The sequence below is a fragment of the Carcharhinus amblyrhynchos genome, unplaced genomic scaffold, assembly GCF_965287045.1.
Source record: "Carcharhinus amblyrhynchos unplaced genomic scaffold, sCarAmb.v2.hapA scaffold_815, whole genome shotgun sequence".
Classification (NCBI taxonomy): Eukaryota; Metazoa; Chordata; class Chondrichthyes; order Carcharhiniformes; family Carcharhinidae; genus Carcharhinus; species Carcharhinus amblyrhynchos.
In genome coordinates, this window is record NW_027650555.1 from 1 (window position 1) to 65821 (window position 65821).

Here is a 65821-nt window from a genome sequence, read left to right on the forward strand (position 1 = left end):
CTACACTGTCCCCCCCCCCATCAAAACACTCCCAGGACAGGTTACAGCACGGGGTTAGATACAGAGTAAAGCTCCCTCTACACTGTCCCCCCATCAAACACTCCCAGGACAGGGACAGTACGGGGTTAGATACAGAGTAAAGCTCCCTCTACACTGTCCCCCCATCAACACTCCCAGGACAGGTACAGCACGGGGTTAGATACAGAGTAAAGCTCCCTCTACACTGTCCCCACATCAAACACTCCCAGGACAGGTACAGCACGGGGTTAGATAAAATTTCATGCTGCCTGTCTGTCTCCTTCTGTCTGTGTTTCTCTCTCTCTCCCTGTCTGTCATTGCCTTCCCGTCTCTCTGTCTCTCTCTCTTTCTTCCTCTGTCTCTCTCCGTTTCACTCACTTTCTCTCTCTCATTCTTTCGCTGTCTTCCTCTCTCCTTCTCTCTCTCTCTCTCTCTTTTCCTTTCACAAATATCTTTTCCCAAAGGTAGGGGAGTCTAAAACTAGAGGGCAGAGGGTTTAAGGTGAGAGGGGAGAGGGTCCAGAGGGGGTAATTTTTTCACCCAGAGGGTGGTGAGTGTCTGGAACGAGCTGCCAGAGGCAGTAGTAGAGACGGGGACAATTTTATCTTTTAAAAAGCATTTAGACAGTTACATGGGTAACATGGGTATAGAGGGATATGGGGCCAAAATGTGAACAATTGGGATTAGCTTGGGGGTTAATAAAAAGGGGCAGCATGGACAAGTTTGGGCCGAAGGGCCTGTTTCCATTCTGTAAACCTCTGTGACTCTGTGACTCTCTCTCGTGTTTCCTTCCAGTCTCTGTCTCTGTCTCTCTCTCACTCTCTCTGTCTCTCTCTCTGTCTCTCTCTGTCTCTCTCTCTCTCTCTCTCTCTCTCTCTCTCTCTCTCTCTCTCTCTCTCTCTCTCTCTCTCTGTCTCTCTCTCTCTCTCTCTCTCTGTCTCTCTCTCTCTCTCTCTTCTCTTCTCTCTCTCTCTGTCTCTCTCTCTCTCTCTCTCTGTCTCTCTCTCTCTCTCTCTCTCTGTCTCTCTGTCTCTCTCTCTCTCTGTCTCTCTCTCTCTCCTCTCTGATGTGCCTCAGTTTTTTGTAACTTTATGTTGTGTTGAGAACTTCCTCTAATTTTTGCCTCTGTTTTCCTGTTCACACTGACACTCCATCCAAAATAAAAGTGTGCGGTTATTCTGACTCTGTGTCCAGCAAGATCTCAGAAACAAACCCACACCATCTTTCACACCCTGTCTGCCTTTCTGTCCAACTCTGTTTGTGACTTTTTGTGTCTCTCTCTCGCTGTTTTTGTTCTCTCTCCCATTCTTCCCTCTCTCTGCTCTGTCTCTCTCTTCTGAATCTCTCTCTCTCTGTCTCTGTCTCTCTGTCTCTCTCTCTCTCTCTGTCCATTTCTCTCTGTCTCTCTCTCTCACTCTGTCTGTCTCTCTTCTCCTCTGTCCATTTCTCTCTCTCTCTCTCACTCTGTCTCTCTCTCTCTCTCACTCTCTCTGTCTCTCTCTCTCTCACTCTCTCTGTCTCTCTGTCTCTCTGTCTCTCTCTCTCTCTCTGTCTCTCTCTCTCTCTCTATTTCTCCTCTCTCTCTGTCTCTCTCTTCTCTGTCTCTTTCTCTGTCTCTCTCTCTCTATTTCTCTCTCTCTCTCTCTCTCTCTCTCTATTTCTCTCTCTCTCTCTCTCTATTTCTCTCTCTCTCTCTCTATTTCTCTCTCTCTCTCTCTCTTATTTCTCCTCTCTCTCTGTCTCTCTCTTTCTCTCTCTTCTCTCTATTTCTCTCTCTCTCTCTATTTCTCTCTCTTCTCTTTGTCTCTATCTCTCTCTCTGTCTCTCTCTCTCTGTCTCTGTCTCTCTATTTCTCCTCTCTCTCTCTCTCTATTTCTCTCTCTCTCTCTCTCTCTCTATTTCTCTCTCTCTGTCTCTCTCTCTCTCTCTGTCTCTCTCTCTCTCTCTATTTCTCTTTCTCTCTCTCTGTCTCTCTCTCTCTGTCTTCTCTCTCTCTGTCTCTCTCTCTCTCTGTCTCTGTCTCTCTATTTCTTCTCTCTTCTCTCTCTCTCTCTATTTCTCTTCTCTCTCTCTCTCTCTATTTCTCTCTCTCTGTCTCTCTCTCCTCTCTCTCTCTCTGTCTCTCTCTCTCTCTCTATTTCTCTTTCTCTCTCTCTGTCTCTCTCTCTCTGTCCTCTCTCTCTCTCCTTGTGTGGCACGGTGACACAGTGGCTTAGCGCTGCTGCCTCACAGCGACAAGGACTCAAGTTTCATTCCTGGGCTCGGGTCGCTGCCATGTGAGGAGTCTGTACATTCTCCCTGTGTCGGCGTGGGTTTTCCCTCTCTCCTCCGGTTCCCCCTCACTGGCCAGAGAGGGGGATTGGCCGGTTAAATTGACCCTTCGATGTTAGGGGTTTTGCAGGGCGGGGGGAGGGGTATAAGTGTAAATAATGTGGGGGTTTACAGGGATAGAGCTGGGTGGATTGTTGACAGTACAGCTCGAATGGTCTCCTTCTGAACTGCAGGAACTCGATGAGAGGGGAGACAGAACAGATGAACGTTACGTCACACCAAGAACTAAGACAAGGACTCAAACCAGGAGGGAGGGGAGGGTTCCAGTCGAGGACGGTTTAAATAATCGAGGTTATCGGAGGGAATGGAGGCACAGGGTAGTGAGGGAGAATGTGACGGTCACAGTGTGACAGAACGGGGAAGGAAACCAAAATATCCCACTGGGATCAAACCAAGAGTTTAAACAAGTTGTCAAACAAATCGAGGCGAAAATGTACTTTATCCGAATTCTGGAAGAGTTTGGAACGGGATGGATGAGTTGGGAGAATCAAGCGAGAGAGATGTTTTTGCTATCCAGAAACGGGTTACAAGGTGACCAGGACTCAACTCTCCCGGACCGGCTGTCCTGTCCCCGGGGCTGGTGGGGAGGACAGGAGAATCCGGATACTTGTCCACAAACTGGCTTTGAGAGATCTCATCATTGAAAGTGTAGAATGTGTGGCAGGGTCTAGAGGCAGGAAATAAGCAACAGGACTCCAAGATCAAAGAAAATCTTTAATATATAAACTTAAACAGAAAAAAAAACACACGCAGTAACGAAGCGAATAGATACACGGAGCGAATAAGATATGGTAAATACACAAACTCCTGCTCCAAGTGTTGGTGACACTGATGCTCACAACTCTGTGACCCGCCAGACACACCTTGACGATGGTGTGGCATCTATTCTGTCACTGGGATTCTCGTCCCGTTAAACAGAAGCTCCTGGGTCTGATCCAATCCCCCGGAACGCGTCTCCAAACTGAGTAACTGGGATTCACCACAACCGACCCGGATATCTACCATCTCCTGGTTAGTTTATCTTCAAAAAATAAAACGGTGAAACAAAAAGACAAACAGGACACAAAACAAACACTAACCCTCAATATAACCCACAAGAGAGGAGTTTCAAACAGCTCAGAAATACCCCCTCAATGCAGATATCTTGGAAGGTCAGTCCAACCACAAGTGCAGACAAATTCCAATCAAGTCGATTTTAAAGCATTATTCTCAGCAATAAAAAAACACACAGTTCTGCTGCTGATTTACCGGAAGCTTCCAAAAAGCAGAGAAATCTACAATCTGGGATATCGTTGTGGGACAGAAACTCTGAGTAGTGCACAAACACAGGGAGCGCACATACCCAACTACACTGGTTTATTCAGGTTTGCTTATATACATACATTCAAAGACAAATGGGCTCTATTGCAGGGAAGCAGAGTGGGGGAATGGGAGATTGGGGCTGGGGGAGGGGAAAATGGAATGGGAGAGAGATGGGAAAGGTGGTGGCAGAGCTGAGATAGAAAACACTGGGGAACAGAGGGATACAGAGAGAGGACACACTGGGGAACAGAGGGATACAGAGGGAGGACACACTGGGGAACAGAGGGATACAGAGGGAGGACACACTGGGGAACAGAGGGATACAGAGGGAAGACACACTGGGGAACAGAGGGATACAGAGAGAGGGACACACGAGTGAATATATGGAAGTGGGGGGAGGGGGGTGGTGGGGGGGGTTGAGGTTAAGGATGGAGGGGGTGGGGATCTTTACACAATCCTGAGTCTCTCGTTCTGTGTCCCAGTCTCTCTTCAGGGACAATATTTCTCAAAGTCAGCTGCCCCGATCCAGGATGGAGCCGGTTTCTCACAGATAAAAGGGAATTCCATGGAACAGGGGACATCATTCCAGCCAAAAATTATCTTTACGGGATTCTTTCCGAAATGTGCTACAGTCCTCATTATCCAACCAACTACTCCGGTTGATTTGGCAGCCAATGAGAATCGCTGGGAGTGCGAAAAAATCAATTAAATTCCTTTCGGATAAAGGAACAAATTCCAACAGATCCGCAATAATCCCAAACTAATCCCACTGTCCCACTCTCTCCCCATAGCCCTGTATCAATCCCAAACTAATCCCACTGTCCCACTCTCTCCCCATAGCCCTGTATCAATCCCCAAACTAATCCCACTGTCCCACTCTCTCCCCATAGCCCTGTATCAATCCCAAACTAATCCCACTGTCCCACTCTCTCCCCATAGCCCTGTATCAATCCCAAACTAATCCCACTGTCCCACTCTCTCCCCATAGCCCTGTATCAATCCCCAAACTAATCCCACTGTCCCACTCTCTCCCCATAGCCCTGTAATCAATCCCAAACTAATCCCACTGTCCCACTCTATCCAGGTGCGATGTTGGGACTCACCTCACTGGGGTTCCCATCCACCCATTTTCCAGTTTCCTTCACTCCCTCCGATCTGTGAGTCCAATAAAATATTGTTCATTCTTGTTCGGCATGGATTGGATAAGAAAATTCTGCAGAAGAAACAGGTTTGTGGAGTTACTGTCACTGTCCCAACTCACACACACAGCTCATTATCTCTGTGTTTACTCTGTATCTAACCCGTGCTGTACCTGTCCTGGGAGTCTTTGATGGGGGGACAGTGTAGAGGGAGATTTACTCTGTATCTAACCCCGTGCTGTCCCTGTCCTGGGAGTGTTTGATGGGGGACAGTGTAGAGGGAGCTTTACTCTGTATCTAACCCCGTGCTGTACCTGTCCTGGGAGTGTTTGATGGGGGGGACAGTGTAGAGGGAGCTTTACTCTGTATCTAACACCGTGCTGTCCCTGTCCTGGGAGTGTTTGATGGGGGGACAGTGTAGAGGGAGCTTTACTCTGTATCTAACCCCGTGCTGTACCTGTCCTGGGAGTGTTTGATGGGGGGACAGTGTAGAGGGAGCTTTACTCTGTATCTAACCCCGTGCTGTACCTGTCCTGGGAGTGTTTGATGGGGGGACAGTGTAGAGGGAGCTTTACTCTGTATCTAACCCCGTGCTGTACCTGTCCTGGGAGTGTTTGATGGGGGGACAGTGTAGAGGGAGCTTTACTCTGTATCTAACCCCGTGCTGAACCTGTCCTGGGAGTGTTTGATGGGGACAGTACAGGGGGATATTTTCTCTCTAACACATTCTGACGGATGTTACCAGCATTCTGACCTGTTCCTGTTTTGTGTTGATGATGAGGAGGTGCGAGTTTTGGGATTTACATTCTCGCTTTGCCGAATCCCAGTCTTTTTGTTGTGTGGAGAATCTGTAGCAGCTTTTATCGTGCAGTTTCCAGCCGTTCGGGCAGAGAGACTCTGAGGAATAATAAAGAATTAAATCGGAGGAATCCATTCGGACATCAGGGACAGGAGGAGGCCATTCAGTCCCTCTCCGGCCTGTTACACTCTGTCACACATTTTTAAATCTGGTGCAGAATGAGTGATCATAGACAATTTGATGGAGATGTTATTTGGGTGGGAGTTTACCCCGTTGTTTTACACTCTGTTTGACGTTTGATGTCATGCGGAGAGCAGCTCCTCAATAAAACCTGTCTTGTGTTACTTTGAATACAAGCGGGCAAAACCAGCTTCTTATTAGAACAAAGAAAATTCCAGCACAGGAACAGGCCCTTCGGCGCCTCCAAGCCTGCACCGACCATGCTGCCCCAAATGAACTAAAACCCCTTCCCCTTTCGGGTAACATACCCCTCTATTCCCATCCTATTCATGGATTTGTCCAGACACCCCTTTAATGTCACTGGCCTGCCTCCTTCCACTGACACCCCCGGCAGTGAGTTCCAGGGGCCATTTCCCCCTCTGTAAAACCTTGCCCCTTTGCTCCTTAAACCTGTGCCCCGCTCCCCCCCACCCGCCCGAGTAATTGACTCTTCTACCCTGAGTGGGGGCGAAAAAGCTTCTGACTCTCCACTCTGTCCCTCATCATCTTGTAGACTTCTATCAGGGTCTCCCCCTCAACCTCCAGTGAGAACAAACCAAGTTTCTCCAACCTCTCCTCAGAGCTAATTCCCCTCCGTACCCGGGGCAACATCCTGGTAAATCTTTTCTGTGACCCTCTCCAAAGCCTCCACATCCTTCTGGTAGTGTGGGTGACCCAGAATTGAACAGTATATTCCAAGTATCGATATCCTGCTGGATCCTGTGACGTTCCTCATCGCTTTCCGCAAATCCACCAACCTCTCTGACGTCAGCAAACGTACTAATCGAACCAGTTACATTTTCCCCCAAATCATTTCTCTCCATTACAAACAGCAAAGGTCCCAGCTCTGATCCCTGAGGAACACCACTCGTCACAGGCCCTCCATTCAGAAACGCCCCCTTCCACTCCTACCCTCTGTCTCTGTGACCGAGCCAGTTCTGTATCCGCCTTCCCAGTTCACCTCCGACCCCCCCCCGTGACTTCACCTTCTGCCCCACTCTGCCAGGAGGGACCTTGGCAAAGGCCTGACTCGAGTCCAGGTAGACAACATCCACTGCCCTACCCTCATCAGTCACCTTCCTCACTCCCTCGAAAAGCTCCATCAAGATCATGAGACCCGACCTCCCCTTCACAAAACCACGTTGCCTCTCACTAATACCTCCCCTTATTCCCAATCTCGAAGAATCCTCTCCAATAATTTCCTGACCACTGACATAAGGCTCAGCGGCCTGTAATTCCCTGGATTATCCTAGCTCCCCTTCTCAAACAAAGGAACAACACTGGTTCTTCTCCAATCCTCTGGGATCTCCCCTGTAGCCAGTGAGGATACAAAGATTTCTCTCGGGGCCCCCGCAGTTTCCTCCCTCGCCCCTCTCAGTATTCTGGGGTATATTCCATCTGGCCCTGGGGGACTTGTCCACCTTCCTGTTCCTCAAGAACCCCAATACCTTCTCCTCTTTGATCTCAACGAGACTCAAACTGTCTCCACACCCTTTCCCAGAGTCATCAGCCTCCAAGCCCTTCTCCCTGGTGAATACCAGCGGGAGGGATTCATTTAACACCTCACCCATTTCCCCCCAGCTCCACCCAACGATTCCCTCCCTTGTCCTTGAGTCGGTCAATCCTCTCCTCCATTACCCATTCGCTCTTGAAGGAGGCAAAAAAAGTCCCTCCAGCCTCGTACACAGGAACAGGAGGCCATTCTGCCCCTCTCTCTCCAGCCTGTTACACAGGAACAGGAAGAGGCCATTCTGCCCATCACGTGCCAGAAACACCACGCAGAGCACAGAGACCCTTGTTGCCGTGTGGAAACTGTGGCGTTCGGAGACGGACGTGGTGGGTTGTGGGGGTGACGTTTGACGGGCATCTGTTAACAGACAGAGGGTAGAACAATGGGTGGGTGGGGGGGGCAGCGTGGCCCCTGGCACAAACTCACCCAAGTGGTTGCGGATCAACGCACACAGCGATCTTATAATCTCCGACTCATTCTGGAACTTTCCATCCAGGCATTTCCTCGCCTGCTGGACTGAGAAATAGAATATATTAGAGTGTTACAGTGAGGGGTGTGGGATATATCAGAGTGTTACAGTGAGGGGTGTGGGGTATATCAGAGTGTTACAGTGAGGGGTGTGGGATATATCAGAGTGTTACAGTGAGGGGTGTGGGATATATCAGAGTGTTACAGTGAGGGGTGCGGGATATATCAGAGTGTTACAGTGAGGGGTGTGGGATATATTAGAGTGTTACAGTGAGGGGTGTGGGGTATATCAGAGTGTTACAGTGAGGGGTGTGGGATATATTAGAGTGTTACAGTGAGGGGTGTGGTATATATCAGAGTGTTACAGTGAGGGGTGTGGGATATATCAGAGTGTTACAGTGAGGGGTGTGGGATATATCAGAGTGTTACAGTGAGGGGTGTGGGATATATCAGAGTGTTACAGTGAGGGGTGTGGGATATATCAGAGTGTTACAGTGAGGGGTGTGGGATATATTAGAGTGTTACAGTGAGGGGTGTGGGATATATCAGAGTGTTACAGTGAGGGGTGTGGGATTTTTAGAGTGTTACAGTGAGGGGTGTGGGGTATATCAGAGTGTTACAGTGAGGGGTGTGGGATATATCAGAGTGTTACAGTGAGGGGTGTGGGATATATCAGAGTGTTACAGTGAGGGGTGTGGGATATATCAGAGTGTTACAGTGAGGGGTGTGGGATATATCAGAGTGTTACAGTGAGGGGTGTGGGATATATCAGAGTGTGACAGTGAGGGGTGTGGGATATATCAGAGTGTTACAGTGAGGGGTGTGGGATATATCAGAGTGTTACAGTGAGGGGTGTGGGATATATCAGAGTGTTACAGTGAGGGGTGTGGGATATATCAGAGTGTTACAGTGAGGGGTGTGGGGTATATCAGAGTGTTACAGTGAGGGGTGTGGGATATATCAGAGTGTTACAGTGAGGGGTGTGGGATATATCAGAGTGTTACAGTGAGGGGTGTGGGATATATCAGAGTGTTACAGTGAGGGATGTGGGATATATCAGAGTGTTACAGTGAGGGGTGTGGGATATATCAGAGTGTTACAGTGAGGGGTGTGGGGTATATCAGAGTGTTACAGTGAGGGGTGTGGGATATATCAGAGTGTTACAGTGAGGGGTGTGGGATATATCAGAGTGTTACAGTGAGGGGTGTGGGATATATCAGAGTGTTACAGTGAGGGGGGTGGGATATATCAGAGTGTTACAGTGAGGGGTGTGGGGTATATCAGAGTGTTACAGTGAGGGGTGTGGGATATATCAGAGTGTTACAGTGAGGGGTGTGGGTTATATCAGAGTGTTACAGTGAGGGGTGTGGGGTATATCAGAGTGTTACAGTGAGGGGTGTGGGATATATCAGAGTGTTACAGTGAGGGGTGTGGGATATATCAGAGTGTTACAGTGAGGGGGGTGGGATATATCAGAGTGTTACAGTGAGGGGTGTGGGGTATATCAGAGTGTTACAGTGAGGGGTGTGGGATATATCAGAGTGTTACAGTGAGGGGTGTGGGTTATATCAGAGTGTTACAGTGAGGGGTGTGGGGTATATCAGAGTGTTACAGTGAGGGGTGTGGGATATATCAGAGTGTTACAGTGAGGGGTGTGGGATATATCAGAGTGTTACAGTGAGGGGTGTGGGATATATCAGAGTGTTACAGTGAGGGGTGTGGGATATATCAGAGTGTTACAGTGAGGGGTGTGGGGTATATCAGAGTGTTACAGTGAGGGGTGTGGGATATATCAGAGTGTTACAGTGAGGGGTGTGGGATATATCAGAGTGTTACAGTGAGGGGTGTGGGATATATCAGAGTGTTACAGTGAGGGGGGTGGGATATATCAGAGTGTTACAGTGAGGGGTGTGGGGTATATCAGAGTGTTACAGTGAGGGGTGTGGGATATATCAGAGTGTTACAGTGAGGGGTGTGGGTTATATCAGAGTGTTACAGTGAGGGGTGTGGGGTATATCAGAGTGTTACAGTGAGGGGTGTGGGATATATCAGAGTGTTACAGTGAGGTGTGTGGGATATATCAGAGTGTTACAGTGAGGGGTGTGGGATATATCAGAGTGTTACAGTGAGGGGTGTGGGATATATCAGAGTGTTACAGTGAGGGGTGTGGGATATATCAGAGTGTTACAGTGAGGGGTGTGGGATATATCAGAGTGTTACAGTGAGGGGTGTGGGATATATCAGAGTGTTACAGTGAGGGGTGTGGGATATATCAGAGTGTTACAGTGAGGGGTGTGGGATATATCAGACTGTTACCTACCCTGGACTCTCAGTCCAATAGCAATTACCAAAGTTGCGATGACGACAATGAGAGCGACCAGACCCAGATGTGTTGAATTTATTGAACATCTTCCTCCAGCTGTTTCCTGTCCAACGTCATCTATAATCGAGAAGTACAGAATGTTGTGAAAATTGTACAATTTTCTGGAGCACAGAACTTTTGAGAACTATACACACTGGGTTAAATACAGAACAAAGTTCTCTTCAATCCAAAGAGAAGTACAACATTGGGTTAGATACAGAGTGAAGCTCCCTCGACACTGTCCCCCCATCAAACACTGCCAGGACAGGTACAGCACGGGGTTAGATACAGAGTAAAACTCCCTCTACACTGTCCCCCCATCAAACACTCCCAGGACAGGTACAGCACGGGGTTAGATACAGAGTAAAACTCCCTCTACACTGTCCCCATCAAACACTCCCAGGACAGGTACAGCACGGGGTTAGATACAGAGTAAAGCTCCCTCTACACTGGCCCCCCCATCAAACACTCCCAGGACAGGGACAGCACAGGGTTAGATACAGAGTAAAGTTCCCTCTACACTGTCCCCCATCAAACACTCCCAGGACAGGTACAGCACGGGGTTAGATACAGAGTAAAGCTCCCTCTACACTGTCCCCCCCATCAAACACTCCCAGGACAGGTACAGCACGGGGTTAGATACAGGGTAAAGCTCCCTCGACACTGTCCCCCCATCAAACACTCCCAGGACAGGTACAGCACGGGGTTAGATACAGAGTAAAGCTCCCTCTACACTGTCCCCCCATCAAACACTCCCAGGACAGGGACAGCACGGGGTGAGATACAGAGTAAAGCTCCCTCTACACTGTCCCCATCAAACACTCCCAGGACAGGTACAGCACAGGGTTAGATACAGAGTAAAGCTCCCTCTACACTGTCCCCCCATCAAACACTCCCAGGACAGGGACAGCACGGGGTTAGATACAGAGTAAAGCTCCCTCTACAATGTCCCCCATCAAACACTCCCAAGACAGGTACAGCACGGGGTTAGATACAGGGTAAATATCCCTCTATACTGTCCGCATCAAACACTCCCACGACAGGTACAGCACGGGGTTCGATACAGAGTAAAGCTCCCTCTACACTGTCCCCATCAAACACTCCCAGGACAGGTTCAGCACAGGGTTAGATACAGAGTAAAGCTCCCTCTACACTGTCCCCATCAAACACTCCCAGGACAGGTACAGCATGGGGTTAGATATAGTCTAAAGCTCCCTCTACACTGTCCCCCCATCAAACACTCCCAGGACAGGTACAGCACGGGGTTAGATACAGAGTAAAGCTCCCTCTACACTGTCCCCCCATCAAACACTCCCAGGACTGGTACAGCACGGGGTTAGATACAGAGTAAAGCTCCCTCTACACTGTCCCCATCAAACACTCCCAGGACAGGTACAGCACGGGGTTAGATACAGAGTAAAGCTCCCTCTACACTGTCCCCCCATCAAACACTCCCAGGACAGGTACAGAACGGGGTTAGATACAGAGTAAAGCTCCCTCTACACTGTCCCCCATCAAACAATCCCAGGGCAGGTATAGTCTCACTCTCCCTCCCTATTAAAAGTTTATCTAACCTGCACTGGGTGTTGTGATGTTTTTGATGTTTCTCTTGTTAATTTTGTTGCTGTCCCTGGTTTGTGTCCAAGTTTCACTCTGTTTCTTCCTCTGTTTGTATCTCCCATTTTCTGTCTCTCTCTCTCTCTCTGATGTGTCTCAGTTTTTTGTGACTTTATGTTTCTGTTGAGAACTTCCTCTAATTTCTGTCTCTGTTTTCCTGTTCACACTGACAGTTCATCCAAAATAAAAGTGTGCGGTTATTCTGACTCTGTGTCCAGGAAGATCTCAGAAATAATCCCACACCATCTTTCACACCCTCTCTGTCTTTCTGTCTAACCGTCTCTGTCTTTGTCTATAATTCTCTGTCACACTTTGTGTGTCCCTCTCGAATTTTTCTCGCTGTGTTTCTGTCTCCATCTGTCTGCATCTGTCTCTCTCTCTCTCTCTTTCGCTCTTCTCTCCATGTACCTCTGTCTGTCTGTCTATCTCTCGCTGTTTTTCTCTCTGTGTGTCTCACTCTTCATCTGTCTTTCTGTGTCCCTCTCGCTTGTTTTTTTTCACTGTGTGTGTCTCTCTCTCTCTCTCTCTGTCCGTCTCTCTTTCTCTCTCTGTTTTTCCGTCTGTGTATCTGTCTCTCTGTGTTGTGTCTCTGTCTGTCTCTCTGTCTCTCTCTCTGTCTCTCTCTCTCTCTCTGTCTCTCCGTCTCTCTCTCTCTCTGTCTCTCTCTCTCTCTCTGTCTGTCTCTCTCTCTCTCTGTGTCTCTCTCTCTATTAAGAATGTTCCTTACCTGCTCTGGGTGTTGTTCTCTCCACGCTCTTTCTTTGAGTGTTGATATAGTCTCTGTCCGGCTCCATTCTGTGTGTCTGTCTGTCCCCCTCTGTGTGTGTGTCTCTGTCTCTCTGCCTCCCTCACTTTCACACCCCGTTCCTCTGTTGTCTCCTTCTCTGTCTCCCAGTTCTCAGTCTCTCCTCAGGTTCGATCTGCGTGTGAGAACTTCCCCACAACTTCCTCCTTGTGTTGGTTTGTTCCTTGCACAATGCCCCTTCCCCTTCGATCAGGTTCACAGATTGGTTGTACTGACTCTCTGAGCACCAGCCTCTCTCTCCACCTCTCAAACTCTCCAATTGGTTTGTGTCCAATTATCTCCCTCTCTCTGTCTCCCTCTTCCTCTCTCAAAATCTCCCTGTCCCTTTCTGCGTCTTTCTCCATCCCTCAGTGGGTTAGCACTGCTGCTTCACAGCTCCAGGGGCCTGGGTTCGATTCCCAGCCTCGGGTCACTGCCGGTGTGGTGTTTGTACATTCTCTTCGTGTCTGCGTGGGTTTCCTCCCACAGTCCAAAGATGTGTGGGTTAGGTTGATTGGCCATGCTAAGAAATTGCCCCTGAGTGTACTAGGATGCTTAGGTTAGAGGGATTAGCGGGTAAAATATGTAGGGAATGGGTGGGATTGTGGTTGGTGCAGAGTCGATGGGCTGAAGGGCCTCTCTCTCTGCACTGTAGGGTTCTATGATTCTATGTAATATTCCCTCTAATCTTTTCCCCCTTAACCCATGCCCTATGGATTTTTTTCTCCCCTAGCCTCAGTGGAAAAGGCCTCCTTGCATGCACTCTATCTATACCTATCTCATCTTATGCACCTCTATCAAATCTCCCCTCATTCTTGTGTGAAGTAGGCTTTTCTCACAAATGGCAGATGGTTCCGTATTCGTTCAGAGATCAAAGTTTGATTTCTGAAGTCAGCCCCAGCCTGTGTTGTTGTTCTTCAACGTTGAGGTTGTTGTTGAGTTTATTGGTGTTTCTTGATGTTGGGGTTGTTATTGGACTTGATGTTGTTTCTCGATGTTGGGGTTGTTGTTGGATGTGTTGGTGTTTCTCAATGTTGAGTTGTTGTTGAATTTGTTGGTGTTTTAAATGTTGAGGTTGTTGTTGAATTTGCTGGTGTTATCAATGTTGAGGTGTTGTTGAATTTGTTGGTGTTTCTCAATGTTGAGGTTGTTGTTGAAATTGTTGGAGTTTTAAATGTTGAAGTTGTTGTTGAATTTGTTGGTGTTTGTCAATGTAGAGGTTGATATTGAATTTGTTGTTGTCTCTCTATGTTGAGGTTGTTGTTGAACTGGTTGGTGTTCTCAGTGTTGGGGTTGCTGTTGAACTTGTTGTTGTTTCTGAATGATGAGGTTGTTGTTGAATTTGTTGGTGCTTCTTGATGTTGGGGTTGTTGTTGGATTTGATGCTGTTTCTCGATGTTGGGGTTGTTGTTGGATATGTTGGTGTTCTTCAACATTGAGGTTGTTGTTGAATTTGTTGGTGTTTCTCAATGTTGAGGTTGTTGTTGAATTTGTTGGTGTTTCTCAATGCTGGCGTTGTTGTTGAATTTGTTGGTGTTTCTCAACATTGAGGTTGTTGTTGAATTTGTTTATCTATCTCAAAGCTGAGGTTGTGTTTGAATTTGTTGGTGTTTCTCAGTGTTGGGGTTGTTGAATTTGTTGGTGTTTCTTGATGTTGGGGTTGTTGTTGGATTTGTTGGTGTTCTTCAATATTGAGGTTGTTGTTGAATTTGATACTGTTTCTCAATGTTGAGGTTGTTGTTGAATTTGTTGGTGTTTCTCAATGTTGAGGTTGTTGTTGAATTTGTAGGTGTTTCTCAATGTTGAGATTGTTGTTGAATTTGTTGGAGTTTTAAATGTTCAGGTTGATGTTGAATTTCTTGGTCTTTCTCAATGTTGAGGTTGTTGTTGAACTTGTTGGAGTTTTAAATGTTCAGGTTGTTGTTGAATTTGTTGGTGTTTCTCAATGTTGAGGTTGTTGTTGAATTTGTTGGTGTTTCTTGATGTTGGGGTTGCTGTTGGATTTGCTGGTGTTTCTCGATGTTGGGGTTGTTGCTGGATTTGTTGGTGTTCTTCCACATTGAGCTTGTTGTTGAATTTGTTGGCGTTTTTCAATGTTGAGTTTGTTGTTGAATTCGTTGGTGTTTCTCAATGTTGAGGTTGTTGTTGAATTTGTTGTTGACTCTCTATGTTGAGGTTGTTGTTGAGCTGGTTGGTGTTCTCAATGTTGGGGTTGTTGTTGAAGTTGTTGATGTTTCACATTGTTGAGGTTGTTGTTGAAATTGTTGGTGTTTCTTGATGTTGGGGTTGTTGTTAGATTTGTTGGTGTTCTTCAACATTGAGGTTGTTCTTGAACTTGTTGGTGTTTCTCAATGTTGAGGTTGTTGTTGAATTTGTTGGTGTTTCTCAATGTTGAGGTTGTTGTTGAATTTGTTGGTGTTTTCAATGTTGAGATTGTTGTTCTATTTGTTGCTGTTTCTCAATGTTGAGGTTGTTGTTGAATTTGTTGGTGTATCTCAATGTTGAGGTTGTTGTTGTACTTGTTGGTTTTACTCAATATTGAGGTTGTTGAATTTGTTGGAGTTTTAAAGTTGAGTTCTTGTTGAATTAGTTAGTGTTTCTCAATGTTGAGGTTGTTGTTCAATTTCCTGGTGTTTCTTGATGTTGGGGTTGTTGTTGGATTTGCTAGTGTTTCTCGATGTTGGGGTTGTTGTTGGATTTGTTGGTGTACTTCAACATTGAGGTTGTTGTTGAATTTGTTGGTGTTTCTCGATGTTGAGGTTGTTGTTGAACTGGTTGGTGTTCTCAATGTTGGGGTTGTTGTTGAACTGGTTGGTGATCACAATGTTGGGGTTGTTATTGAATTTGTTGTTTCTCAACGTTGAGGTTCTTGTTGAATTTGTTGGTGTTTCTTGATGTTGGGGTTGTTGTTGGATTTGTTGGTGTTTCTCGATGTTGGGGTGGTTGTTGGATATGTTGGTGTTCTTCAACATTGAGGTTGTCGTTGAATTTGTTCATGTTTCTCAATGTTGAAGTTGTTGTTGAATTTGTTGGTCTTTCTCAATGTTGGGGTTGTTGGAGAATTTGTTAGTGTTTCTCAATGTTGAGGCTGTTGTTGAATTTGTTGGTGTTTTCAATGTTGAGGTTGCTGTTGAATTTATTGGTTTTTCAATGTGGAGGTTGTTGTTGAATTTGTTGGTGTTTCTCAATGTTTGGGTTGTTGTTGAATTTGTTAGTGTTTCACAATGTTGAGGTTGTTGTTGAATTAGTTAGTGTTTCTCAATGTTGAGGTTGTTGTTGAATTTTTTGGTTTGTTCAATGTTGAGGTTGTTGTTGAATTTGTTGGTGTTTCTCAATGTTGAGGCTGTTGTTGAATTTGTTGGTGTTTTCAATGTTGAGGTTGTTGTTGATATTGCTGGTGTTTCTCAATGTTGAGGTTGTTGTTGAATTTATTGTTTTTTTAATGTTGAGGTTGTTGTTGAATTTGTTGGTGTTTCTCAATGTTTGGGTTGTTGTTGAATTTGTTAGTGTTTCTCAATGTTGATGTTGTTGTTGAATTTGTTGGTTTCTTCAATGTTGAGGTTGTTGAATTTGTTGGTGTTTCTCAGTGTTGAGTTTATTGTTGAATTTGTTGGTGTTTCTCAATGTTGGGGTTGTTGTTGAATTTGTTGGTGTTTCTCAATGTTGAGGCTGTTGTTGAATTTGTTGGTGTTTTCAAAGTTGAGGTTGTTGTTGATATTGTTGGTGTTTCTCAATGTTGAGGTTGGTGTTGAATTTATTGGTTTTTCAATGTTGAGGTTGTTGTTGAATTTGTTGATGCTTTCAAGGTTGAAGTTGTTGAATTTGTTGGTGTTTTCATCGTTGGGGTTGTTGAATTTGCTGGTGTTTCCCAATGTTGACGTTATTGTTGAATTTTCTGTTGTTTCTCATAGTTGGGGATGTTGTTGGATTTGTTTGTGTTCTCAATGTTGGGGTTGTTGTTGAACTTGTTGGTGTTTCCCAATGTTGAGGTTGTTGTTGAATTTGTTGTTGTCTCTCAATGTTGAGGTTGTTGAACTTGTTGGTGTTCTCAATGTTGGGATTGTTGTTGAACGGGTTGGTGTTCTCAATGTTGGGGTTGTTGTTGAAGTTGTTGTTGTTTCTCATCATTGAGGTTGTTGTTGAATTTGTTGGTGTTTTGCAATGCTGAGGTTGTTGTTGAATTCTTGTGTTTCTCAATGTTGGGGTTGTTGTTGAATTTGTTGGTGTTTTGCAATGTTGAGGTTGTTGTTGAATTTGTTGTCTCTCTCAGTTCAGGTTGTTGTTGAACTGGTTGGTGTTCTCATTGTTGGGGTTGTTGATGAACTGGTTGGTGTTCTCAATGTTGGGGTTGTTGTTGAAGTTGTTGTTCTTTCTCATTGTTGAGGTTGTTGTTGAATTTGTTGGTGTTCACAATGTTGAGATTGTTGTTGAATATGTTGGTGCTTCTCAATGTTGGTTTTGTTGTTGATTTTGTTGGTAATTCTTGATGTTGAGGTTGTTGTTGAATTTGTTGGTATTTCTCAATGTTGGAGTTGTTGAATTTGTTGGTGCTCTTGATGTTGGGGTTGTTGTTGGATTTGTTGGTGTTTCTCGATGTTGGGGTCTGTGTTGGAATTGTTGGTGTTCTTCAACATTGAGGTTGTTGTTGAATTTGTTGGTGTTTCTCAATGTTGGGGTTGTTGTTGAATTTGTTGTTGTTTCTCAATGTTGAGGTTGTTGTTGAATTTGTTGGTGTTTCCCAATGTTGAGGTTGTTGTTGAATTTGTTGGTGTTTCTCAATGTTGAGGTTGTTGATGAATTTGTTGGTGTTTTCAATGTTGGGGTTGATGTTGAATTTGTTGGTGTTTCCCAATGTTGAGGTTGTTGTTGAAATTGTTCGTGTTTATTAATGTTGAGGTTGTTGTTGAATTTATTGGTTTTTCAATGTTGAGGTTGTTGAATTTGTTGCTCTTTCTCAATGTTGAGATTGTTGTTGAATTTGTTGATGCTTTCAAGGTTGAAGTCGTTGTATTTGTTGGTGTTTTCATTTTTGGGGTTGTTGTTGAATTTGTTGGTCTCTCCCAATGTTGAGGTTGTTGTTGAATTTTTTATTGTTTCTCAATGTTGGGGTTGTTGTTGGGTTTGTTTGTGTTCTCAATGTTCAGGCTGTTTTTGAATTTGTTGGTGTTTCCCAATGTTGAGGTTGTTGTTGAATTTGTTGGTGTTTTCACAGCTGAGGTTGTTGTTGATTTTATGGATTTTCAATGTTGATGTTGTTGTTGAATTTGTTGGTGTTTTCAATGTTGAGGTTGTTGTTGAATTTGTTGGTGTTTTCAATGTTGAGGTTGTTGTTGAATTTGTTGGTGTTTTCAATGTTGGGCTGTGGTCGAAATTGGTGGTGTTTTCAATACTGGGGTTGTTGTTGAATTTGTTCGTGTTTTCAATGTTGAGGTTGTTGTTGAATTTGTTGTTGTTTTCTACATTGAGGTTATTGTTGAATTTGTTGGTCTTTCTCAATGTTGAGGTTGAATTTGTTGGTGTTTCAATATTGAGGTTGTTGTTGAATTTGGTGGTGATATCATAGAATCATAGAAACCCTACTGTGCAAAAAGAGGCCATTCGGCCCATCAGAACTGCAATGCCCACAATCCCACCCAGGCCCTACCCCCATATCCTGACATGTTTTACCCACTCAGCCCTCTAACCTACGCATCCCAGGACACTAAGGGGCAATTTTTTAGCATGGCCAATCAAACTAACCTACACGCCTTTGGACTGTGGAAGGAAACCGGAGCACCCAGAGAAAACCCACGCAGACACGAGGAGAATGTGCAAACTCCACACAGACAGTGGCCCGAGCCGGGAATCGAACCCTCACTCCTTCGGTCCAACGTGTTACAATACAGCACAGCCTTTCGGCCCTCAATGTTCATGCTGTCCTTTTTCTTTAAGCCTCTAAACCAATCCCAATAGTTTCCAATGTTGGGGTTTATAGAATCATAGAAATCGTGCAGAGCAGAAAGAGGTACGGGTCCCACACACACTGACTCTCACTGGGGTACGGCTCCCACACACACTGACTCTCACTGGGGTCCCACACACACTGACTCTCACTGGGGTCCCACACACACTGACTCTCACTGGGGTCCCACACACACTGACTCTCACTGGGGTCCCACACACACACTGACTCTCACTGGGGTCCCACACACACTGACTCTCACTGGGGTACGGGTCCCACACACACTGACTCTCACTGGGGTCCCACACACACTGACTCTCACTGGAGTACGGGTCCCACACACACTGACTCTCACTGGGGTACGGGTCCCACACACACTGACTCTCACTGGGGTCCCACACACACTGACTCTCACTGGGGTACGGGTCCCACACACACTGACTCTCACTGGGGTACGGGTCCCACACACACTGACTCTCACTGGGGCCCCACACACACTGACTCTCACTGGGGTCCCACACACACTGACTCTCACTGGGGTACGGGTCCCACACACACTGACTCTCACTGGGGTACGGGTCCCACACACACTGACTCTCACTGGGCTCCCACACACACTGACTCTCACTGGGGTACGGCTCCCACACACACTGACTCTCACTGGGGTCCCACACACACTGACTCTCACTGGGGTCCCACACACACTGACTCTCACTGGGGTCCCACACACACTGACTCTCACTGGGGTACGGGTCCCACACACACACTGACTCTCACTGGGGTCCCACACACACTGACTCTCACTGGGGTACGGGTCCCACACACACTGACTCTCACTGGGGTCCCACACACACACTGACTCTCGCTGGGGTCCCACACACACTGACTCTCACTGGGGTCCCACACACACTGACTCTCACTGGGGTCCCACACACACACTGACTCTCACTGGGGTCCCACACACACACTGACTCTCACTGGGGTCCCACACACACACTGACTCTCACTGGGGTCCCACACACACACTGACTCTCACTGGGGTCCCACACACACTGACTCTCACTGGGGTCCCACACACACACTGACTCTCACTGGGGTCCCACACACACACTGACTCTCACTGGGGTCCCACACACACTGACTCTCACTGGGGTCCCACACACACTGACTCTAAGTGGGGAGTATAGTGGGGGGGGGGGGGGGGGTGCCCCTGCCCGCAGAGAGGGCGCGAAATTCTCCATGGCTATGGACATGGAGTTGGGGGTAGGGTGTTAGCGTGGATAGAGGATTGGTTGTCAAATAGGAGGCAGAGAGTGGGGGTCAATGGGTGCTATTCGGATTGGCGGTTGGTGACTAGTGGGGTGCCCCAGGGGTCGGTGCTGGGGCCTCAGCTATTTACCATTTATATAGATGATCTGGAGGAGGGAACCGAGTGTAGGGTATCGAAATTTGCTGATGACACCAAGATTGGGGGAAAGGCAAATTGTGCGGAGGGTGTGGAGAGTCTGCAGAAGGATCTAGATAGGCTGGGCGAATGGGCCAGGAAATGGCAAATGGAATTTAATGTTGGCAAGTGCGAGGTGGTCCACTTTGGTAGGAAGAATGGTAGGAAGGACTATTACTTACGTGGCGAAAAACTGCAGCAGGCGACGGTGCAGAGGGACCTCGGGGTCCTTGTGCATGAGTCGCAAAAACCCAGCTTGCAGGTACAGCAGGTGGTCAGGAAGGCGAATGGGATGCTGGCCTTCATAGCGAGGGGGATTGAATATAAAAGTAGGGAGGTCTTGCTGCAGCTGTATAGGGCATTGGTGAGGCCGCAGCTGGAGTACTGTGTGCAGTTTTGGGCGCCGCACCTGCGCAAGGATATTTTGGCCCCGGAGGGAGTGCAGAGGAGGTTTACTAGGCTGATACCAGAGTTGAGGGGATTGAGCTATGAGGAGATGCTGAATAAACTAGGCTTGTACTCGTTAGAGTTTAGAAGAATGAGGGGAGATCTCATTGAGACGTATAAGATGATGAATGGGATGGATAGGATAGAGGTGGAGAGACTCTTCCCGCTCAGAAAGGACAGTAGGACTAGGGGGCACAGCCTCAAGATAAAGGGGGGGTGGTTTAGAACGGAGTTGAGGAGGAACTTCTTCACTCAAAGGGTGGTGAATCTCTGGAATTCTCTGCCCGTTGAAGTGGTGGAGGCTGCCTCGCTAAATATTTTTAAGACGCGGGTTGATGGGTTTTTGATAAGAGAGGGGATTAAGGGTTATGGGGAGAGGGCGGGAATGTGGAACTGAGCCACGACAGATCAGCCATGATCTTATTGAATGGCGGGGCAGGCTCGAAGGGCCAGATGGCCGACTCCTGCTCCTATTTCTTATGTTCTTATGCTATTCGTCTGCAGTGGGCATCACACAGTTGAATTCCTGCTCCGCCCTGTTTGTGGAGTTCCCTCCCCACCCCCATCTGGAGCCAGGGTCGTGTCTGTTTCTCTGTGGTGCCGCACGCAACCCCCCCCCCGACCCCACCTACTCTGGTTTCATATTCTGGGATCTTGCTGTGCGAAGGCCTGCGTGGGAGGCGGGAGCCCGGCGAGGGCAATCCCCCAGGCTTCGCCTCCGTCGAGGGAGAGACGGGGTCACCTTCCCCTTCCCCCCCACCCCCCCCTCAACCCCACCAACCCCCACTATCCCCCCCCACCCTGGGGAGAGTCTGTCCCCCCCCAGCTCAAGGGGTCACGTACTGAGGCTCTGTCCAGTATCCTGCCCCTCGCCTGCCCCCTCTCTCTCGAGCCCCCCTGCGGTGGCCCCTTTCTCCGCTCCTCTGAGCTCCACCCCCCAACCCACACTTCCTGAATCCGACACACACAACAGGAAAGGATAAAGGTCAGGAGTGAGAGAGAGAGAGAGACAGAACGTCAGGGGGAGAGGTGAACGGAGACACACACAGAGAGAGAGAGACAGAGACAGAGAGAAAGAGACACACAGAGAGGGAGAGAGAGAGACAGAGAGGGAGAGTGAGAGAGAGAGAGGGATAGAGAGAGACAGAGAGAGAGAGACAGAGAGAGAGGGAGAGAGAGAGAGACAGAGAGAGACAGAGAGAGACAGAGAGAGAGAGACAGAGAGAGAGAGAGAGAGACAGAGAGAGAGAGACAGAGAGAGAGAGAGAGACAGAGAGAGAGAGAGACAGAGAGAGAGAGAGACAGAGAGAGAGAGAGAGACACACAGAGAGGGAGAGAGAGAGACAGAGAGGGAGAGTGAGAGAGAGAGAGGGATAGAGAGAGAGAGAGACAGACACAGAGAGAAAGAGACACACAGAGAGGGAGAGAGAGAGACAGAGAGGGAGAGTGAGAGAGAGAGAGGGATAGAGAGAGACAGAGAGAGAGAGACAGACAGAGAGAGAGAGAGACAGGGGGAGAGAGAGAGAGAGAGACAGAGAGAGAGACAGAGAGAGAGAGAGAGAGACAGAGAGAGAGACAGAGAGAGAGAGAGAGACAGAGAGAGAGAGACAGAGAGAGAGAGAGATAGTGACAGAGGGGGAGAGAGAGAGAGAGTGACAGAGAGAGAGAGAGTGACAGAGAGAGAGAGAGAGAGGGAGAGAGACAGAGAGAGACAGTGAAAAGTATTATTTCTTCCGCACGATACAGACAAAGCATAGTGTTTCTCGATTGAGATTGGGTTATTATGGTGATGACTGTGTGACGCATTACAAACTAAACCTGCAATTTCTATCCCTTTTTCAGAGTCCGACTGAAGAATGAGTGCTCGAGGGCGAGTTTTGGATTTATTTTATGATGTGATCTCTCCCTATTCCTGGGTAGGATTCGAGGTAAGTTCAGTGTGGGTCGATCCGAGGGGATAGGGAGACGGGAACTGTGCTCCGAGTGTGGGTCTGACCGAGGGGGATAGGGAGACGGGAACTGTGCTCCGAGTGTGGGTCTAACCGAGGGGGATAGGGAGACGGGAACTGTGCACGGTGCTCCGAGTGTGGGTCTGACCGAGGGGATAGGGAGACGGGAACTGTGCACGGTGCTCCGAGTGTGGTCTAGCCGAGGGAGATAGGGAGACGGGGAACTGTGCACGGTGCTCCGAGTGTGGGTCTAACCGAGGGGGATAGCGAGACGGGGAACTGTGCTCCGAGCGTGGGTCTAACCGAGGGGGATAGGGAGACGGGAACTGTGCTCCGAGTGTGGGTCTAACCGAGGGGGATAGGGAGACGGGAACTGTGCTCCGAGTGTGGGTCTAACCGAGGGGGATAGGGAGACGGGAACTGTGCTCCGAGTGTGGGTCTAACCGAGGGGGATAGGGAGACGGGAACTGTGCTCCGAGTGTGGGTCTAACCGAGGGGGATAGGGAGACGGGGACTGTGCTCCGAGTGTGGGTCTAACCGAGGGGGATAGGGAGACGGGAACTGTGCTCCGAGTGTGGGTCTAACCGAGGGGGATAGGGAGACGGGAACTGTGCTCCGAGTGTGGGTCTGACTGAGGGGGATAGGGAGACGGGAACTGTGCTCCGAGTGTGGGTCTAACCGAGGGGGATAGGGAGACGGGAACTGTGCTCCGAGTGTGGGTCTAACCGAGGGGGATAGGGAGACGGGAACTGTGCACAGTGCTCCGAGTGTGGGTCTAACTGATGGAGAAATGTCTATCTTTCTGACTCTCTCTCTCTCTCTCACAGATATTCTGTCGATACAAACCTCTCTGGAATGTTGATTTCCGTTTGCGACCAGCCTTCCTGGGAGGGGTAATGAAGGAATCGGGTAGGGATGCGTGGGGTTGATTTCCAGAGAAGCTTTTCTCCCTCTCGACTCTGTCCCCCTCATTGTAATCTCAGCACTGACCCTCCCCACAGTGCGGCGCTCCCTCAGCACTGACCCTCCCCACAGTGCGGCGCTCCCTCAGCACCGACCCTCCCACAGTGCGGCGCTCCCTCAGCACCGACCCTCCCACAGTGCGGCGCTCCCTCAGCACTGACCCTCCCCACAGTGCGGCGCTCCCTCAGCACCGACCCTCCCACAGTGCGGCGCTCCCTCAGCACCGACCCTCCCCACAGTGCGGCGCTCCCTCAGCACCGACCCTCCCACAGTGCGGCGCTCCCTCAGCACTGACCCTCCCACAGTGCGGCGCTCCCTCAGCACCGACCCTCCCCACAGTGCGGCGCTCCCTCAGCACCGACCCTCCCACAGTGCGGCGCTCCCTCAGCACCGACCCTCCCACAGTGCGGCGCTCCCTCAGCACCGACCCTCCCCACAGTGCGGCACTCCCTCAGCACTGACCCTCCCCACAGTGCGGCGCTCCCTCAGCACCGACCCTCCCCACAGTGCGGGGCTCCCTCAGCACTGACCCTCCCACAGTGCGGCGCTCCCTCGGCACTGACCCTCCCACAGTGCGGCGCTCCCTCAGCACCGACCCTCCCCACAGTGCGGCACTCCCTCAGCACTGACCCTCCCCACAGTGCGGCGCTCCCTCAGCACCGACCCTCCCCACAGTGCGGGGCTCCCTCAGCACCGACCCTCCCCACAGTGCGGGGCTCCCTCAGCACTGACCCTCCCCACAGTGCGGCACTCCCTCAGCACCGACCCTCCCACAGTGCGGCGCTCCCTCAGCACTGACCCTCCCACAGTGCGGCGCTCCCTCAGCACCGACCCTCCCCACAGTGCGGCACTCCCTCAGCACCGACCCTCCCCACAGTGCGGGGCTCCCTCAGCACCGACCCTCCCACAGTGCGGCGCTCCCTCAGCACCGACCCTCCCACAGTGCGGCGCTCCCTCAGCACTGACCCTCCCCACAGTGCGGCGCTCCCTCAGCACCGACCCTCCCCACAGTGCGGGGCTCCCTCAGCACTGACCCTCCCCACAGTGCGGCACTCCCTCAGCACCGACCCTCCCCACAGTGCGGGGCTCCCTCAGCACCGACCCTCCCACAGTGCGGCGCTCCCTCAGCACTGACCCTCCCACAGTGCGGCGCTCCCTCAGCACCGACCCTCCCCACAGTGCGGGGCTCCCTCAGCACCGACCCTCCCACAGTGCGGCGCTCCCTCAGCACCGACCCTCCCACAGTGCGGCGCTCCCTCAGCACCGACCCTCCGACAGTGCGGCGCTCCCTCAGCACCGACCCTCCGACAGTGCTGCCTTCTCTCTAATCTCTGCATTTCCTCTGTAGGTAACCAACCTCCTGCTTTTGTTCCCAATAAGTTTCGCTACATGGTGACTGATCTGCGTCGCCTCGGTAAATTCTGTGACGTTCCACTTTCGCTTCCGAGTGATCCATTCAATGTTATGTTCCAGAAAGGTACAGTTGGCACAGCTCCCTGAGCAAGAATGAGATTCAACAAGATTTCATTTGATTTGATTTGATTTATTATTGTCACTGGGATACAGTGAACAGTATTGTTTCTTGCGCGCTGTACAGACAAAGCATACCGTTCATAGAGAGAGGACACACTGGGGAACAGAGGGATACAGAGAGAGGACACACTGGGGAACAGAGGGATACAGAGAGAGGACACACTGGGGAACAGAGGGATACAGAGAGAGGACACACTGGGGAACAGAGGGATACAGAGAGAGGACACACTGGGGAACAGAGGGATACAGAGAGAGGACACACTGGGGAACAGAGGGATACAGAGAGAGGACACACTGGGGAACAGAGGGATACAGAGAGAGGACACACTGGGGAACAGAGGGATACAGAGAGAGGACACACTGGAGAACAGAGGGATACAGAGAGAGGACACACTGGGGAACAGAGGGATACAGAGAGAGGACACACTGGGGAACAGAGGGATACAGAGAGAGGACACACTGGGGAACAGAGGGATACAGAGAGAGGGCACACTGGGGAACAGAGGGATACAGAGAGAGGACACACTGGGGAACAGAGGGATACAGAGAGAGGACACACTGGGGAACAGAGGGATACAGAGAGGGGACACACTGGGGAACAGAGGGATACAGAGAGAGGACACACTGGGGAACAGAGGGATACAGAGAGAGGACACACTGGGGAACAGAGGGATACAGAGAGAGGACACACTGGGGAACAGAGAGATACAGAGAGAGGACACACTGGGGAACAGAGGGATACAGAGAGAGGACACACTGGGGAACAGAGGGATACAGAGAGAGGACACACTGGGGAACAGAGGGATACAGAGACAGGGGACACACTGGGGAATATATAGACAGTGTTGGGGGAGGGGGGTGGGGGGGTGTTGAGTGTAAGGACAGACCGGGTGGGGATCCTGAGTCTCTCGTTCTGTGTCCCAATCTCTCTTCAGGGACAAAATGAGATTCAATATGATTTTACTTGATCTGATTTATTATTGTCACTGGGATACAGTGAAAAGTATTGTTTCTCGCGCGTTGTACAGGCAAAGCATACCGTTCATAGAGAAGGAAAGGAGAGGGTGCAGAATGTAGTGTTACAGTCACAGCGAGGGTGTAGAGAAAGATCAGCTTAATGCGAGGTAGGTCCATTCAAAAGCCAGATCTTAACGTTTTTTTTCGTCAGAAGTAAGGCTCACATTAACACTGCAATGAAGTTGTACAAGATATTGGTAAGGCCACACTTGGAAATACTGTGTACGGTTCTGGTCACCCTATTATAGAAAGGATATTATTAAACTAGAAAGAGCGCAGAAAAGATTTACTAGGATGTTACCGGGTACTTGATGGATTGAGTTATAAGGAGAGGCTGGGATAGACTGGGACTTTTTTCTCTGGAGCGTAGAGGGGTGATCTTATCGAGGTCTATAAAATAATGAGGGGCACAGATCAGCGAGATAGTCAATATCTTTTCCCCAAAGGTAGGGGAGTCTAAAACTAGAGGGCAGAGGTTTAAGGTGAGAGGGGAGAGATACAGAAGGGTCCAGAGGGGCAATTTTGTTCACCCAGAGGGTGGTGAGTGTCTGGAACGAGCTGCCAGAGGCAGTCGTAGAGACGGGGACAATTTTATCTTTTAAAAAGCGTCTCTCTCTCTCTCACAGGCAGTCTCTCTGCGATGCGTTTTATTACGGCTGTCCAGATGACACACCCAGAATTCGTTGAATCAGTTTCTCGAGAAATCTGGACGCGCATTTGGTCCAGGGTGAGGGAGCTTTACTCTGTATCTAACCCCGTGCTGTACCTGTCCTGGGAGTGTTTGATGGGGGGACAGTGTAGAGGGAGCTTTACTCTGTATCTAACCCCGTGCTGTACCTGTCCTGGGAGTGTTTGATGGGGGGAGAGTGTAGAGGGAGCTTTACTCTGTATCTAACCCCGTGCTGTACCTGTCCTGGGAGTGTTTGATGGGGGGACAGTGTAGAGGGAGCTTTACTCTGTATCTAACCCCATACTATACCTGTCCTGGCAGTGTTTGATGGGGGGACAGTGTAGAGGGAGCTTTACTCTGTATCTAACCCCATACTATACCTGTCCTGGCAGTGTTTGATGGGGGGACAGTGTAGAGGGAGCTTTACTCTGTATCTAACCCCGTGCTGTACCTGTCCTGGGAGTGTTTGATGGGGGGGACAGTGTAGAGGGAGCTTTACTCTGTATCTAACCCTGTGCTGTACCTGTCCTGGGAGTGGTTGATGGGGGACAGTGCAGAGGGAGCTTTACTCTGTATCTAACCCCGTGCTGTACCTGTCCTGGGAGTGTTTGATGGGGGGGACAGTGTAGAGGGAGCTTTACTCTGTATCTAACCCTGTGCTGTACCTGTCCTGGGAGTGGTTGATGGGGGACAGTGCAGAGGGAGCTTTACTCTGTATCTAACCCCGTGCTGTACCTGTCCTGGGAGTGTTTGATGGGGGGGACAGTGTAGAGGGAGCTTTACTCTGTATCTAACCCTGTGCTGTACCTGTCCTGGGAGTGGTTGATGGGGGACAGTGCAGAGGGAGCTTTACTCTGTATCTAACCCCGTGCTGTACCTGTTCTGGGAGTGTTTGATGGGGGGACAGTGTAGAGGGAGCTTTACTCTGTATCTAACCCCGTGCTGTACCTGTCCTGGGAGTGTTTGATGGGGGGATAGTGTAGAGGGAGCTTTACTCTGTATCTAACCCCGTGCTGTACCTGTCCTGGGAGTGTTTGATGGGGGACAGTGTAGAGGGAGCTTTACTCTGTATCTAACCCTGTGCTGTACCTGTCCTGGGAGTGTTTGATGGGGGACAGTGTAGAGGGAGCTTTACTCTGTATCTAACCCCGTGCTGTCCCTGTCCTGGGAGTGTTTGATGGGGGGACAGTGTAGAGGGAGCTTTACTCTGTATCTAACCCTGTGCTGTCCCTGTCCTGGGAGTGTTTGATGGGGGGACAGTGTAGAGGGAGCTTTACTCTGTATCTAACCCCGTGCTGTACCTGTCCTGGGAGTGTTTGATGGGGGGACAGTGTAGAGGGAGTTTTACTCTGTATCTAACCCCATGTTGTGTATTTTTCAGGATGAAGATATTACCGAAGTGGAAAGTCTGTTCTCTGTAGGTATTTTTGGGGAACTGGGGTGATGGGATGTGGACGGGGGGGGAGATGGTGTGTGCGTGGTGAATTTATGGGATATTTTTCCGATGATGGAATGGATACAGGGGAAAAACTGTGGCCATCTCTGAGACTGTGTCACAGTTTGATTCAATCCTGGTCTCTCAGTTTGTGGTTCCCCACATTACCCTCCCTCCCCTCCTCGACATTACCCCCCCCCCTACAAACCCCTCGCGATACGAGACTGTATATACCCCCCCCACATGACCCCCCACCTTACGAATCCCTCGTGATACGAGACTGTATCTCCCCTCCATCTCCCTCCCTACAAACCCCTCGCGATACGAGGCTGTATCTCCCCTCCATCTCCCTCCCTACAAACCCCTTGCGATACGAGACTGTATCTCCCCCCCACGACCCCCTCGCGATACGAGACTGTCTCTCCCCCTCCCCACATGCCCCCCAAGGGTTTTAACCATACTCAGTGTCTACCCCCCTCTCCCTGGGAGCCGCTCCCCACTGGGACAGACAGAGACCCCCAGAGTTCTCCCAGTCCTCAGAGGGGGAAACTCTCGCCTCTCCCCCAGGGGGCACGATCCCCCGTTCAAAATCAAAATCCCCATCAACACATCCAATTAAACTGTCTGGATTCATCAGATCAATTATTCTGCTTCATCTCTCTCTCTCTGTCTCTCTCTCTCTCTGTCTCTCTCTCTCTCTCTGTTCTGCTCCTGTCTAATTCTCTCTCTCTCTCTGATGTGTCTCAGTCTTTCCACAATTTTGTGAATTTAATCAGAAACTTCCTCCAAAATCTTTGTGACGGTTTGTACCTTTCGCAATGTCCCTTCCCCTGGGATCAGTGTGAGAGATTGGTTGTACTCACTCCCTGGGCACCAACCTCTCAGTCTCAATCTCTCTCTCTCCCCATCTTTCTAACTCACCTTGGCTCTCTGTGTGTCTCTGAATCTCTCTTTCTCTGTCTCTCTCTGTCTCTCTCTCTCTCTCTGTCTCTCTCTCTCTCTCTCTGTCTCTCTCTCTCTCTGTCTCTCTCTCTGTCTCTCTCTCTCTCCCTCTCTGTCTCTCTCTCTCTCTCTCTAACTCACGCTCTCTGTCTCTCTATCTCTCTCTCTGTCTCTCTCTCTCTCTCCCTCTCTGTCTCTCTCTCTCTAACTCTCTCTCTCTCTGTCTCTCTCTCTCTCTCTCTCTCTCTCTGTCTCTCTCTGTCTCTCTCTCTCTCTGTCTCTCTCTCTCTCTCACACTCTCTCACACTCTGTCTCTCTCTCTCTCTGTCTCTCTCTCTCTCTCTCTGTCTCTCTCTCTCTCTCTCTGTCTCTGTCTCTCTGTCTCTCTCTGTCTCTCTCACACTCTCTCCCTCTCTCTGTCTCTCTCTCTCTCTCACACTCTCTCACACTCTGTCTCTCTCTCTGTTTCTCTCTCTCTCTCTCTCTCTCTCTCACACACTCTCTCACACTCTGTCTCTCTCTGTCCCTAGGCCGGAATTACAGCTGGCATTCCGGAGGGAACTACACGGCAGCTTTTGGAAATGTCATCAGCTCCGGACGTCAAGTCCCGTCTGAAGGCAGTGACTGACGAACTCCTTCAGTTTGGAGTGAGTGCGGAGGGTGGGGATTGGTCATTTAACCACACACGGGGTGTGGTTAAACACAAGCTCTCTGTCTGACCCCTGGCCCTCTCATTGCCCATCTCCCCACCCCCATGTGTGGTGTAGGTACACCCACGGTGCTGTTAGGGAGGGAGTTCCGGGATTGTTATTGGACATCAGTCAGTCCCCGTGTGTGTGTGTGTGTGGGGTGTAGGTACACCCACGGCGCTGTTAGGGAGGGAGTTCCGGGATTGTTATTGGACATCAGTCAGTCCCCGTGTGTGTGTGTGTGTGTGTGTGGTGTAGGTACACACACGGCGCTGTTAGGGAGGGGAGTTCCGGGATTGTTATTGGACATCAGTCAGTCCCCGTGTGTGTGTGTGTGGTGTAGGTACACCCACGGCGCTGTTAGGGAGGGGAGTTCCGGGATTGTTATTGGACATCAGTCAGTCCCCGTGTGTGTGTGTGTGGTGTAGGTACACCCACGGCGCTGTTAGGGAGGGGAGTTCCGGGATTGTTATTGGACATCAGTCAGTCCCCGTGTGTGTGTGTGTGGTGTAGGTACACCCACGGCGCTGTTAGGGAGGGAGTTCCGGGATTGTTATTGGACATCAGTCAGTCCCCGTGTGTGTGTGTGTGTGTGTGTGGTGTAGGTACACCCACGGCGCTGTTAGGGAGGGGAGTTCCGGGATTGTTATTGGACATCAGTCAGTCCCCGTGTGTGTGTGTGTGGTGTAGGTACACCCACGGTGCTGTTAGGGAGGGAGTCCCAGGATTGTTATTGGACATCAGTCAGTCCCCGTGTGTGTGTGTGTGGTGTAGGTACACCCACGGTGCTGTTAGGGAGGGAGTCCCAGGATTGTTATTGGACATCAGTCAGTCCCCGTGTGTGTGTGGTGTAGGTACACCCACGGCGCTGTTAGAGAGGGGAGTCCCAAGATTGTTGCTGGACATCAGTCAGTCCCTGTGTGTGTGTGTGTGTGGTGTAGGTACACCCACGGTGCTGTTAGTGAGGGAGTTCTGGGATTGTTATTGGACATCAGTCAGTCCCCGTGTGTGTGTGTGTGGTGTAGGTACACCCACAGTGCTGTTAGTGAGGGAGTTCCGGGATTGTTATTGGACATCAGTCAGTCCCCGTGTGTGTGTGTGTGGTGTAGGTACACCCACGGTGCTGTTAGTGAGGGAGTTCCGGGATTGTTATTGGACATCAGTCAGTCCCCGTGTGTGTGTGTGTGGTGTAGGTACACCCACGGCGCTGTTAGGGAAGGGGGTCGGAATCCCCCATCATCCCAGGAGGTTTTGGCAGTCGCTCCATTGCAGTGTTAATGTCAGCGGACCTGTGAGTAATAAGTGAATAACCTTCGTCCACAGGCATTTGGAATGCCCACCTTCGTCACCCACCAGGATGGGGGATCACAGATTTACTTTGGAACGGATCGAATGGAACTGATCGCAAATATCCTGGGTAAGAGAGAGAGAGAGAGAGAGAGACACTTACAGAGACAGGGAGAGATGGAGAGAAAGGGAGAGAGACAGAGAATGAGACACTGAGATGCACAGAGAGAGAGAGAGAGGGAGACAGAAAGATTCAGAGAGAGAGACACACACACAAAGAGAGAAGGAGACAGATACTCAGAGAGAGTGATGGAGAGAAAGAGTGTGGAGGGTTTAAGATGTGGATGCAGAGAGAGAGAGATACACAGAGACACTTTTGGGATGGGATAGAGTGAGAGAGAGGGAGGGATGTGAGAGGTGAGATATCGAGAGAGAGAGAGAGCGACAGAGAGATAGAGAGAGCGACAGAGAGATAGAGAGGCAGAGAGAGAGAGAGAGACAGAGAGAGCGACAGAGAGATAGAGAGGCAAAGAGAGCAAGAGAGAGAGAGAGACAGAGAGACTGAGAGAGGCAGAGAGAGAGAGCGACAGAGAGATAGAGAGAGCGACAGAGAGATAGAGAGGCAGAGAGAGAGAGAGAGACAGAGAGAGCGACAGAGAGATAGAGAGGCAGAGAGAGAGAGAGAGACAGAGAGAGCGACAGAGAGATAGAGAGGCAAAGAGAGCGAGAGAGAGAGAGAGACTGAGAGAGGCAGAGAGAGAGAGAGAGCGACAGAGAGATAGAGAGCGAGAGAGAGCGAGGCAAAGAGATAGAGAGCAAGAGAGAGAGAGAGACAGAGAGAGAGAGAGCGACTGAGAGAGAGACAGACAGAGAGAGAGAGACAGACAGAGACAGAGAGAGAGAGACAGGGAGAGACAGACAGAGACAGAGAGAGAGAGACAGGGAGAGACAGAGAGAGAGAAACTCAGAGAGAGAGACACCGAGAGAGAGAGAGACAGAGTGTGAGATAGAGAGAAAAACAGAAAGACAGACAGAGTGAGAGAGACAGACACATACAGAGACAGGGAGAGAGAGAGACAGAGAATGAGACAGTGAGATAAACAGAGAGAGAGAGAGGGAGACAGAAAGAGTCAGAGAGAGAGAAGGAGACAGAGAGAGAGAGACAGAGAGAGTGATGGAGAGAAAGGGAGAGAGTGTGGAGGATTTAAGATGTGGATGCAGAGAGAGAAACACAGAGACACTTTTGGGATGGGATAGAGTGAGAGAGAGGGAGGCATGTGAGAGGTGAGATACTGAGAGAGAGAGGGAGAGGCAGTGAGAGAGAGAGAGAGACAGAAAGAGACATAGAGGGAGAGAGAGGCAGAGAGAGAGAGAGCGAGAGAGAGGCAGAGAGAGAGAGAGAGAGGCAGAGAGAGAGAGAGAGAGGCAGAGAGAGAGAGAGAGAGGCAGTGAGAGAGAGAGAGACAGAAAGAGACATAGAGGGAGAGAGAGGCAGAGAAAGAGAGAGCGAGAGAGAGGCAGAGAGAGAGAGAGAGAGAATGAGACAGTGAGATACACACAGAGAGAGAGGGAGACAGAAAGAGTCAGAGAGAAAGACAGAAAAGGAGAGAGAGAGAGGGGGAATGCAAGAGGGTGAGAGAGGGAGGCAAAAAGAGTGGACGATGAGTGAGGGCGAGAGACGGAGAGAGAGCAATGCGGATGAGAGGAGAACGGGCTGGGGGGAGGGAATGACGGGGGGGGTAGTTTGACTCTTAATCTGAACCTGTCTTTCCCTCCTGACAGGTGAGGAGTGGAAGGGACCAGTCCCTCGAGGCTGAGGGAACCCTGGGTGAGGAGGCAGTTAGTGAACCTCGGCGAACCCTGAAACCCGGAGACAGAGGGGGTGGGTGGGTATGAGGTTTGTACCAAAGGTCAGGAGCAAGAATTTCAGATCCCCCCCACCCCCCCGGAGAACTGCGCAGATTAAAGTTAAACTTTAAACCGAAACGGAGAGAAGAAAACTCAAACACACAAAATTACATTCACACAGTGAACGGACAAACGTTGCCCGAAAAGATTGCTGCTTGGTTAAATTCAAGGCTGAACGCTCCTTATAGACAACAACCTCCGTAGATTGTCCCCCAGAGAAATTCCCCCGTTATTCCCACAAACATCCACCGTTGCTGCTGGGAACAATTTCTCCGCGTTGTGGCTCTCTCATTCCGTCGTGGAAGTCCACCTCTCATGAGAACTTGGGGCAGGAGTTGGCCATTCGCCCCCCTCTCGTTTGCCCCCCCCCCCCATTCAATAAGATCGTGGCTGATCTCTCCGTGGACCCAGCTCCACTTTCCCGCCCGCTCCCCTTCACCCTTTTACTGTTCAAAAATCTATCTATCCTCGCCTTAAAAATGAGGGGGAGCCCCAACTGGGCAGGGGATTCCACAGATTCTCCACCCCTTTGTGTGAAGAAGTTCCTCCTCAACTCAGTCCTAAATCCCCCTTATCTTGAGGCCGTGCCCCCCCCCCCCCCCCCCAGTTCTAGTTTCGCCCACCAGTGGGCGTTTCTGTAAGATCTCCCCCTCGTTCTTCTGAATCCCAATGAGTGTCGCCGCACCCCCCCACCCCCAGTCTCTCCTCCATAAGCCAACCCTCCGGAATCAACCTCATGAATCTCCTCTGCAACGCCCCCCCCCCACCCCTCCTCCACCCCACTCCAGTGCCAGTCTATCCTTTCTCAAGTAAGGAGACCAAAACTGGACACAGTTTCCTCGTATCGAAATCTTGCAGACACCTTTGTCTCGACGAAGAGCGGCTCCAGTTTGCTTTCTCCGCCGATCTGTCGCACTCCACGTCCAAACTACCCCGCCTACCATCTCTCTCTCTCTCTCAAAGAATGAAGTTATCTTGGTGAGTTTCGCCCCTTTTATCTACGTCAATGACTGTCCCGTCACTTTGCGATTTTCCCCCCTCCTCCAGATCTTCCACCCAATTGCGACAGCGCCAAAGTCCCCCTCCTTATCTCCCGATGCAAATTTCCATCCCTTCCCGCTCCCCCTTTCACACGTTCTGGGTCCCAGGCCGAAATCGCTTTGGGAAGCCCGGAGCAAATCCCAATAAAAAGCCTCAGGATCGGACGTCCTGACCTGGAACGATTCGACTGACAAATAGGGAATCTTTTCTTTTTCGTGAATGCGAGCTTTATTCGTCACGCAGTTGAAGCACGACGCCAACAAAATGATGCAGAGAACAAAGAGAATTTTTAAAAAAATAAGGGAAAAAGCTTCTGACTCTCCACTCTGTCCCTCTCATCATCTTATAGACTTCTATCAGGATCTCCCCCTCAACCTCCAGTCAGAACAAACCAAGTTTCTCCAACCTCTCCTCAGAGCTAATTCCCCTCCGTACCAGGGGCAACATCCTGGCAAATCTTTTCTGTCACCCTCTCCAAAGCCTCCACATCCTTCTGGTAGTGTGGGTGACCCAGAATTGAACTCTATATTTCCAAGTGCGGCCTCACTAAGGTTCTATAAAGCTGCAACGTGACTTGCCCAATTTTTAAACTCAGTGCCCCCCGGCCGATGAAGGCGAGCATTGCCGTATGCCTTCCTGACCACCTTCTCCACCTGCGTTGCCACTTTCAGTGACCTGTGTACCTGTACGCCCAGATCCCTCTGCCTGTCAATACTCTGAAGGGTTCTGCCATTTACTGTATATTTCCTATCTGTGTTAGATCTTCCAAAATGCGTTAGCTCGCATTCGGGGAACAGTGTAATGAAGCAGCTTCACGTTTAACCATTGAACAATCTTTAAACACAAAAAGAATCGACTCGAATTTCCAACTCATCACCATTTCAGTTCCAATTAAGCAACAAACCTCAGAGACTTAAAACCCACTTCAAATACAGTTAGCAAACCCAGGCATACTTGCCATAAGTTACTGCAAAAAGTCTGTCAAGTGGTCAAGAGAGACTCGACGGAGCGACAGAGAGAGACAGAGAGCACACTTATGTTCTAAAACAGTTCCAGCCAACAACTGAAAAGAGAAAGGCGATTCGCCGATACAAAACTAGCCCCTGTCATCAACCACATGATCGTACGACCCTGTGTGCCTAAACTCACCTTCCCTTCCTTCAGTCAAAAACAAAAATACTCCAGGGGAAAATATACAGTTATAAACAGAAGTCCATTTGCTCTATCCTGAGTCCGCATGACATGGCGAAAATGGGTAATTATCCTGCTTTTCCAGCATCTGATCTGCACGTTTTATGAACACACCAACTCCCTTCAGAAAAAAAAACCTTCTGCAGCAACAGAAAGTATATCAGAAGCACAGCATCATCCCACACAGTACACCACAGCGATATTGCAAAAATATTAACAATTTGGATTATTTTTTTTAAAGTTAAACAATTGAGATGGAGATAGCACGAACTCCCAGTGGCTCGGGGCCTCTCAGAAGGGTCGAGAAGGTTCCGGAAAGTTCCGGGAGGTGAGGCTCGGCGTGGTACTGAGCCCCGCGCACGCGACAGCAAGATCCCAGGTTGGGAGACCCCGTTACAAATGGTGAATTGGGCGATGAGGAGTTGGGGGGGGTGGGGGGGGGACGGGAGGGAGGGAGGGGCGGTTTAAGAGTCAGCGAGGGGTTGCAAACTCATGACTGACAGACAGAAGGAGGACGGGCGAAGGCCAGGACTCGCCCACACTTGGAAATACATTCACAAAATCCCTTGACAAGGACGCGGGGGGGAGTCGAGTGAAGAGAGAAATCGGGGGGGGGGGGGGGGGGCGGTGGGTGGGGGGCAGAAAGGGGACACGAGATTGTTTTGGTAGATAAGGCAAAGGAGAACCCAAGGAGCTTCTACAAATACATCAAGGGCAAAAGATGAACAAGGGAGAGAGGAGAGCCCCGAGAGGATCAACAAGGTCATCGATATGTGCGGATCTACAGGAGATGGGTGAGATCCCAAATGAATATCTCTCATATTCTTGATGGACTGAGTTATAAGGAGAGGCTGGGATAGACTGGGACTCTTTCCCTCTGGAGCGTAGAGGGGTGATCTTATAGAGGTCTATAAAATAATGAGGGGCACAGATCAGTGAGATAGTCAATATCTTTTCCCCCAAAGGTAGGGGAGTCTAAAACTAGAGGGCAGAGGTTGAAGGTGAGAGGGGAGAGGGTCCAGAGGGGACAATTTTTTTCACCCAGAGGGTGGTGAGTGTCTGGAACGAGCTGCCAGAGGCAGTAGTAGAGGCGGGGACAATTTTGTCTTTTAAAAAGCATTTAGACAGTTACATGGGTAAGATGGGTATAGAGGGATATGGGGCAAATGGGGGCAATTGGGATTAGCTTAGGGGTTAAAAATAAAAGTGGCAGCATGGGCAAGTTGGGCCGAATGGCCTGTTTCCGTGCTGTAAACCTCTGTGACACAACAACAAGCAGATTACAACAGAGCACAGTGATTGGGGAGAAAGAGAGAGACTGGAATATTCACAATTTAGATATCAGTCCCTTCAGCTGAGTGAGGAATTAGAATGACACAGGAGAGGATACACTGGGGAACAGAGGGATACAGAGAGAGGACACACTGGGGAACAGAGGGATACAGAGAGAGGACACACTGGGGAACAGAGGGATATAGAGAGAGGACACACTGGGGAACAAAGAGATACAGAGAGAGGACACACTGGGGAACAGAGGGATACAGAGAGAGGACACACTGGGGAACAGAGGGATACAGAGAGAGGAGACATTGGGGAACAGAGGGATACAGAGAGAGGACAGACTGGGGAACAGAGGGATACAGAGAGAGGACACACTGGGGAACAGAGGGATACAGAGAGAGGACACACTGGAGAACAGAGGGATACAGAGAGAGGACACACTGGAGAACAGAGGGATACAGAGAGAGGACACACTGGGGAACAGAGGGATACAGAGAGAGGACACACTGGGGAACAGAGGGATACAGAGAGAGGACACACTGGGGAATATATGGACAGTGGGGGGGTTGAGGTTAAGGGTGGAAGGGGTGGGGATCTTTACACAATCCTGAGTCTCTCGTTCTGTGTCCCAGTCTCTCTTCAGGGACAATATTTCTCAAAGTCAGCTGCCTCGATACAGGATAGAGTCGGTTTCTCACAGATATAATGGCGTATCATCGAACAATAGGCATCGTTCCAGGCCCGTCTCTTCAATTCAACACAATTTTCAACTCCCGGTAAATCTGGTTCACCAGAATCCCATCCGGAATAACTGGAAAGTGTGATGTTAAAAACAACTGAGAAATCCACCGAATGCCAGCACAGAAATAAACCCAACAGTGAAACTAATCCCACTGTCCCACTCTCCCCCCATAGCCCTGTATCAATCCCAAACTAATCCCACTGTCCCACTCTCTCCCCATAGCCCTGTATCAATCCCAAACTAATCCCACTGTCCCACTCTCTCCCCATAGCCCTGTATCAATCCCAAACTAATCCCACTGTCCCACTCTCCCCCCATAGCCCTGTATCAATCCCAAACTAATCCCACTGTCCCACTCTCTCCCCATAGCCCTGTATCAATCCCCAAACTAATCCCACTGTCCCACTCTCTCCCCATAGCCCTGTATCAATCCCAAACTAATCCCACTGTCCCACTCTCTCCCCATAGCCCTGTATCAATCCCAAACTAATCCCACTGTCCCACTCTCTCCCCACAGCCCTGTATCAATCCCCAAACTAATCCCAATATCCCACTCTCTCCCAATAGCCCTGTATCAATACACAAACTAATCCCAATATCCCACTCTCTCCCCATAGCCCTGTATCAATCCCCAAACTAATCCCACTGTCCCACTCTCTCCCCATAGCCCTGTATCAATCCCCAAACTAATCCCACTGTCCCACTCTCTCCCCATAGCCCTGTATCAATCCCCAAACTAATCCCACTGTCCCACTCTCTCCCCATAGCCATGTATCAATCCCAAACTAATCTCACTGTCCCAGTCTCTCCCCATAGCCCTGTATCAATCCCCAAACTAATCCCACTGTCCCACTCTCTCCCCATAGCCCTGTATCAATCCCCAAACTAATCCCACTGTCCCACTCTCTCCCCATAGCCCTGTATTAATCCCCAAACTAATCCCACTGTCCCTCTCTCTCCCCAGTGCCCTGTGTCAATCTCTAACCTGAACCCACTGTCCCACTCTCTCCCGAGGTGATGTTGGGACTCACTTCAATGGGGCTCCATTCACCCAGGTCCAGCTTCCATTTTTCCCTATATCTCTCAGACCAATCCAATAATACAGTTCCTTGAACTCAGAGGAGTGGATTATTAAATCCTGCAACAGAAATAATGACACAGTTCACACACACAGCTCTCGATCTCCAGGGAGTGTTTGATGGGGGATCGTGTCGTGGGAGCTTTACTCTGTATCTAACTCCGTGCTGTACCTGTCCTGGGAGTGTTTGATGGGGGGACAGTGTAGAGGGAGCTTTATTCTGTATCTAACCCCGTGCTGTACCTGTCCTGGGAGTGTTTGATGGGGGACAGTGTAGAGGGAGCTTTACTCTGTATCTAACCCCGTGCTGTACCTGTCCTGGGAGTGTTTGATGGGGGACAGTGTAGAGGGAGCTTTATTCTGTATCTAACCCCGTGCTGTACCTGTCCTGGGAGTGTTTGATGGGGGGACAGTGCAGAGGGAGCTTTACTCTGTATCTAACCCCGTGCTGTCCCTGTCCTGGGAGTGTTTGATTGGGATAGCACAGGGGGATATTTTCTCTCTAACACATTCTGATGGATGTTACCGTCATTCTAACCTGTTCCTGTTCCGTATTGATGATGAGGAGGTGTGAATTTTGGGATTCACATTCTCCCTTTGCCGTTTCCCAGTCTCGTGTCTCTGTCGAGAATCTGTAGCATTTTTTCTGATAAAGATTCCAGCCAATCGGACAGTGAAACTCTGAGAAAGATGAATGATTGCAGTTAGCAAAATACACCGGACTATTGGGAACAGGAGGAGGCCATTCAGGCCCTCTCTCTCTCTCCAGCCTGTGACACAGGAACAGGAGAGGCCATTCAGCCCCCTAGCTGTTGAAACTGTGCTGTGTTCTCGGCCCCGTGCTCTACCCCTTAAACACCTCTGACCCTGCGGCCAAATCCCCCCTCCAACTCCATTCCCCAGTTTGCCGATGACCCCCCCTCCGCAGTGGGTGGGATCTCACACAGCGACGAGACAGGAATGAGACAGAGAATCTGGTGAACTGGACACGGGGACAACAACCTCTGCCTCAACAAGGCGAAGGAGATGGTGATCGGCTTCAGGAAGTGGAAAGGAGAACCCGCCCCCCTGCGTTTGATAAGGTCCCCCATGCAAGACTTCTTGAGAAGGTGAGAGGGCATGGGATCCAAGGGGCTTTGGCCTTGTGGATCCAGAACTGGCTTGCCTGCAGAAGGCAGAGAGCGGTTGTGGATGGGTCTTTATTCTGCATGGAGGTCGGTCACCAGTGGAGTGCCCCAGGGATCTGTTCTGGGACCCTTGCTGTTTGTCATTTTCATAAATGACCTGGATGAGGAAGTGGAGGGATGGGTTGGCAAGTTCGCCGATGACACGAAGGTCGGTGGTGTTGTGGATGGTCTGGAAGGATGTCAGAAGTTGCAGCAGGACATAAATAGGATGCAGGACTGGATGGAGAAGTGGCAGATGGACTTCAACGCGGATAAATGTGTAGTGGTCCATTTTGGCAGAACCAACGGGATGAACGAGTACACTATCAAGGGCAGGAGTCTTAGCAGTGTTGAAGAGCAGAAGGATCTTGGGGTCCGGGTCCACAGGACTCTTAAATCGGCCTCGCAGGTGGAGGATGTGGTCAAGAATGAGATCAAGTATTAAGTTGATCTTTCTCTACACCCGATCCTCGGTCTAGTCACCCCCTCCCATCACCCCAACTCTGGCAATGACACGCCGAGAGAGAGAGTGTGACCACCCCACACCTGGGAGATTGAGACTTTCATCAGATGTCTCAACCCTCTGATTTATCCCACACCCCTCACTGTAACACTCTGACATATCCCACCCCCCTCACTGTAACACTCTGACATATCCCACACCCCTCACTGTAACACTCTGATATATCCCACACCCCTCACTGTAATACTCTGATATATCCCACACCCCTCACTGTAACACTCTGATATATCCCACACCCCTCACTGTAACACTCTGATATATCCCCACCCCTCACTGTAACACTCTGATATATCCCACACCCCTCACTGTAACACTCTGATATATCCCACACCCCTCACTGTAACACTCTGATATATCCCACACCCCTCACTGTAACACTCTGATATATCCCACACCCCTCACTGTAACACTCTGATATATCCCACACTCCTGACTGTAACACTCTGATATATCCCACACCCCTCACTGTAACACTCTGATATATCCCACACCCCTCAGTGTAACACTCTGATATACCCCACACCCCTCACTGTAACACTCTGATATACCCCACACCCCTCACTGTAACACTCTGATATATCCCACACCCCTCACTGTAACACTCTGATATATCCCACACCCCTCACTGTAACACTCTGATATATCCCACACCCCTCACCGTAACACTCTGATATATCCCACACCCCTCACTGTAACACTCTGATATATCCCACACCCCTCACTGTAACACTCTGATATATCCCACACCCCTCACTGTAACACTCTGATATATCCCACACCCCTCACTGTAACACTCTGATATATCCCACACCCCTCACTGTAACACTCTGATATATCCCACACCCCTCACTGTAACACTCTGATATATCCCACACCCCTCACTGTAACACTCTGATATACCCCACACCCCTCACTGTAACACACTGATATATCCCACACCCCTCACTGTAACACTCTGATATATCCCACACCCCTCACTCTTTTCTGATTTGATTTTATTCATGTTTGTGATGCGTATTTGGATACAGTGAAAAGTTTTGTTTCTTGCAAACTATACAGACGAAGCATACCGTTCATAGAGAAGGAAAGGAGGAGGGTGCAGAATGTAGTGTTACAGTCACAGCGAGGGTGTAGAGAAAGATCAGCTTAATGCGAGGTGGGTCCATTCAAAAGTCTGACAGCAGCAGGGAAGAAGCTGTTCTTGAGTCGGTCGGTACGGGACCTCAGACTTTTGTATCTTTTTCCCCGACGGAAGAAGGTGGGAGAGAGAATGTCCGGGGTGTGTGTGGGGGACACGTTAAGGGTACGGGAGTCTGATACCGGGGGGGGAGGGATCTGGATGTCAACTCACACTCACCTTCACAGCGTCGGAGCGCATCGCACAAGGAGACGGCTCGCTCCCGGGTCTGGGTGAGGGTCGCGGACAGGTTCTGGAACCTCCCCTGCATCTCAGTCAGGTTCCGAAGGGACTCATCAAGGGAGACGGAAAGCAGGCTCACCCTGTCTGTGCCCTCGGACAACTTCCCGTTCAACTGTAGGACTGAGAGAGGGAGAGAGAGAGAGAGAGAGCGGAGAGGGTGTGAGATTTACCAAACCGTTACTTTGACACATGCCCCATAGAAAGCATTCTCTCTGGGTTGGATCACAGCTCGGTCTGGGATCCTCCTGTGCCCAAGACCGCAAGGAACTGCAAAAGGGGTGGTGAATGTAGATCGAATTTGAACCCTCATCTTTGTGTGTGTCTGTATTAATCTCTTCTCTCTCTCTCTCTCTCTGTGTCCCCATTCCCATGAAGCGTGTTGAATGGATCTTGTTGCTGCTCTCTGAACTGTAATTCCTCCCTGAATGTTGGCGGCTTGGATCCCCGTGTCCCACACCCCTTTCTCTCGCCCCCCCTGGTGCCCAAGCCTGCGGCGACTCTCGTTATCCCAGCGCTCAGGTTGTTGCTGTACCGTGCGGTGGGTTCGCACCGCTGGCTGAGCGCTGCCGCGGGGGGGGGACCTGGTTTGGATACGCGGCCTGGCTCGCCGTCTCGGGCGGAGACTGCGCATTCTCCCCGTGTCTGCGCGGGTTTCCTCCGAGCGTTCCAGACGGGCTGGTTAGGGGCGCACTGGCCGTGCTAAATCCGCCCTCAGCGCCAGCCCCACGGGAGTGTGGCCCCTCGAGGGTTTTCATTGCAGTGACTTCATTGCAGTGTTAATGTAAAGCTAACTGCGACGCCCAGAAAACAAACAGTAAACTTCAACTCCAAGCTTCGAGAGAAACCTCTTCTCTCTTTTCTTGCGATTGGGTGCTTGTGATTTTATACACCCTCTCCCCTAGGTTTGAACATAAAAACATCAGAAATAGGAGCAGGAGTCGGCCATCTAGCCCTTCGAGCCTGCCCCGCCATTCAATAAGATCATGGCTGATCTGTCGTGTCTCAGTTCCACATTCCCGCCCTCTCCCCATAACCCTTAATCCCCTCTCTTATCAAAAACCCATCAACCCGCGTCTTAAATATATTTAGCGAGGCAGCCTCCACCACTTCAACGGGCAGAGAATTCCAGAGATTCACCACCCTTTGAGTGAAGAAGTTCCTCCTCAACTCCGTTCTAAACCGCCCCCCCCTTTATCTTGAGGCTGTGCCCCCTAGTCCTACTGTCCTTTCTGAGCGGGAAGAGTCTCTCCACCTCTATCCTATCCATCCCATTCATCATCTTATACGTCTCAATGAGATCTCCCCTCATTCTTCTAAACTCTAACGAGTACAAGCCTAGTTTATTCAGCCTCTCCTCATAGCTCAACCCCCTCAACTCCGGTATCAGCCTAGTAAACCTCCTCTGCACTCCCTCCAAGGCCAAAATATCCTTGCGTTAAGTGCGGCGACCAAAACTGCACACAGTACTCCAGCTGCGGCCTCACCAATGCCCTATACAGCTGCAGCAAGACCTCCCTACTTTTATATTCAATCCCCCTCATTTGAATGTATGAGTAAACTACAGCGCTAATTTAACCATGAACAACGGACACCACGAGTTCAGGTCGGAAGAGGATTTAGAGGTTTTTCCCAAACTAGACACAATTTCCTTCGAGCTAAAAGATCCCTGCATCTGATTATTATTTCGTCACCCACTCCCCTCTCTGTGACGGTTACAGTGCGAGGCACATTTACTTACCCTGGATTCTCAGTCCAATAGCAACTGATAAAGAGATGATTAAGAGAATGATGGCGAACAGGCCCAGATGTACTGATGTTACTGGGCATTTTCCCCTACGCCTTCCCATTCCGCTTTCATCTACAAGAGAGAATTTCCAAATGTTCGCTATTTTACGCAGCGCTACAGGTCAGAGAATTCTGACAATGAAACAGACGGGGTTTGATACAGAGTAAAGCTCCCTCTACACTGTCCCCCCATCAAACACTCCCGGGACAGGTACAGCACGGGGTTAGATACAGAGTAAAGCTCCCTCTACACTGTCCCCCCCATCAAACACTCCCAGGACAGGTACAGCACGGGGTTAGATACAGAGTAAAGCTCCCTTTACACTGTCCCCCATCAAACACTCCCAGGACAGGTACAGCACGGGGTTAGATACAGAGTAAAGCTCCCTCTACACTGTCCCCCCATCAAACACTCCCAGGACAGGTACAGCACGGGGTTAGATACAGAGTAAAGCTCCCTCTACACTGTCCCCCCATCAAACACTCCCAGGACAGGTACAGCACGGGGTTAGATACAGAGTAAAGCTCCCTCTACACTGTCCCCCATCAAACACTCCCAGGACAGGTACAGCACGGGGTTAGATACAGAGTAAAGCTCCCTCTACACTGTCCCCCCATCAAACACTCCCAGGACAGGTACAGCACGGGGTTAGATACAGAGTAAAGCTCCCTCTACACTGTCCCCCCATCAAACACTCCCAGGACAGGTACAGCACGGGGTTAGATACAGAGTAAAGCTCCCTCTACACTGTCCCCCCCATCAAACACTCCCAGGACAGGTACAGCACGGGGTTAGATACAGAGTAAAGCTCCCTCTACACTGTACCCCCCATCAAACACTCCCAGGACAGGTACAGCACGGGGTTAGATACAGAGTAAAGCTCCCTCTACACTGTCCCCCCATCAAACACCCCCAGGACAGGTACAGCACGGGGTTAGATACAGAGTAAAGCTCCCTCTACACTGTCCCCCCATCAAACACTCCCAGGACAGGTACAGCACGGGATTAGATACAGAGTAAAGCTCCCTCTACACTGTGCCCCCATCAAACACTCCCAGGACAGGTACAGCACGGGGTTAGATACAGAGTAAAGCTCCCTCTACACTGTCCCCCCATCAAACACTCCCAGGACAGGGACAGCACGGGGTTAGATACAGAGTAAAGCTCCCTCTACACTGTCCCCCCATCAAACACTCCCAGGACAGGTACAGCACGGGGTTAGATACAGAGTAAAGCTCCCTCTACACTGTCCCCCATCAAACACTCCCAGGACAGGGACAGCACGGGGTTAGATACAGAGTAAAGCTCCCTCTACACTGTCCCCCATCAAACACTCCCAGGACAGGTACAGCACGGGGTTAGATACAGAGTAAAGCTCCCTCTACACTGTCCCCCCATCAAACACTCCCAGGACAGGTACAGCACGGGGTTAGATACAGAGTAAAGCTCCCTCTACACTGTCCCCCCATCAAACACTCCCAGGACAGGTACAGCACGGGGTTAGATACAGAGTAAAGCTCCCTCTACACTGTCCCCCCCATCAAACAAACTCTCCCTCATCTTCGTCGCTCCCTCTCACTCCCTCTCTCTCTCTCTTTCCACATTGAAAAGTTTCTCTTACCTGTTCTGGGGGTTGATCTGTTCATTCTCATTTTCATCGCACTCATGTCGACATCATCCGGATCCATGTTTTCTGCCATTCTCACCCTCTCTGTCTCTCTCTCTCTCTCTCTGTCACTCTCTCTCTCTCTCTCTCTCTGTCTCTCTCCCTGTCTCTCTGTCTCTCTCTCTCTGTCTCTCTCTCTCTCTGTCCCTCCCCTGTCTCCTTCTCTCTCTCCCCCGTTGTGCCTCAGTCTTTCCTCAGGCACGATGTGAGTGTGAGAACTTCCTCCAAACTCTTGGTGACGGTTTGTTCCTTTCGCAATGTCCCCTTCCCCTGTGATGTGGGTGTGCCCGTGTTAGACTGGGGTAAACACAGTCAGAAGTCTGTCAACACCAGGTTTTACTCCAACCGATTTATTTGATAATATACTCACAAGCTTTCGGGGTTTCCCTCTTCGTCAGGTGAATGGAGAGTTCTGGCCTCAGACAGAGCATATAAAGCACAGACAGTTTAGAGATTACTGATTAGAATGCGAATCCTTACACCTAACCTGCTGTTCAAGTCCTGAAGTGGCTGATAATGTGAGTGGAAGGAGCAGTGATCACAGGTTACAGAGATGTGTATTGTCTCCAGACTGTACAGTGTGTTTGCAAAACTTCACTTACTGTACTGTCTGGAGACAATACACATCTCTTTAACCTGTGATCACTGCTCCTTCCACTCACATTGTCAGCCACTTCAGGTCTTGAACAGCAGGTTAGGTGTAAGGATTCGCATTCTAATCAGTAATCTCTAAACTGTCTGTGCTTTATATGCTCTGTCTGAGGCCAGAACTCTCCATTCACCTGACGAAGGGGCTAACCCCGAAAGCTTGTGTGTTTTCTATCCAATAAATCGGTTGGACTAAAACCTGGTGTTGTCAGACTTTGTACTGTCCCTTCCCCTGGGATCAGTGTGAGAGACTGGTTGTACTTACTCCCTGGGCACCAACCTCTCAGTCTCAATCTCTCCCTCCATCTCCCCAATCTTCTTTCTCTCTGTGTCTCTCTCTCTGTCTCTCTGTCTCTCTCTTTCTCTGTCTCTCTCTCTCTCTGTCTCTCTCTCTCTCTGTCTCTCTCTCTCTGTCTCTCTCTCTCTCTCTGTCTGTCTCTCTCTCTCTCTCTCTGTCTCTCTCTCTCTCTGTCTCTCTCTCTCTCTCTGTCTCTCTCTCTCTCTGTCTCTCTCACTCTCTCTCTGTCTCTCTCTCTGTTTCTCTCTCTCTCTTTCTGTCTCTCTCTTTGTCTCTCTCTCTGTCTCTCTCTCTCTCTCTGTCTCTCTCTCTCTCTGTCTCTCTCACTCTCTCTCTGTCTCTCTCTCTGTTTCTCTCTCTCTCTTTCTGTCTCTCTCTTTGTCTCTCTCTCTGTTTCTCTCTCTCTCTGTCTCTCTCTCTGTCTCTCTCTCTGTCTCTCTCTCTCTGTCTCTCTCTCTCTCTGTCTCTCACTCTCTGTCTCTCTGTCTCTCTCTCTGTCACTCTCTCTCCATCTTTCCCCATTCTCCTATTCAAATCCCCACCTTTTCCCCATATCCCCTTACCCTTTTTTATCAGAAATATATCAATCTCCTACAGCCACTCAACCACTCAGATTCCACTGCACTGGAGACTCACAGAGGTTTACAGCACGGAATCAGGCCATTCGGCCCAACTTGTCCATTCTGACCATTTTTTTTAAACCCCTAAGCTAATCCCAATTGCCCCCATTTGTCCCATATCCCTCTATACCCATCTTACCCATGTAACTGTCTAAATGCTTTTTAAAAGATAAAATTGTCCCCGCCTCTACTACTGCCTCTGGCAGCTCGTTCCAGACACTCACCACCCTCTGGGTGAAAAAATTGCCCCTCTGGACCCTCTCCCCTCTCACCTTAAACCTCTGCCCTCTAGTTTTAGACTCCCCTACCTTTGGGGGAAAAGATATTGACTATCTCGCTGATCTGTGCCCCCTCATTATTTTATAGACCTCTATAAGATCACCCCTCTACGCTCCAGAGAACAAAGTCCCAGTCTATCCCAGCCTCTCCTTATAACTCATCCATCGAGTCCCCGGTAACATCCTAGTAAATCTTTTCTGCGCTCTTTCTAGTTTAATAATATCCTTTCTATAATAGGGTGACCAGAACTGTACACAGTATTTCCAAGTGTGGGCCTGACCAATGTCTTGTACAACTTCAACAAGACGTCCCCAACTCCTGTATTCTGACCGATGAAACCAAGCTTGCCGAGTGCCTTCTTCACCACTCTGTCCACCTCTGACTGGGATTGCCCAGGAGAAAAGCTTCTGACTCTCCACTCTGTCCCCCTCATCATCTTGTAGACTTCTATCAGGGTCTCCCCCCCTCAACCTCCAGTGAGAACAAACCAAGTTTCTCCAACCCCCTCCTCAGAGCTAATGCCCCTCCGTACCAGGGGGCAACATCCTGGTAAATCTTTTTCTGTCACCCTCTCCCAAAGCCTCCACATCCTTCTGGTAGTGTGGGTGACCCAGAATTGGACACTATATATTTGTTCTCTCTGGAGCGACGGAGGTTGAGGGGAGACCTGATAGAAGACGACAAGATTATGGGGACAGAGTGGATAGTCAGAAGCCTTTTCCCCCCAGGGTGGGGGAGCCTGGAAGAGATGGCAGATGGAGTTTAATCCCAGACAAGTGTGAGGTGATGCATTTTGGAAGGTCTAACACAGGTAGGAAATATACAGTAAATGGCAGAACCCTTCAGAGTTTGATAGGCAGAGGGATCTGGGCGTACAGATACACAGAGTATCGATAGGCAGAGGGATCTGGGCGTACAGATACACAGAGTATCGATAGGCAGAGGGATCTGGGCGTACAGGTACACAGAGTATCGATAGGCAGAGGGATCTGGGCGTACAGATACACAGAGTATCGATAGGCAGAGGGATCTGGGGCGTACAGATACACAGAGTATCGATAGGCAGAGGGATCTGGGCGTACAGGTACACAGAGTGTTGATAGGCAGAGGGATCTGGGCGTACAGGTGCACAGAGTGTCGATAGGCAGAGGGATCTGGGCGTACAGGTACACAGAGTATTGATAGGCAGAGGGATCTGGGCGTACAGGTACACAGAGTGTTGATAGGCAGAGGGATCTGGGCGTAGAGGTACACAGAGTATTTATAGGCAGAGGGATCTGGGCGTACAGGTACACAGAGTGTTGATAGGCAGAGGGGATCTGGGCGTACAGGTACACAGAGTGTTGATAAGCAGAGGGATCTGGGCGTACAGGTACACAGAGTGTTGATAGGATATAAGATGATGAATGGGATGGATAGGATAGAGGTGGAGAGACTCTTCCCGCTCAAAAAGACAGTAGGACTAGGGGCACAGCCTCAAGATAAAAGGGGGGCGGTTTAGAACGGAGTTAAGGAGGAACTTCTTCACTCAAAGGGTGGTGAATCTCTGGAATTCTCTGCCCGTTGAAGTGGTGGAGGCTGCCTCGCTAAATATTTTTAAGACGCGGATTGATGGGTTTTTGATAAGAGAGGGGATTAAGGGTTATGGGGAGAGGGCGGGAATGTGGAACTGAGCCACGACAGATCAGCCATGATCTTATTGAATGGCGGGGCAGGCTCGAAGGGCTGGATGGCCTACTCCTGCTCCTATTTCTTATGTTCTTATGTTCTTATGATAGGCAGAGGGATCTGGGCGTACAGGTACACAGAGTGTTGATAGGCAGAGGGATCTGGGCGTACAGGTACACAGAGTATTGATAGGCAGAGGGATCTGGGCGTACAGGTACACAGAGTGTTGATAGGCAGAGGGATCTGGGCGTACAGGTACACAGAGTATTGATAGGCAGAGGGATCTGGGTGTACAGGGACACAGAGTGTTGATAGGCAGAGGGATCTGGGCGTACAGGTACACAGAGTATTGATAGGCAGAGGGATCTGGGCGTACAGGTACACAGAGTATTGATAGGCAGAGGGATCTGGGCGTACAGATACACAGGTCACTGAAAGTAGCAACGCAGGTGGAGAAGGTAGTCAGGAAGGCATACGGCAATGCTCGCCTTCATCGGCCGGGGGCACTGAGTTTAAAAATTGGCAAGTCACGTTGCAGCTTTATAGAACCTTAGTGAGGCCACACTTGGAATATAGAGTTCAATTCTGGGTCACCCACACTACCAGAAGGATGTGGAGGCTTTGGGAGAGGGTTACAGAAAAGATTTACCAGGATGTTGCCCCCTGGTACGGAGGGGACATTAGCTCTGAGGAGGGGTTGGAGAAACTTGGTTTGTTCTCACTGGAGGTTGAGGGGGAGACCCTGATAGAAGTCTACAAGATGATGAGGGACAGAGTGGAGAGTCAGAAGCTTTCTCCCCTCCCCAGGGTGGAAGAGTCATTACTAGGGACAGGGGGGGGGGGGGGCAGAGGGCACAGGTTTAAGGTGCGAGGGGGACAAGGTTTAAGGGCAGATTTTTTTTTACACAGAGGGTGGTGGGAACTCGCTGCCGGGAGTGGGAGCGGAGACGGGGGTGAGTTTGAAGGGTGGAGGGGGGGGCGTCTGGACAAATCCATGAGCAGGATGGGGAATAGAGGGGATACGGTCCCCGGGAAGGGTAAGGGGGGGGTGGTTTTAGTTCAGTCGGGGGGAGGGGTGGGGGGACAGGACGGGAACGGCGCAGGAGGGTCCCGAGGGGTCTGTTCCCGTGCTGGAGTTTTCTCCCATCTGTGTTCTTCCCAGAATCCGAGGAGGTTTCACAACCGATGCGTCTCTGATTCCTTCTCCTTTGATACCCTGGGGTCGGAGGGGGGTGGGGTGGGGTGGGGGTGGGGGTTGGGGGGGGGGGCGGGGGTGGTGGAGGGAGGGACCATCTGGTCCCAGAAAGGGATCCGTATTTCACCCCTGTTCGATGATTCCCCTGAGCGCTGGTCTCTGCGCCGCTCTCATTCAGCACTCGCCGCAAGTTCGTCTCTGCCCTGGAGACAGAGGGGAGAATATCGGCTCAGTGCCTCGGGCACTCGGGAATCGAACAGGGCAAAAAGCGACCGTCACGGACACCGCTACACCCCACCCCACCCCCACCCCCACCCCCACCCCCACCCAGCCCCACCCCCGCCACCACCCCACCACCCCCCAACCAACACCACACTCAACACGAACCCCCCCCCACCCACCCCAACTCCCCCGCCGCACTCACACCCCCCAAACCGGTCCTTTCCCCTACCTCTCACTCTCTCTCTCACACACTCTCTCACACACTCTCTCTCACACACACACTCTCTCTCACACACACTCTCTCACACACACACACTCTCTCACACACACTCTCTCTCACACACACACTCTCTCTCACACACACTCTCTCTCACACACACTCTCTCTCACACACACTCTCTCTCACACACACTCTCCTCACACACACACACTCTCTCTCACACACACTCTCTCTCACACACACACTCTCTCACCACCACACATCTCACACACACTCTCTCTCTCACACTCTCTCTCACACACACTCTCTCACACACACTCTCTCTCACACACACACACTCTCTCACACACACTCTCTCTCTCACACACTCTCTCTCACACACACTCTCTCTCACACATGCACTCTCTCACACACACTCTCTCACACACACACACTCTCTCACACACACACACACTCTCTCTCACACACACACTCTCTCTCTCACACACACTCTCTCACACACTCTCTCTCACACACACTCTCTCTCACACATGCACTCTCTCACACACACTCTCTCACACACACACTCTCTCTCACAAACACACACACTCTCACACACACACACACACACACGCTCACACACACACACACTCTCTCTCACACACACACTCACACACACACTCTCTCTCACACACACACACTCACACACACTCTCTCTCACACACACACACTCACACACACACTCTCTCTCACACACACACTCACACACACTCTCTCTCTCACACACACACATCACACACACACTCTCTCTCACACACACACACTCTCACACACACACACACACACACACACACACTCACACACACTCTCTCTCTCACACACACACACACTCACACACACTCACACACTCTCTCACACACACACTCTTTCTCTCACACACACAGTCCACACCTCACTCTCTCACACACACACACACTCACACACACACACTCTCTCTCACACACACACTCTCTCTCGCACACTCCCTCACATGCACACACACTCACACACTCTCTCACACACACACAGTCACACACACACACACTCACACACTCACACACTCTGTCTCACTCTCACACACACACACACACACTCACACACACACACACACACACAGACAGTGATGGTCCCAGACCAGAGTTGCTTTCGGAATGCAGACGAAACCCCAAAATATTTTCCATTTTGACAGAATATCAAGATCGGATGTTTCACCCTGGAAAGATCCCACTGACAAACGAGGGATTGTTTTATTAACACAAACTTTATTCATAACACAGTTGAAGCGTATAAAATGAAGCTGCTTAGCTCTGAACCGCTGAAGAATCTTTATAAACACAAAAAGAATCAACTCTCATTTTCAACTCATCACCATTTCAGTTCCAGTTAAGCAACACAATTCAGCTTGACATAAAACCCACTTCAAATACAGTTAGCAAACCAAGGGATACTTGCGATAAATTACTGCAGAAATTCGGTCGAGTGGTCAAGAGAGGCTCGACGGAGCGACAGAGAGAGAGAGAGACAGAGAGCACACTTATGTTCTAAAACAGTTCCAGCCAACAACTGAAAAGAGAAAGGTGATTCGCCGATACAAAACTAGCCCCTGTCATCAACCACATGATCGTATGACCCTGTGTGCCTTAAACTCACCTTCCCTTCCTTCAGTCAAAAACAAAAATACTCCAGGGGAAAAATATACAGTTATAACTTGAAGTCCATTTGCTCTATCCTGAGTCCGCATTACATGGCGAAAATGGGTAATTATCCTGCTTTTCCAGCATCTGATCTGCACGTTTTATGAACACACCAACTCCCTTCAGAAAAAAAACCTTCTGCAGCAACAGGAAGTATATCAGAAGCACAGCATCATCCCACACAGTACACCACAGCGATATTGCAAAAATATTAACAATTTGGATTATTTTTTTTAAAGTTAAACAATTGAGATGGAGATAGCACGAACTCCCCAGTGGCTCGGGACCTCTCAGAAGGGTCGAGAAGGTTCCGGAAAGTTCCAGGAGGTGAGGCTCGGCGTGGTACTGAGCCCCGCGCACGCGACAGCAAGATCCCAGGTTGGGAGACCCCGTTACAAATGGTGAATTGGGCGATGAGGAGTTGGGGGGTGGGGGGAGGGAGGGAGGGGCGGTTTAAGAGTCAGCGAGGGGTTGCAAACTCATGACTGACAGACAGAAGGAGGACGGGCGAAGGCCAGGACTCGCCCACACTTGGAAATACATTCACAAAATCCCTTGACGTGGACACGGGGGGGGGGGGGTCGAGTGAAGAGAGAAATCGGGGTGGGGGGGAGGTGGGTGGGGGGCAGAAAGGGGACACGAGATTGTTTTGGTAGATAAGGCAAAGGAGAACCCAAAGAGCTTCTACAAATACATCAAGGGCAAAAGACGAACAAGGGAGAGAGGAGAGCCCCGACAGGATCAACAAGGTCATCGATGTGCGGATCTACAGGAGATGGGTGAGATCCCAAATGAATATCTCTCATATTCTTGATGGATTGAGTTATAAGGAGAGGCTGGGATAGACTGGGACTCTTTCCCTCTGGAGCGTAGAGGGGTGATCTTATAGAGGTCTATAAAATAATGAGGGGGCACAGATCAGCGAGATAGTCAATATCTTTTCCCCCAAAGGTAGGCGAGTCTAAAACTAGAGGGCAGAGGTTGAAGGGGAGAGGGTCCAGAGGGGACAATTTTTTTCACCCAGAGGGTGGTGAGTGTCTGGAACGAGCTGCCAGAGGCAGTAGTAGAGGCGGGGACAATTTTGTCTTTTAAAAAAGCATTTAGACAGTTACATGGGTACGATGGGTATAGAGGGATATGGGGCAAATGGGGGAAATTGGGATTAGCTTAGGGGTTTAAAATAAAAGTGGCAGCATGGGCAAGTTGGGCCGAATGGCCTGTTTCCCTGCTGTAAACCTCTAGGACACGCCAACAAGCAGATTACAACAGAGCACAGTGATTGGGGAGAAAGAGAGAGACTGGAATATTCACAATTTAGATATCAGTCCCTTCAGCTGAGTGAGGAATTAGAATGACACAGGAGAGGATACACTGGGGAACAGAGGGATACAGAGAGAGGATACACTGGGGAACAGAGGGATATAGAGAGAGGATACACTGGGGAACAGAGGGATACAGAGAGAGGACACACTGGGGAACAGAGGGATACAGAGAGAGGATACACTGGGGAATAGAGGGATACAGAGAGAGGACACACTGGAGAACAGAGGGATACAGAGAGAGGATACACTGGGGAATAGAGGGATACAGAGAGAGGACACACTGGGGAACAGAGGGATACAGAGAGAGGATACACTGGGGAATAGAGGGATACAGAGAGAGGACACACTGGGGAACAGAGGGATACAGAGAGAGGACACACTGGGGAACAGAGGGATACAGAGAGAGGACACACTGGGGAACAGAGGGATACAGAGAGAGGACACACTGGGGAACAGAGGGATACAGAGAAAGGACACACTGGGGAACACAGGGATACAGAGAGAGGACACACTGGGGAACAGAGGGATACAGAGAGAGGACACACTGGGGAACAGAGGGATATAGAGAGAGGACACACTGGGGAACAGAGGGATACAGAGAGAGGATACACTGGGGAATAGAGGGATACAGAGAGAGGACACACTGGGGAACAGAGGGATACAGAGAGAGGATACACTGGGGAATAGAGGGATACAGAGAGAGGACACACTGGGGAACAGAGGGATACAGAGAGAGGACACACTGGGGAACAGAGGGATACAGAGAGAGGACACACTGGGGAACAGAGGGATACAGAGAGAGGACACACTGGGGAACAGAGGGATACAGAGAAAGGACACACTGGGAACACAGGGATACAGAGAGAGGACACACTGGGGAACAGAGGGATACAGAGAGAGGACACACTGGGGAACAGAGGGATATAGAGAGAGGACACACTGGGGAACAGAGGGATACAGAGAGGAGGACACATGGGGAACAGAGGGATACAGAGAGAGGACACACTGGGGAACAGAGGGATACAGATAGAGGACACACTGGGGAACAGAGGGATACAGAGAGAGGACACACTGGGGAACAGAGGGACACAGAGAGAGGACACATTGGGGAACAGAGGGATACAGAGAGAGGACACAGTGGGGAACAGAGGGATATAGAGAGAGGACACGCTGGGGAACAGAGGGATAAAGAGAGAGGACACACTGGGGAACAGAGGGATACAGAGAGAGGACACACTGGGGAACAGAGGGATACAGAGAGAGGACACACTGGGGAACAGAGGGATACAGAGAGAGGACACATTGGGGAACAGAGGGATACAGAGAGAGGACACACTGGGGAACAGAGGGATACAGAGAGAGGACACACTGGGGAACAGAGGGATACAGAGAGAGGACACACTGGGGAACAGAGGGATACAGAGAGAGGACACACTGGGGAACAGAGGGATACAGAGACAGGGAACACACTGGGGAACAGAGGGATCCTGAGACAGGGAACACACTGGGGAATATATGGACAGCGTTGGGGGAGGGGAGGGATGCGGGAGATGACAGGAAGGATAGAGGGGGTGGGGATCCTGAGTCTCTCGTTCTGTGTCCCAGTCTCTCTTCAGGGACAATATTTCTCAAAGTCAGCTGCCTCGATGCAGAATGGAGTCGGTTTCTCACAGATATAATGGCGTATCATCGAACAATAGGCATCGTTCCAGGCCCGTCTCTTCAATTCAACACAATTTTCAACTCCTGGTAAACTTGGTTCACCAGAATCCCATCCGGTATAACTGGAAAATGCGATGTTAAAAACAACTGAGAAATCCACCGAATGCCAGCACAGAAATAAACCCAACAGTGAAACTAATCCCACTGCCCCACTCTCTCCCCATAGCCCTGTATCAATCCCCAAACTAATCCCACTGCCCCACTCTCTCCCCATAGCCCTGTATCAATCCCAAACTAATCCCACTGTCCCACTCTCTCCCCATAGCCCTGCATCAATCCCCAAACTAATCCCACTGTCCCACTCTCTCTCCATAGCCCTGTATCAATCCCAAACTAATCCCACTGCCCCACTCTCTCCCCATAGCCCTGTATCAACCCCAAACTAATCCCACTGTCCCACTCTCTCCCCATAGCCCTGTATCAATCCCAAACTAATCCCACTGTCCCACTCTCTCCCCATAGCCCTGCATCAATCCCCAAACTAATCCCACTGTCCCACTCTCTCCCCATAGCCCTGTATCAACCCCAAACTAATCCCACTGTCCCACTCTCTCCCCATAGCCCTGTATCAATCCCCAAACTAATCCCACTGTCCCACTCTATCCCCATAGCCCTGTATCAATCCCAAACTAATCCCACTGTCCCACTCTCTCCCCATAGCCCTGTATCAATCCCAAAACTAATCCCACTGTCCCACTCTCTCCCCATAGCCCTGTATCAATCCCCAAACTAATCCCACTGTCCCACTCTCTCCACATAGCCCTGTATCAATCCCCAAACTAATCCCACTGTCCCACTCTCTCCCCATAGCCCTGTATCAATCCCCAAACTAATCCCACTGTCCCACTCTCTCCCCATAGCCCTGTATCAATCCCAAACTAATCCCACTGTCCCACTCTCTCCCCATCGCTCTGTATCAATCCACAAACTAATTCCACTGTCCCTCTCTCTCCCCAGTGCCCTGTGTCAATCTCTAACCTGAACCCACTGTCCCACTCTCTCCCGAGGCGATGTTGGGACTCACTTCAATGGGGCTCCATTCACCCAGGTCCAGCTTCCATTTTTCCCTATATCTCTCAGACCAATCCAATAATACAGTTGCTTGAACTCAGAGGAGTGGATTATTAAATCCTGCAACAGAAATAATGACACAGTTCACACACACAGCTCTCGATCTCCAGGGAGTGTTTGATGGGGGATCGTGTCATGGGAGCTTTACTCTGTATCTAACCCCGTGCTGTACCTGTCCTGGGAGTGTTTGATGGGGGGACAGTGTAGAGGGAGCTTTACTCTGTATCTAACCCCGTGCTGTACCTGTCCTGGGAGTGTTTGATGGGGGGGACAGTGTAGAGGGAGCTTTACTCTGTATCTAACCCCGTGCTGTGCCTGTCCTGGGAGTGTTTGATGGGGGGACAGTGTCATGGGAGCTTTACTCTGTATCTAACCCCGTGCTGTACCTGTCCCGGGAGTGTTTGATGGGGGGGACAGTGTAGAGGGAGCTTTACTCTGTATCTAACCCCGTGCTGTACCTGTCCTGGGAGTGTTTGATGGGGGACAGTGTAGAGGGGGCTTTACTCTGTATCTAACCCCGTGCTGTACCTGTCCTGGGAGTGTTTGATGGGGGACAGTGTAGAGGGAGCTTTACTCTGTATCTAACCCCGTGCTGTACCTGTCCTGGGAGTGTTTGATGGGGGGACAGTGTCGAGGGAGCTTTACTCTGTATCTAACCCCGTGCTGTACCTGTCCTGGGAGTGTTTGATGGGGGGGACAGTGTAGAGGGAGCTTTACTCTGTATCTAACCCTGTGCTGTACCTGTCCTGGGAGTGTTTGATGGGGGGACAGTGTAGAGGGAGCTTTACTCTGTATCTAACCCCATGCTGTACCTGTCCTGGGAGTGTTTCATGGGGGGACAGTGTAGAGGGAGCTTTACTCTGTATCTAACCCTGTGCTGTACCTGTCCTGGGAGTGTTTGATGGGGGGACAGTGTAGAGGGAGCTTTACTCTGTATCTAACCCCATGCTGTACCTGTCCTGGGAGTGTTTCATGGGGGGACAGTGTAGAGGGAGCTTTACTCTGTATCTAACTTCTTCACTCAAAGGGTGGTGAATCTCTGGAATTCTCTGCCCGTTGAAGTGGTGGAGGCTGCCTCGCTAAATATTTTTAAGAAGCGGGTTGATGGGTTTTTGATAAGAGAGGGGATTAAGGGTTATGGGGAGAGGGCGGGAATGTGGAACTGAGCCACGACAGATCAGCCATGATCTTATTGAATGGCGGGGCAGGCTCGAGGGGCTAGATGGCCTACTCCTGCTCCTATTTCTTATGTTCTTATGTTAACCCCGTGCTGTACCTGTCCTGGGAGTGTTTGATGGGGGGACAGTGTAGAGGGAGCTTTACTCTGTATCTAACCCCGTGCTGTACCTGTCCTGGGAGTGTTTGATGGGGGGACAGTGTAGAGGGAGCTTTACTCTGTATCTAACCCCGTGCTGTCCCTGTCCTGGGAGTGTTTGATTGGGATAGCACAGGGGGATATTTTCTCTCTAACACATTCTGATGGATGTTACCGTCATTCTAACCTGTTCTTGTTCCGTATTGATGATGAGGAGGTGTGAATTTTGGGATTCACATTCTCCCTTTGCCGTTTCCCAGTCTCGTGTCTCTGTCGAGAATCTGTAGCATTTTTTCTGATAAAGATTCCAGCCAATCGGACAGTGAAACTCTGAGAAAGATGACATGATTGCAGTTAGCAAAATACACCGGACCATCGGGAACAGGAGAGGCCATTCAGCCCCCGAGCTGTTGAAACTGTGCTGTGTTCTCGGCCCCGTGCTATACCCTTAAACACCTCTGACCCTGCGGCCAAATCCCCCCTCCAACTCCATTCCCCAGTTTGCCGATGACCCCCACCGCAGTGGGTGGGATCTCACACAGCGACGAGACAGGAATGAGACGGAGAATCCGGTGAACTGGGTGCGGGGACAATAATGTCTCCCTCAACAAGGCGAAGGAGATGGTCATCGGCTTCAGGAAGGGTAAAGGAGAACCTGCCCCCCCCCCGCTCTGTCTACATCAACGGGGACCAAGTAGAAAGGCTCGAGAGACCTTCAAGGTGTCCAGATCACCTGTCCTGGTTCCCCCCCCAATGCCGACACTATAGTTAAGAAAGCCCCACCGACGCCTCTACTTTCTCAGAAGACTAAGGAAATTTGGCATGTCCGCTACGGACTCTCCCCAACTTTTACAGATGCCCCCATAGAAAGCATTCTCTCTGGGTTGGATCACAGCTCGGTCTGGGATCCTGCTCTGCCCAAGACCGCAAGGAACTACAAAAGGGTGGTGAATGTAGCCCCCAATCCCATCACACAAACCAGCCTCCCATCCACTGACTCCGTCTACACTTCCCGCAGCCTTGGGAAAAAACACACAGCATAACGAAAGGATCCCCCCCCACACACCCCGGACATTCTCTCTCCCACCTTCTTCCATCGGGGAAAAAGATACAAAAGTCTGAGGTCCCGTACCGACCGACTCAAGAACAGCTTCTTCCTGCTGCTGTCAGACTTTTGAATGGACCCACCTCGCATTAAGCTGATGTTTCTCTACACCCTCGCTGTGACTGTGACACTACATTCTGCACCCTCTCCTCTCCTTCTCTATGAATGGTATGCTTTGTCTGTACAGCGCTTGAGAAGCAATACTTTTCACTGTATCCCGGTGACGATGATAAATCAGATCAAGTATTAAGTTGATCTTTCTCTACACCCTCGCTGTGACTGTAACACTACATTCTGCACCCTCTCCTTTCCTTCTCTATGAACGGTATGCTTTGTCTGTATAGCGCGCAAGAAACAATACTTTTCACTGTGTCCCAGTGACAATAATAAATCAAATCCAACATTAAGCTGATCTTTCTCTACACCCTCGCTGTGACTGTAACACTACATTCTGCACCCTCTCCTTTCCTTCTCTATGAACGGTATGCTTTGTCTGTACAGCGCGCGAGAAGCAATACTTTTCACCGTATCCCAGTGACGATGATAAATCAGATCAAGTCTTAAGTTGATCTTTCTCGACACCCGATCCTTGGTCAAGTCACCCCCTCGCATCGCCTCAACTCTGGCAGTGACAGGGCCAAGAGAGAGAGAGAGTGACCACCCCACACCTGGGAGATTGAGACTCTCATCACATGTCACGTCACCGTTCAGGGTACGGGAGTCTGAGACGGTGCGGTTGGGGGGGGGGGGGTGCCTGGATGTCAGCTCACACTCACCCTTGCATTGTCGGAGGGCATCGCACAAGGAGACGGCTCGCTCCCGGGTCTGGGTGAGGGTCGCGGACGCGTTCTGGAGTCTCCCCTGCGTCTCAGTCACGTTCCGAAGGGACTCATCAAGGGAGACGGAAAGCAGGCTCACCCTGCCTGCGCTCTCGGACAACTTCCATTTCAACTGGACGACTGAGAGAGGGAGAGAGATAGAGAGAGAGAGAGATTGAAGAGGGTGTGAGATTTACCAAACCGTTACATTGACAGATGCCCCCATAGAAAGCATTCTCTCTGGGTTGGATCACAGCTCGGTCTGGGATCCTGCTCTGCCCAAGACCGCAAGGAACTACAAAAGGGGTGGTGAATGTAGCCCCCAATCCCATCACACAAACCAGCCTCCCATCCATTGACTCCGTCTACACTTCCCGCTGCCTCGGGGAAAAGCAGCCGGGATAATCAAGGACCCCCCCCACCCCCCACACACACACCCCGGACATTCTCTCTTCCACCTTCTTCCATCGGGGAAAAAGATACAAAAGTCTGAGGTCCCGTACCGGCCGACTCAAGAACAGCTTCTTCCCTGCTGCTGTCAGACTTTTGAATGGACCCACCTCGCGTTAAGCTGATCTTTCTCTACACCCTCGCTGTGACTGTAACACTACATTCTGCACCCTCCTCCTTTCCTTCTCTATGAATGGTATGCTTTGTCTGTATAGCGCGCAAGAAACGATACTTTTCACTGCATCCCAATACGCATCACCAACGTAAATCAAATCAAATCAAAAAACAGTGAGGGGTGAGGGATATATCAGAGTGTTACAGTGAGGGGTGTGGGATATATCAGAGTGTTACAGTGAGGGGTGTGGGAAATATCAGAGTGTTACAGTGAGGGGTGTGGGGTATATCAGAGTGTTACAGTGAGGGGTGTGGGATATATCAGAGTGTTACAGTGAGGGGTGTGGGGTATATCAGAGTGTTACAGTGAGGGGTGTGGGGTATATCAGAGTGTTACAGTGAGGGGTGTGGGATATATCAGAGTGTTACAGTGAGGGGTGTGGGAAATATCAGAGTGTTACAGTGAGGGGTGTGGATATATCAGAGTGTTACAGTGAGGGGTGTGGGATATATCAGAGTGTTACAGTGAGGGGTGTGGGATATATCAGAATGTTACAGTGAGGGGTGTGGGATATATCAGAGTGTTACAGTGAGGGGTGTGGGAAATATCAGAGTGTTACAGTGAGGGGTGTGGGTATATCAGAGTCTTACAGTGAGGGGTGTGGGATATATCAGAGTGTTACAGTGAGGGGTGTGGGAAATATCAGAGTGTTACAGTGAGGGGTGTGGGGTATATCAGAGTGTTACAGTGAGGGGTGTGGGATATATCAGAGTCTTACAGTGAGGGGTGTGGGATATATCAGAGTGTTACAGTGAGGGGTGTGGGAAATATCAGAGTGTTACAGTGAGGGGTGTGGGGTATATCAGAGTGTTACAGTGAGGGGTGTGGGATATATCAGAGTGTTACAGTGAGGGGTGTGGGGTATATCAGAGTGTTACAGTGAGGGGTGTGGGGTATATCAGAGTGTTACAGTGAGGGGTGTGGGATATATCAGAGTGTTACAGTGAGGGGTGTGGGAAATATCAGAGTGTTACAGTGAGGGGTGTGGGATATATCAGAGTGTTACAGTGAGGGGTGTGGGATATATCAGAGTGTTACAGTGAGGGGTGTGGGATATATCAGAGTGTTACAGTGAGGGGTGTGGGATATATCAGAGTGTTACAGTGAGGGGTGTGGGATATATCAGAGTGTTACAGTGAGGGGTGTGGGATATATCAGAGTGTTACAGTGAGGGGTGTGGGATACATCAGAGTGTTACAGTGAGGGGTGTGAGGTATATCAGAGTATTACAGTGAGGGGTGTGGGACATATCAGAGTGTTACAGTGAGGGGTGTGGGATATATCAGAGTGTTACAGTGAGGGGTGTGGGATATATCAGAGTGTTACAGTGAGGGGTGTGGGAGATATCAGAGTGTTACAGTGAGGGGTGTGGGATATATCAGAGTGTTACAGTGACGGGTGTGGGGTATATCAGATTGTTACAGTGAGGGGTGTGGGATATATCAGAGTGTTACAGTGAGGGGTGTGGGACATATCAGAGTGTTACAGTGAGGGGTGTGGGACATATCAGAGTGTTACAGTGAGGGGTGTGGGATATATCAGAGTGTTACAGTGAGGGGTGTGGGATATATCAGAGTGTTACAGTGAGGGGTGTGGGAGATATCAGAGTGTTACAGTGAGGGGTGTGGGATATATCAGAGTGTTACAGTGAGGGGTGTGGGAGATATCAGAGTGTTACAGTGAGGGGTGTGGGATATATCAGAGTGTTACAGTGAGGGGTGTGGGAGATATCAGAGTGTTACAGTGAGGGGTGTGGGATATATCAGAGTGTTACAGTGAGGGGTGTGGGATATATCAGAGTGTTACAGTGAGGGGTGTGGGATATATCAGAGTGTTACAGTGAGGGGTGTGGGATATATCAGAGTGTTACAGTGAGGGGTGTGGGATATATCAGAGTGTTACAGTGAGGGGTGTGGGATATATCAGAGTGTTGCAGTGAGGGGTGTGGGATATATCAGAGTGTTACAGTGAGGGGTGTGGGATATATCAGAGTGTTACTGTGAGGGGTGTGGGATATATCAGAGTGTTACAGTGAGGGGTGTGAGATATATCAGAGGGTTACAGTGAGGGGTGTGGGATATATCAGAGTGTTACAGTGAGGGGTGTGGGATATATCAGATTGTTACAGTGAGGGGTGCGGGATATATCAGAGTGTTGCAGTGAGGGGTGTGGGATATATCAGAGTGTTACAGTGAGGGGTGTGGGGATATATCAGAGTGTTACAGTGAGGGGTGTGGGATATATCAGAGTGTTACAGTGAGGGGTGCGGGATATATCAGAGTGTTGCAGTGAGGGGTGTGGGATATATCAGAGTGTTACAGTGAGGGGTGTGGGATATATCAGAGCGTTACAGTGAGGGGTGTGGGACATATCAGAGTGTTACAGTGAGGGGTGTGGGATATATCAGAGTGTTACAGTGAGGGGTGTGGGATATATCAGAGCGTTATAGTGAGGGGCGTGGGATATATCAGAGTGTTACAGTGAGGGGTGTGGGATATATCAGAGTGTTACAGTGAGGGGTGTGGGATATATCAGAGTGTTACAGTGAGGGGTGTGGGATATATCAAAGTGTTACAGTGAGGGGTGTGGGATATATCAGAGTGTTACAGTGAGGGGTGTGTGATATATCAGAGTGTTACAGTGAGGTGTGTGGGGTATATCAGAGTGTTACAGTGAGGGGTGTGGGATATATCAGAGTGTTACAGTGAGGTGTGTGGGGTATATCAGAGTGTTACAGTGAGGGGTGTGGGATATATCAGAGTGTTACAGTGAGGGGTGTGGGATATATCAGAGTGTTACAGTGAGGGGTGTGGGATATATCAGAGCGTTACAGGATGTTATTTATTGATGTACCATATACGATGAGTCCGATGGTTATTGCGAAAAGCGTGATGATGATGAGAATTGCGACCAATCCGAGAGATCTGAGTTTTTTGAGTTCGGTTCCTCCAGCTGTTTCCTGTTTGTTCTGATCTAGAACAGAGAAATGTTGAGCGTGATCCGGAATCTTGTGTAACTTTACGCGACAAGTGATGTTGACATCTGTCCTTCCCAAACTGAGACAAACAACACACACTTCACCCGTTTAACTCACTCCTTCCTCATTCCCACACCCTGAACCGTAGGATTGCCAGAGAGAACCAGCAAGATATGAGAGACAGGGAATATTGTCTTAAATGAGAGAGAGAATGACAGAGAGAGAGACTGAGAAAGAGAGACAGAGAGACAGAGAGAGAGAGACAGAGAGAGAGACAGAGAGAGAGAGACAGAGAAAGAGAGACAGAGAGACAGAGACAGAGAGAGAAACAGAGAGAGAGGGGAGAGATTGAGAGAGAGTCAGAGAGAGAGAGACAGAGAGAGAGAGGGAGACACAGAGGGACAGAGAGAGAGAGCGAGATGGAGAGCGGGAGAAAGAGAGAGAGAGAGACTGAGAGAGCGAGACAGAGAGACAGAGAAACAGAGAGCGAGACAGACACAGAGAGAGATAGAGAGAGACAGACAGACAGAGACAGACAGACAGACAGAGAGACAGTCAGAGAGAGAGACAGACAGAGAGAGACAGAGAGAGAGAGAGAGCGAGACAGAGAGAGAGATAGAGAGAGAGGGACAGAGAGAGAGAGAGAGAGACAGAGAGAGAGAGGGAGACACAGAGGGACAGAGAGAGAGAGAGCGAGACAGAGAGATAGAGAAACAGGGAGAGACAGAGAGACAGAGAAACAGAGACCGAGACAGACACAGAGAGAGATAGACAGAGACAGACACAGAGAGAGATAGACAGAGACAGACAGACAGACAGAGAGACAGACAGAGAGAGAGACAGACAGGGAGAGACAGAGAGAGAGAGAACGAGACAGAGTGAGAGATCGAGAGAGACAGAGAGAGAGAGAACGAGACAGAGACAGAGATTGAGAGATAGAGACAGAGGCAGACAGACAGAGAGAGAGAGAGAGACAGAGACAGAGCGAGAGAGAGCGAGACAGAGAGAGAGATAGAGAGAGAGAAACAGAGACAGAGAGAGACAGGCAAAGAGACAGGTTAACTTATGAAGAGAGAATAAATAGACTGGGTCTGTACTCGTTGGAGTTTAGAAGGATGAGGGGGGATGTTATAGAGACGGATAAGATAATGAAGGGGATGGATAGGATAGAGGTAGAGAGGTTCTTCCTGCTTAGAAAGGACAGCAGGACTAGAGGGCACAGCCTCAAGATAAGGAGTGGGGGGGCGCAGTTTAGATCGGAGTTGAGGAAGAACTTCTTCACTCAAAGGGTGGTGAATCTCTGGAATTCTCTGCCCGTTGAAGTGGTGGAGGCTGCCTCGCTAAATATATTTAAGACGCGGGTTGATGGGTTTTTGATAAGAGAGGGGATTAAGGGTTATGGGGAGAGGGCGGGAATGTGGAACTGAGACACGACAGATCAGCCATGATCTTATTGAATGGCGGGGCAGGCTCGAAGGGCCAGATGGCCTACTCCTGCTCCTATTTCTTATGTTCTTATGTTCTACAGAGACGGACAAAGAGACAGAGGGGCAGAGAGAGGGAGAGTGAGACAGAAAGAGAGAGAGACAGAGGCAGAGAGGGCGACAGACGCAGTGAGACAGACAGTGAGAGAGAGAGAGAGTGGCAGAGAGAGAGACAGACTGACTGACACACAGAGAGGCACACCTCTCACTGTAACACTCTGATATATCCCACACCCGTCACTGTAACACTCTGATATATCCCACACCCCTCACTGAAACACTCTGATATATCCCACACCCCTCACTGTAACACTCTGATATATCCCACACCCCTCACTGTAACACTCTGATATACCCCACACCCCTCACTGTAACACTCTGATATATCCCACACCCCTCACTGTAACACTCTGATATATCCCACACCCCTCACTGTAACACTCTGATATACCCCACACCCCTCACTGTAACACTCTGATATATCCCACACCCCTCACTGTAACACTCTGATATATCCCACACCCCTCACTGTAACACTCTGATATACCCCACACCCCTCACTGTAACACTCTGATATATCCCACACCCCTCACTGTAACACTCTGAAATATCCCACACCCCTCACTGTAACACTCTGATATATCCCACACCCCTCACTGTAACACTCTGATATATCCCACACCCCTCACTGTAACACTCTGATATATCCCACACCCCTCACTGTAACACTCTGATATATCCCACACACCTCACTGTAATACTCTGATATATCCCACACCCCTCACTGTAACACTCTGATATATCCCACACCCCTCACTGTAACACTGATATATCCCACACCCCTCACTGTGACACTCTGATATATCCCACACCCCTCACTGTAACACTCTGATATATCCCACACCCCTCACTGTAACACTCTGATATATCCCACACCCCTCACTGTAACACTCTGATATATCCCACACCCCTCACTGTAACACTCTGATATATCCCACACCCCTCACTGTAACACTCTGATATATCCCACACCCCTCACTGTAACACTGATATATCCCACACCCCTCACTGTGACACTCTGATATATCCCACAACCCTCACTGTAACACTCTGATATATCCCACACCCCTCACTGTAACACTCTGATATATCCCACACCCCTCACTGTAACACTCTGATATATCCCACACCCCTCACTGTAACACTCTGATATATCCCACACCCCTCACTGTAACACTCTGATATATCCCACACCCCTCACTGTAACACTCTGATATATCCCACACCCCTCACTGTAACACTCTGATATATCCCACACCCCTCACTGTAACACTCTGATATATCCCACACCCCTCACTGTAACACTCTGATATCCCACACCCCTCACTGCAACACTCTGATATATCCCACACCCCTCACTGTAACACTCTGATATATCCCACACCCCTCACTGTAACACTCTGATATATCCCACACCCCTCACTGTAACACTCTGATATATCCCACACCCCTCACTGTAACACTCTGATATATCCCACACCCCTCACTGTAACACTCTGATATATCCCACACCCCTCACTGTAACACTCTGATATATCCCACACCCCTCACTGTAACACTCTGATATATCCCACACCCCTCACTGTAACACTCTGATATATCCAGCCTCAACAATCCTCTCTCCTCCACTCGACGGTCGCACTCTGATATATCCCACACCCCTCCACTGTAACACTCTGATATACCCCGCACCCCTCACTGTCACACCCTGATATGTCCCACACCCCTCACTGTCAGGCCCCTGCTGCTGCAGCCAGCCTGAAGCAACTCCCTCCCCACAGTCGCGGGTGCC

At 49.9% G+C, this 65821-nt stretch overlaps 1 protein-coding gene across 1 annotated transcript; it reads left to right on the forward strand.

The window, feature by feature from the left end:
* The first annotated feature begins 21370 nt into the window (after nt 1-21370).
* On the forward strand, nt 21371-32922 carry LOC145340169 (glutathione S-transferase kappa 1-like). The gene is made up of 9 exons (XM_080184600.1): nt 21371-21410; nt 22224-22309; nt 23158-23239; nt 24642-24770; nt 26470-26570; nt 27895-27930; nt 29421-29537; nt 30903-30996; nt 32649-32922. The coding sequence occupies exons 2-9, from the start codon at nt 22238-22240 to the stop codon at nt 32681-32683; spliced, it is 666 nt and encodes a 221-aa protein (XP_080040726.1). The 5' UTR covers nt 21371-21410; nt 22224-22237; the 3' UTR covers nt 32684-32922.
* Nucleotides 32923-65821: the final 32899 nt, after the last annotated feature.

What these genes read in the sequence shown, in the direction of transcription:
- LOC145340169 (XM_080184600.1), top strand. Translation starts at nt 22,238, where the DNA reads ATGAGTGCTCGAGGGCGAGTTTTGGATTTATTTTATGATGTGATCTCT. An exon ending in AAGTGGAAAGTCTGTTCTCT is followed by an intron (nt 27,931 to 29,420) that starts GTAGGTATTTTT and finishes CTCTGTCCCTAG; the next exon opens with GCCGGAATTACAGCTGGCAT. An exon ending in ACGAACTCCTTCAGTTTGGA is followed by an intron (nt 29,538 to 30,902) that starts GTGAGTGCGGAG and finishes CTTCGTCCACAG; the next exon opens with GCATTTGGAATGCCCACCTT.